General features: G+C 32.6%; 2 protein-coding genes across 2 annotated transcripts; both read left to right on the top strand.

Moving 5' to 3' along the window:
- Nucleotides 1-2788: 2788 nt before the first annotated feature.
- LOC133674051 (uncharacterized) lies at nt 2789-6241 on the top strand. Its single transcript, XM_062095011.1, has 4 exons — nt 2789-3996; nt 4598-4816; nt 5069-5160; nt 5385-6241. Exons 1-4 carry the CDS (start codon nt 2884-2886, stop codon nt 6055-6057), a joined length of 2097 nt encoding a protein of 698 aa, XP_061950995.1. The 5' UTR covers nt 2789-2883; the 3' UTR covers nt 6058-6241.
- A 13739-nt stretch (nt 6242-19980) lies between these two features.
- LOC133673979 (dnaJ homolog subfamily C GRV2) lies at nt 19981-36505 on the top strand. Its single transcript, XM_062094932.1, has 22 exons — nt 19981-20764; nt 20984-21217; nt 21362-21449; nt 21566-21774; nt 21999-22100; nt 22179-22241; nt 22402-24627; nt 24898-25264; nt 25897-26033; nt 26617-27009; nt 27149-27634; nt 28058-28281; nt 28388-28732; nt 29630-29924; nt 30852-31310; nt 31379-31724; nt 31805-32148; nt 32228-32692; nt 34437-34561; nt 35183-35306; nt 35713-35781; nt 36041-36505. Exons 1-22 carry the CDS (start codon nt 20324-20326, stop codon nt 36242-36244), a joined length of 7746 nt encoding a protein of 2581 aa, XP_061950916.1. The 5' UTR covers nt 19981-20323; the 3' UTR covers nt 36245-36505.
- The last annotated feature ends 35584 nt before the right edge of the window (nt 36506-72089 follow it).

Genomic DNA, 72089 nt, shown 5'->3' with positions numbered 1-72089 from the left:
TTAGTTTATTTTTATATTATGGGATTTGGTGTTAATGACTTGAGATTTTTTTTTTCCTGCACCAATGTGGCTTTTAAGCCACGATACTATTCACCATTAACTATATGAAGGCAAACTAAAAGATAGGCATTTTATTGTAGCCATTTCATTGCTCACCAATAAAGAAGATAATTATCACTAGGTATCGAAATGTTTTTGTCCCTATAAGTTTTTTATTTTTATATCTTCGGTCTCTATATAGTTTTTGGTGTTAACATTTCAATGCTAAAAATTTATTTACTCACATTTTACTTTTAAAATGAGAAAATAGCCAAAAAAAAAAAAGAGGAGGAGTTATTGTGGATTGCATTGTTCCTCTACAATGCTATTTTCATTATTCATTAGATATGGAAATGTTTTGATCCCTATAAGTTTTTATTCTTACATCTTTGGTCCCTATAGTTTTTTATGCTAACATTTCAATGCTAAAATTGTATTTACTCACATTTTACTTCATAAAAGTTGAGAGGAGAAAGTGGCTTAAAAACAAGAAGAGAGAAGGCTTTTATTTGGCTACATTTCAAATATAAAAAAAGCTAATATTGGTGTTAATGAGTTCATCTTGAAAAGACAAGTTCAATATAAATGATTTGAACATTTAATTATGTTAAAAGGTATATTAAGGCTCCTAAAATTTGTTATTCAATTTGATTTTAAAATTTTAGACTGATTAAAGGGTGTTTTGAAGTTATAAATAAGGTTATTGAGATAATTAAGATATTATTTTGATATTTTTATATAAAAATATGTTAAAATTTAAGTTTTAAAATTCTAATAACTCGAACATTTATTTTTGATGATCGAAATTAGTTGTAGTGGATAACATGTCATTTATCCAAATAAATGACATTGACTTTTTTATAATCTATCTAAGTGGTGGGCTTGACTTTCTAGGCTTAGGAACATTTTATTTTTTTAAAACTAGCCACGTCGACTTGGCTTTGTAAATCTAGGCACGTTCAAGTTTGGATTCTTTTGGTTTTTTATTTTTTTATTTAATTATTTATATTTAGAATAATTTTTTTAAAAATAAAATTATTAAAATGATATTTAAGAAATCATCCTATTATTCCAAAAAATTTAAATCAGATTAGAGATTTTTATAATAATATTAGTAATTACTTTATGAATTACTATATGAACCTAATATGTAAGGGTTTTTTTTAAATTACTCCTAAATATCTGATAATAATAAAATATATATTTGATTTTTTTTATTATAAAGTTTTTATATAGCTTCTTAAATTAATTATCTTTTCACACAACCATCTATAAATTATCAATACATAATTGTTTTTGGATTGAAACTTGCTTTTTGATCCTAATAAGTTTTTGTTTGAAAAATCATGCTTCTAGTAAAAAGAAACATGTTTTTTTTTATCAAAACAAAAAAGAAATACATGAATAAGGAGTATTTAATTAAAAAATATTTTTTCCTCCCTAATTTAATTCATCGGATTCTTATGAGTATTTATTTTAATTGTCTTTAAGTTTTTATTAAAAAAAAACATAATATTGATGAAAAAAATATGTTTTTGTAAAAAACAAAAAATAAGTACATGAATAAGAAAAACGAATCTTGACTAAAGAAATATTATTTTTCCAGACTTAAATTGTTAGAATTCTTTTAAATATTTACTGTAATATCTATTAAATTAAATAAAAATAGATTTTAAAAATAGAACAGTGGAATCACATGGGCATAATGGAGATAGCTTTATTTTAATTTACTTTCATAACTAATAAAATGAAATGACACCCTTGTGATTTTGCCCCTTTTTTTTCTTATCTCTCTACAAGTTTTCCTTTAACAATTGATTTGGATATCATTATATATATCTTTTGCTATTCTAAAAAAAAAATTACATTTTGACAAAGCATATTTTTTCTTTTATATTTATTTTTTTATTATAAAATACAACCAAGAGCTAGTAATATCAATCAAATATATATCAAAATGCTACGGACATATTTTGAAAATTTTAAGCCATGAAGGTATAATTAATTCTTTTTATGTTTTTATATCATGTTGATATTAAAAATAAAATTTAAAAAATAAAAAAAAATATTATTTTAATTTATTTTTAAATAAAAAATATTTTAAAAAATAATAATTACCACAATGTTAAACTTTAAATTAGATTAAATAAGTAAACCATTTAGTAGATGAGCCAATGGTAAGAACTTGAGACCAAAATGTTTGCTCTATCTGTGGTCTAAGGTTTGAGTCTTATGATTGCTAATATGATGACACTAGAGGCTTACATGGTCGTTAACTTCAAAGCTCGTGAGATTAGTCGAGGTGCATGCAAATTAATCCAAACACCCATGTTAATAAAAAAAAAATTAGATAAGTAATTTAAATAAATTATTAGTGTACCTTACCAATAAATATTGGGTAAATCACTTATTATAATAATCAATATCATTTTACAGAATAATTCAATTAATATTTATCAGAATTAAAAATAAACACATCAAATATCTTCATGAAAAAGAATTAATATGACATGACAAATACAGAACATAACTATATTAATCAATTTTATATTCTTTGTTTATATATACATAAAACTTGGTACCAAGCAAGAATCGTTGCAATAACTACAAGGGCAAGCACATAAGATAACGGCAGCTTTAACGCCTGACTTGACTGTCTCGTTAGTCTATCCGTCCACCAGAATTCAAAAACTAAAATACTAAAATATTAGAGCGGGCATTTGAATTTGAATTTACATAACGGCCAAAAATCACTTTGTAGCTTGTCCTCCTCCTCCTCCTCCTCCTGCTCCTCCTTAATTAATTCTTTTACTCTTTTACCTTACAGCTTCACCCTCTCCCAAAATGGCTTCTCTAGCTCCAGGAATCCTCTTAAAACTCCTCCAATCAATGAACTCCGCTGCCCGCGTCACCGGCGACCACCGATCCCCTCTTCTCCAAGTAATCGGCATCGTCCCTGCTCTCGCCGGCTCCGATCTCTGGCCTAACCAAGGCTTTTACGTCCAACTTTCCGACTCTCTCAACTCCACCTACGTCTCCCTCTCCGAACGCGATACCGACCTTATCCTCACGAATCGCCTTCAGCTAGGCCAATTTGTTTATATAGATCGCTTCGATTTCGATTCTCCTGTCCCTAGGGTTTCTGGAATCCGCCCTATCGCTGGCCGCCACTCCTTTGTCGGTACTCCAGAACCTCTCATTGCCCGAATATCAGCTTCCAAGAAAGAGTTTGTGATTCAACCTGTCGCCGACTCCGAATACTCTGTGGATCCAATTGCCGTCTACTTATCCAACAACAAAAAATTCGACGAATTTCCAAGAAATGATCATAATAAGAAAGGCGAAGTGACGGCTAAAGTTACCAGACAAGCGCTTGCACCTCGAGATAATGTGATGGTGGATGAAACTGCTACTGCTAAGAGATTTTCATCTCCGGCTACTGCTAAGAGATTTTCATCTCCAGCTACTGCTAAGAGATCTGTTTCGGTTGGGAAGAAAAATGCCGCTTTGGTGGAGAGGGATCCTTCTCCTGCGGCCAAAGGGAAGAGATCAGCATCTCCAGTGCCGTCCAAATGTATGGTTCCGAGCTTGCTGGCTGCCAAGGAGGAAAACAGGAAAGTTGCAAGGGAGCCAGCAATTATTGTTCCATCCAGGTACAGGCAGCCATCTCCGAGTGGGAGGAAGCAGCCTTCTCCCAATGCTCGAAGGGCTTCGATTTCTCCAGGGAAGAGGCTTTCTGGAGTGAAGCTTTCACCTGCTGTCTCGGACTCTGTTGGAAAGAAGAAGATTGCAAATATTGTCGCTGGGATTTCAAAAGTTTCAGAGGCGCTTGTTGGGTCTGCAAAGAGTAGTAGGAAGAATTGGGATGAGATACCAGCTGCGGTGGGTTCAGGGGAGATGAAAGAGAAGGGTGAAGCCAAGAAGAAACCGGATCTGCAAGCGATTTTGCGGACTCAGGTAATTTCCTATCTTACTTTTTCAACGCTTCGTAAGAAGCCTATGTTGAAGAGACTTCTTTTCAATGATGCCTATTACCCATTTCAGTTGTAATACTCTGTGAGTTTGATTACATGCCTTTGAGTCTTGCTAGTATTACTGAGCTTTTACTTCCAAAATTCGTTGTTTTTAGTTCATTCAGAGAGGCAATGCTGAGGCTTTTCTCAGTCCAGAATCTGACTTCACAAGATGATATTTTCTTGAAATTGCAACCAGCATTCCTGAAAAAACTGTGGCTTTGGTAGCAGAATGTCCCCCAATACAACTATTTCATTTAATTTTAGGATTCAAACGTGGGCAAGCATTATTTTGATGCTCTATGAATTGTAGCTGCTCAGGCCTAGTTCAGTGGCTATTCTCCCAGTTCAATCAATAATATACTTTTGAATTCGTATTTGCTATATGGAACATATTTTCCAAAATACTCTTGGTCCGTCAACTCCCTTTAACTACGTACACCTTATGCTTTTGCACTGCCTTCTGTTCTATGTTTTCGATGTGAAGATAGATTGATTTATTTCATTTTAGGTTTAGGTCTGACCTTGCGCTGGTTGTTTCCCAGGCTGCCCTGTCTAGACGTCTAAGTGACGCAAACAGCCGACAATCAAATCAAGATGAGACTTCGAGGTATGAGAAAACAAAACCCAGTTCACCGGAAGGGTGTCTAGATATTAAGAATCCAACCTGTGCAGCTCTTGGATTCGTTGTACATGAGAAGAAATGGACTGATGGTAGTGTTCCATTAGATGCGGTCTCTTCAGAACTTGCAAAGTTTGGAAAGGTAAGAATAGCATTTAGGATGGATTATTTGTTTCATCCATTAATGAAGCAGAAATTTCGTTTGCCTTGGCAATAGCAGCAATGTATTTATCAGATTACTGGCAATTAGGCGACCTTGTGACAGTGATTGGGTAATGGAAGCAAAAGTGCAAAAACAAACACACTTTAAGTATTGACCAAGTCATCTCTGAATTAGCCACTTACATTACATGAACAAAAAAAAATAGTTTTTTCACATGATGACTAAATGCAGGAGGCTATGCAAAGGAGGGCTCTTGCTTCAACTGCTGCAGCTGAAGCATTGGAGGAAGCAATTGCTACGGAGTCTGTTGTTAGGAGTCTCAGGTAATGCTACTAGTGTGCATTTCTTTCTTGCACGTGCTCGCGCATGCACAGCTACAAACACAAACACAAACTTGTATAGATACATGGAAACTCATTTTTTCGTTCCAGGTTCCCGAGAACATTATGAGGTCACCTTAATGTTGCGTGCCACCATTAAGTTTTCATTCTATTTTTAACACAGATGCCGCATCTAATCATAACTCAACCCTATCTGTCAATCGCAGCATGTTTTCAGAACTTGCTTCTTCATCCAAGGCTGGGAACCCTTTACCCACAATTGATCAATTTATCTCAATTTATGATGATGTTGTAAGATATAGTTCAATTGCTGAATCAGTCGCTGCTAGTCACTGCTCTGATCATGATACTACAGCAACTGAGAAATCAAAATCTGCTTCTTTATGGGTAGAAGCTGCCTTAGCTACTGATCTTGAGATTGTTTCTCTTCTGAGCAATCAGAAGAATGAACCTCCAACAGCTCTCCGAAGAAGTTTGTCCAAGAGACCACCTCAAAAGGCCAGCTCGTTACCAACATTTGATCCTATTGTTGGGGTTTGGACAAGGGGCCATGGAATGAAGGAAACGGTAGAACTCTCTATGAAGTTGCAGGTTGAGATGCAAATGTGGTTTGTAAAGTTCATCGAGGAGTCCCTGGATGCTGGTTTTCGGGTGTTAGGGGAGTGTGCTAATAATGGAAGTAAATCATTGCCCCTTAACTCTAGCTCAATTGCAGCTGTCCTGTCCCAGTTGAAGAGAGTCAATGAATGGCTGGACCGCGTTGCATTGAAAGGCGATGAGCTTCTGACAGGAAAGATTGAGAAGCTGAAGAAAAAAATTTATGGATTTGTCATTCAGCATGTTGGAACTACATTTGATAACTCCTCCACCCCTGTCTAGTATCTCTGCTTTGTTTAAGTTCCGCTTAAACATAAACCACATGCTACCTTCTCTTTCCTTTGCCCACCTGATCGGTTCTTAACCATAATATATCTTCTTCTAACAATTTGCATTGCATCATTTTCATGGATATTGACTTGGAAAAGTATTATTGCAATTTATTTTTTAATTTAACGTCTTTAAATTTACTTATATTTTTAAATCTCCTTTATGTTTTCTCCCTCTTTGCAGCGTTTCCTTTTGGATTTTGGCTATACATATGCGAATTCCCTCCCTGCCCTGCATGTAATTAGTTATCCTTGTTAAAACCATGGTTTTCGATCACTCAATTTTAGTTGTAGATAAAGGACTAGTTCCATGTCTCTTGTTTTATATGATACTGAACTTTCCAGAATGAGCTGCAATTTCACTTAATTTATTATTTGCTTGGTCCTAACGGCACAACAAACATGAGGCCACTGTTTTTTTTTTTTGGATAAAATGTTTGGTTTCACGAGTATTTTTTATTTAAAAATATAAAAATATATTTTAAAATTTTTTATTTTATTTTTGACATATTAAAATTATTAAAAAACACTAATTTTTTTATTAATTTTATACTTTTCAAAATAAAATATATCCAAACACAATTTTTATAAACAAATAGTATCGTAGTCACTAATGAAAAATCAATTAATAACTCTCCATATTTTTATGGGCATGAATGCACAATAAAGTTGGCAAAAATAATTATAAAATTATTAAAATGCGTAAAACTTTATAGGGTTTGATGAGGAATGTTCCGAGAACAATTGTTCAAAAAGATTATTTATTATTGGTTCGTGGTGATTAAATATTGTAATAATTATAAATTTAAAAATTGATATTCATAAATTTTTTTTCAATCCAACAATTGGTATTCATTGCTAGTTGAAGGAGGAATGCTTTCTTATTTAATTTATTAATGTGTTATTTAGAACTGCGTTTCATGTAAATTAAAAAAAATTACTTAAAATTAATTCTGCTATGTTTTTTAAATTATTTTAATAGACTGGTATTAAAAATAATTTTTTAAAAATTAAAAAATATATTATTTTTATACATTTTCAAAAAAAAATATTTTAAAAAATAATTATTATTTCATTTACAAAAACCCTTTTAAGTTCAAATCTTGACATGAATACTTAATAGAATTTATTAATTTTTTTAATGCATTAAACTCATGTGAAAAACACATCCTTAAAATCTCTTTGATGGAGACTTAATCTCAATTAACACATAAGCTAGTATAGTGATATCTCTATTATAAATAATTATGACTATATTTAACTATCAATAACTAACAAGTAAGTAGGATTTTTTGAACAAAAGTGGTTTTGGTTTCAGCGTGGTAGTGATGTTAAAAAACACTTATGAACTTGAAAACCAAACCTCACACTATGAAGCACACTACCAATCAAATTTTTGGTAAGAATCAAATTTATAAATTTTAGAATATATATTCAGATAAATTAAATTTTAGGTTATATATTCAGGTTGAGGTTAATAATTTATTAACCCGAGTTAACCGAACGAAATTTAAATTTAATGAACAAACATACAAATACATACATAATTTTTCTTTCTTATTCCATTATATTTCACAATTTTCAATACTTAATAATAATATTAGAAACAAATAATGATTTTATATGTGTTATCATTTTCGTTAATATAATATATTAGAATACAAAACAATTATAAGTATATATAACTATATACAATATTTTATTATTCCAACTTATAAAGCCATTCCCCCTTCTCTTTATTTTATGTAGGAGTGAAACCCGGCAAGATCCAACTTGAAACTTGAAAGCGAGTTTGATCCTAACAATGCTTTTGATATTTTCAGTAAATAAAAAACTTGAGATGAATATAGACCCGATCCTTCTCTCTCCAGGTGATGAACCAGTTCCATGCATTGGTGGCAAGATTACGGAGGCGAATACTATGCTGTATACTCTTGAATAATGGCTTGCTCTGTCGTTCAACTCCTTGCCTACCCTTTTTTTTTTCCGTCCCTGCCCATCTGCTTCGGCTATTGGTCTAGAAATGGCTGCAAGAGACTGCTCTGGGGGCCTAAGAACATCGGCTCTGTACAGGACTAGTACGTGGGAACATAAAAATACATAAAGGTGTTCATGTAAAAATATTCTCGTCATCCAGAATTCTTGGACCAAGTTCTTCCTTGATCAAATCTCAAACAAATCATTTAAATTTGAAGTTATGCATTCATGAAATTTATTTTTTCACATCTTTTACTAGGACACAAACTTGAAGTGAAATGATAATTTAAGGAATAAATTCATTTTCGTGATATGTTCCATTAAGACTAAACCTCCATGGAAAATTTTGGACATGGTTTGGATTGTATACCTTTACCTTTCTTTTTTATTTAATTTAACACTATTATATTCTCTCATTTTTCTTTTTTTTTATCTCATTCCATTTTAGACCACAAATATATTTAATTTAATTTTTTATTTAATTCTAAAACTGATTTTATCTTTATTGGGTCCACTTTTATCTATATTTTTTTCAATCTCGTACCAAACATTTTTAACACTTCATCCCTTTACTCTTTTCACAAATTCTAAAAGTCTAATGCATATATGATGATTTTGATAATGATGAGGGAAATATGAAACTTAAACTAATAGAACAAGTATGAAAAAATTACTATCATCTTTATTTACAAGTATAACTTATGGTTTGATCACTAATTTGAGCCATTCACGTGGAGTGTTCAATTATGGAATGATTTATTAATTAAATGGAGGAGATGGCTAATTGTAGCTTTTTAGATTGTGGAAGATGTTTCAATACTTGATGTTAAATTTTAGTTTAAGTAGATGTGTTTTTATATATATAAGAGATTGAGACCTTTTATTTTCTTGTTGGAACAACTTTTCATTTTAAGAATCATGTTAGGACAATTTATTTAGGTATTATATTGTGGATGAATATCTGAAAATGTTTTTAAAATATTTTTATGATGTCAAATTTATTTGGTTATTGTTATTGATATGAGTTATATGTTAATAATGTTTTTGTCCATATATGGTTATTGTTAATGCATGTGGCACACAAACATTTTTCATATAGCATATTGACATAAATTTATTGAATCATTTAAGCATTATAGCAAGGCATTTAAAGAATTTATGGCATACATAATAATGATTTATCATGTATTCATCAAAATTATATCAAATCAATGTTTTATTATTGATATATAACATATTGCTTAATTAATAATATCAATACTTAATGCTTATATTATTATCAAAATATCATGAAAAACTTCAATAAATCATCATCGTAGTCATAAAGCTAATAATATCCTTTTTTTATAAGGACAAAAACATTGATGCAATAAGCATATAATAAAACATAATAAAACCATGTTCCATGTATGCATCTCAAACTTCATATAATAAAGCATGTCAAGTATATTAATGTATGCATCTTAAACCTCTCCTTTTTTTTTATCAGGCAAAAAGTATATAAAAACTTGTTCTCCTTTATATAAGACATGTTTTATAAAAACAATTTTCTCTCTTTTGTTTGAAAGATTCTCTTCCCTTTTCTTTTTAGAAAAAAATACCCTCATAATTTGTCTTAAAATATATTTTTATTATTTAAAATTCTAATGCCAATTAAAAATGAAGTTCTGAAAAGCATATGCTAAAAGACAATTAAAAAACATCTGATGCCAAATGAAATTTATGTTTTAATCATAATTTTTTTAAAAATATCACTCCCTTTAATAAAAGAACTCCCCCTAAATAAAGCAATTTGCACATATATTTTTTCTAAATAGAAAGGGGGAGAATTTTTCAAATAATTTGTGTTATATGCTCTCTTTTAAAAAATGATTCATCCAAATTAGCATAGGTAAATCATCACTATCAAATACATCATTCATAAAACAAAAAAGTCATTCAAAACATTAAATTCATCATCCATCACACAAAAATGTATGAAACATCAAATTCATCATCAATACAATCATAAAAACAAAATACAAAAGAAGTTCATAAAAATAAAAATACAAATATTCATGAACAATATGAATTAAAGAGTTAATTGTTGTTGTCGCCTTCATTCATGACGTCATCGATATCATCTACATCAAGTCCTTCGATATCACCACTCAAGTGGTCGAGTTGCATCCAATGATACATGGTATCAACTCTTATATGGATACCCACAACTCTTCTATCTACCCTTCTTATATCTTAATGCAACTCTGTGATATCTCCATGAAAGCCATTTATTTGTTTAAGAGTCTTACTTTACATATCATTAATGGATTGCAAGGTGATCAATGGAACACTCGATGAACCTTCTTCAAAGGTTGATAGAAGTTGATGTAAAGGCATAGGTTGTTGGTCTTTTATCGAGGATCGTTGTCATGGATATAGTTCTAATTTGCTAGCACTATGTTCCTTAGAAGGATCATAAATCCAATTTTTATCAACACAAATCATTCTTAATTCCTTTAATTTTGCAGCATTATAGTTATGGTCTCTCCCAATGTTATGATCGTCCTTATAGTCTAACACATTCACATCAAATATAATAAGGATCTTAGTTAAAACAACTTCATACACTAAGACTCTTATTTGCCTTTCTTTAATTACATTACTCATATGTTTTAAAAATAAATAGGCTAAATCAAATGGCTTTCCATCCACTATACAAGCCATTATCCACAAATCCATAAATTTCAACTATTATTTATGTCCTCCTTTAAACAATGGAATCTAACTAACTATTGAATGCAAAATATACATTTCACAAGATAAAAGCATTGCAATAGTTCTTTCTCAATCATATAAGATTCTACCAAATATCAAAGGGAGTTGGGGTATTTGGTGCCATAATAAATTGATGGGATGCATATGTTCTTGTAAAATCTCTCATAGGTATCTCCAAGACTTGAGCTAAAACATTTAAATTCAACTCTATTTTAACATCATAAACATAATTACTTATGTAAATATCATCTGTCTTCTCTTTAACACTTAGATTTGCATAGAACATCTTAATAGAATTCTCATAAAAATATATCATCTATACTAACCACATCCTTTTAACCAATGTTCTCAAAATAATTAACTACATTCATTCTTTCAAATGATCTCAATCCATATACCTTGGTGAAGCAACATGCCTAGTTTTAAAGTCGTCATTATATCTCTTCTCAGCATCTTCGGAGACAAAGAGATTGTTGTCAAATCTTTGAAAACTTCTCCTTCATGGTGTCTTCACTCTAGGCATTGTTCTTTCAAATGGAATTTCAAGAAATACAAGTTTGGGTTTTTAATTTTATGGGTGCTTGAACACAAATTTAGTTGATTCTAAGGTGTTTTGAGTTAGGATTTAGTGTTTAATAGAGGTATGGAACCCTTAGTGATGATTTTGAGGGTTTAGGGTTTATATAAATAGAGATAGGGGTTGTAGAAATTGAGAGGAGTCGGGTTTTAGGAGAGAGAAATGTAGGTGCAGTTTATATATTATACAAAATGGTTTGGCCATTTTGAGAATTGTGATTTTTTGTGTTTTCACTTGTTTCTTCCATTATTCAAACTTTGTTGATACTAACCATATTTCTCCATATAAATGGTAATCTAAACCTAAAAAATCCACATCAAATGACTCGAATTTTGACAATTGATTGATTTTTATATTGCTCAAGTTTTAACACATGTATGCACAAATAAATGCAAGTATAAAGTTCAAGTTTAAATGTCACTATCATGCTTCTAGTGTGTCATACAAATAATAACTAAACTAAGATAAATTAGCTAAGATTTGGATCATTAACCTTTAATAGTAGTTTCTTATAAAGTTGAATAACATCACTATAAATTGTTGAAAGACTTGTTCATGCTCCAAAAAACCTTGTGGAACAGATTCTATTGGTGATTGGTGATGATAACCGTATTATAGTTGAAATCTTAGCATCGGCTTCATATTTGCTTGACCTCCAAGAATCGGGTACACGTTGCTCTATGGTTTTGTGTATTGTTGAGATTGATATACATTTCTTCTTGGTGCTTGGTTGATATTTTGGATCATATGATTTATCATTTCAAAAGACCTTGTGCTTATAGGTTTTGGTTGTTCTCTCATTTAATACCTTTGGGGTTGAGGCCTTAGATGTTATTGTGGCACATTTCTATTCACATTGATGTTGATGAATGAAGGTTTAGCATTTTTGCTACCATCATTCTTCCAATGCAAATTTCTTTCAACTTGGCATTTTAGATATAAGGCTTTTCTCGCCTTTGCCATTGATTCTTTTTTTGTAAATTGCCTCATAATTATTGATTTTGGAATTAAGGCCTTGTTTGTCCATGACTCGTGTTTCTTCTTTGATGGAACACTTTCCTTGCTCCTATATTCCTATAATTCATATGAGAAGCATTTTTAAATACCCTTTTAATATTGAGTCATTGTTTGTTAGGCATTGTACCTTTCAGTACCCACAACATATTTTTAGGAATGCCATTTTTCTTTAATCTATATTTATGTGATAAATGGCCTTTCTTGTTGCAAAAATCACATGTAGAAAAATAACTATATATGGAAGATTGATTAATATGCTTATTTAATTTTTTTTCTACTAAATTAAAACCTAAACCACTTTTACTTAGGCTCTTGTTTTGTCCTCTTAATAAAAAATCCAAGTTATCTCTACCTTGGGTAAAGTTGGCTAAAGTTGAAGTTACATTTTCAACTTGTTTTCTAAGAGCGTCATTTTTAATTTTCAAATCCTTGAAATAAAAGGAACAACTAGCAATACCATATAATAATTCATTTACTTAAGTCAATTTATCATATTTTTCAAGCAAATCATTATTTTTATTTGTTATATTTTCATGCATATTTTCCAAGTTTTTATTAGTCTTTTTATACATCTTGTTCTTTTTATGTAAGTCTTCAAGGTAATCAAGTCATCAAAACTCATATCGAAATCTTTATCCTGTTTAATGAAGTTTAAGTTAGGTGAGTCTATATCATCTTCTTCATATATTATTGTTCTAGGAAAATCTAGTTCTCTAAAGTTCATGATCTTTAACTCTAAGATGGTTAAGTCATATAGCAAGAGCATAAGCTCTAATACCAATTATAGGACCCTAAAGGGATAGTGAACCTAAAAAGGGATGGACTAGGTATACAACGTAAAGCTACAAATTAAAAACTTTTTACCTAATAACATGCAATTCTATATACTCAAGCAAAAGTGGAAACAATTAACAATATAAATGTGGTAATTAAAGAGTGAAAGTTTAGAGAGAGAGCACCAAGTTTTATAAAGGTTTGTCAAACCACATACTCATTTCCTTGAACTTTCATTCAAGAGTTTTACTATTTCACACAGGTCTTTTTAGCAGATGAGATCAAATCTTTACACGATCTTTTTACAGGTGCAGGACCAAACCCAATTTTTTTGTGGGCTTAGGATCAAATTTTTATCCCTAATTTTTTTTTGCGAGCTAAAGACTAAAAAACCTTTCACCAATACTTGTTGAATGACAAGTATTAAACCATTCATAATTTTGTTTTAAAAAGACTTCCCTAAGTATTTAGAGTGTCACTTACACTTTCCATAATATACTATCTTAGAAGAGTTGATTAGAATAACAATTAAGCTCTTTTAGAGGATTTTGTCAATTCACACTTAACCTTGTTTTTTGATGATTACAAATAAAAAAAATGGTGTTATAAGTTGTTTTTTAGAGAGAGTATGCATAGATTTTTGCCTTAGAAGTTCACTTGTTTTGGTCAAGTGAACGGCTATTTATAGGCTTAAAAAAGAAACTAGCCATTGGACATAGTGTTTTGCCCATTAGAGAATCGGTTATATTGTTTTTAGAATTGGTTAGACTATCGTGAATTACCTCTGGAATTTTTTCTAGAAACGAACTAGCTATTTTGAGAAATGATTGGACTGTTTTGACTACTGTCTTGATTTTGTCCTATTTTTGTGTTTTGGTCTTTTCTTGATTTTCTTTGGTTCTTTTGGGTTTTTGTTAGGTTATGTGGGTATTACAAAGTGTCATAAACAAGTCGAGTGCTATTTGGAAAAACACTACTACAAAATCTAGATCAGTGAAGTCGATAACTGTTATATTTACAAGTTCTTCGTTCTTGACCTTCGCTAATTCTTTCCTTACTTTTTTGATGATTTCTTGAATGATATAAACGTGTCTAAATCATCGCAAAGATGTGTGCAACACATAATATATATACAATACATGCAATATATATATATATATATATATATATATATATATATATAGTGATTTACTTAGAACAATATTAATGCATATGGCACACAATCATGTTTCATGTAGTATATTGACATATATTTATTAAATTATTTAAGCATTATAACAGGGCACTTAAAATTTTCATGGCATACATCTAAACTATATCAAATCAATGTTTTATTATTGAGATATAACATATTGCTTAATTAATAATGTCAATATTTAATGTTTATGTTATCATCAAAACATTGTGAAAAACTTCATTAAATCATCATCGTAGCTATAAGACTAAAAGATTATAATATGGGTTTTTTTTTTTTTATCTAGATTTTGTTATTGTTATGCTAGAATTTGTAATCATGGATATACATTGACATCACTATATACTTATACATACTCAAAATTCTTCACTAACATATTGACATTGTTTAATTTACTAATAAAATATCATTTATATGCACATTTGGACACAACCTAATAATTATGTATTATATAGCTTTCTTTAATAAATCAAGATCTAGTTCCAATAACTCTAGTTTACTTACTTATATTAAAGTTTGTGTTATGAGATATATACTGAAATGAGAGTGTTTCTATTTATATATAATATTAAATTTTAATGATAAATTAAATTTTCCTAATTAAAATCAACAACACAATAAAAGAGGGGACGCTTATATTGTGCATAACCTCACAAAACACTATTCATTTTAATAGTGCTTTATTTAAAAATAAAACCTATATTTTTTTTAATTTTAATTTTATCCTTTAACATTTAGTTTATTAGGGATTGAGTTTTATGATTTGTTTTATATGGAGCTATCACAACTTCATGACCTAAGTTGTGATGAGTTAACACATTTGACTCATGCTTTTTTTTAATTGGCTTTTTTTTCCAATTTTATCCTTTAGTTTTTTTCTTGATTATGAATTAATTTTTATTATTTGTTTTGATTTGCTTTCTATAAAGTTATTTTGATCTTATGACTCAAGTCACAGTTTTGACGGGTTACCCCTAGTTGATCTAGGTAATTTTTAAATTTTTTTTCTTTAATAGTGTGTTGATTGAGAATTGTGCTCTATAATTTGTTTCGATTTGTTTTCTATCGGGTCATTACAAACTTATGACCCGGGTTGCGGGTTTGATAGGTTAACCTAAGTTGACTCAAGTTATTTTTTTTGTTTGCTTTTTATGAGGTTATCATTATCCCATAACCTGAGTCATGAGTTTAGTCGGTTTACTCAGGTAGTTTTTTAATTGATTTTTTTTTCAATTTCATCTTTTAACATTAGATTGATTAAGAATTAAATTTCATAATTTATTCCATTTTGCTTTCTATGGGGCTATACCAATCTCATGACTCAAATCACGAGTTTGATATATTAACCTGAATTGACTCAAGTTATTTTTGAGTTTTTTTTTTTAATTTCATCCATTGACATTAGATTGATTTAAAATTAGGCTTTATAATTTGTTTAGATTTGTCATTTATGAAGAAAGGGAAATGATGTATAAAAAGAGGGAAATCATGTTTAGAGAGAGAAGAGAGTTTTTAATTTGTCATTTGTAGGTGTTTATGATATATTATATATGTGGGTAGTTTAGTCATTTAATCTAATTTGAAAATTTGTGTTGGCTCATAATGTAAATTGTAATATTCAAAAAAATAGAGATAAAGTGAAAAAATAACTAAACTACGAAATAATCAAGGCAATTTTTCCTAGTAAAAATAAAATTGAGAATTACATAAATAAAAGGATGAAATAAGATATCTAAGGTAATCAAGAGATTAAAAATAAACAAAGTGAATGTTAAAGTTGACTTGATTAAGAGCAATTTATATAGATATTTTAAGGCATTATAATAGTAGTGTGTTCATATACCTATTCTTACTACATAAAAAAATAAAAAACCTTAGTATTTCACTATACACCTAAACATATATTGAGGATTGAAATAATAAATTGATCATTTTGCCATTCTCAAACAAAATCATTTAAATAGTTATTAAGGGAAAAATAATCTTTTCAATTGGGTTAATTTGTTATTATCATATTAATCGATGACAAGTTATTCCTTTCACATTTTAGATGCATAGTGAAATGACTTGCATAATCCTTAAAAGCAAAAACAATTGTGGTACAAAGAGTTTTGAGTCTTTTAATGCTTTGGTTGCATAGTGAAATAATTAAATAATTAAATTTATCTTAAAAGCAGAAAAATCAAAACTGACATCTAGGTTTATATATATATATATATATATATATATTCATCATGGTTTTTTAGTTATAATTAATTTGAAAGAGGAGTAATTCATTCTTTTAACAAATATAAAAAAATAAAAATAATTGGTACATGGTGTCCACGTTCTTTGGGTGACACTCTTGACATTTCTTAGCTATCAAATACGCTTTCCACGACAATGTTGGAAGTGTTGTGTCATCCTCTTCTTAGTAGTTAGGAGTATGTGCGTGGCAGAGCATCAATTGAGCTCTGATGAACTTTCTTTTCTCCCTTCTTTTCTCTCTTCTCGACTTGGGTTTCATGTCAACTCTTCTAAAATATTAAATATGTCTTTCTAGTTTGTATTTGTATCAATTATGATCTTTATTTTTTTTATTCCTATTTATTTTACTTTTGATACTTTTTTAAGTTGAATTTTTTTCAATTTCGCTTATCAACATTTTGTTTCATTTAATTTTTGTATATAATTTGGTCCTTATTTTTTCTATTGTTATTTGTGTTCAACTTAGTCCTTTATTAATTTCTTTCATTTAGTTTTTATACCAGATTGGTCCTCATTGTTTTGTTTTTAAATTTTTGATGATTAGAGACTTTGCTTCGTGACTTTCTCGTGTTTGCCTTCAATTATGTAATCTTGGTCTCATAATCCAGGTCAATGATTTTAAAGATTAGCCCGATTTAACTTTGGTTTTATATGCCTTTTTTTTAAATTCTTTTTTCTTTTAAATTTCATCTTTCAACATTAGGTGATTTGTTTTGCTTTTCTTTCTGTGGGATAATATTGATCTCATATTTCAGGTCACGAGTTAGTCGACTTAACCTGAGTTGACTCATTTTATTTTTTTACTTTGTTTAAATTGATTTTTTTTTTTCAGTTTTGCTTTTCACCATTTAATTTGTTTAGGAGTTGATCTCTATTTTTTTTATTTAATTTCTTCTGTATGGAATTATCCTGGTCTCACGATTAAACCGTGAATTTTACATGCTAACTCGAGTTGGATTTATTTATCCTTTTTAAAAACTGATTATTTTTAGTTCATCCTTTATCTATTGCTATGCTAATAATTTAGTTTTTGATTTTTTTTTATTTTTTTATAAGGTTATTTTGTTCTTGTTTAATTTTTGCTTTAATATCAAATAAGATTATTGAGATCTTTTAAGAATATTTAGAGGGTATATTTTTATAATATTGGCTAGCCTTGTTTTTTTATTAGTCATTGACCTTTTTTTTTAATTGTCGTTGGCTTTTTTTAATCATATTATTAAATTAATTATTATTGAATATTTTTTAATTAATAATTCTGGTACTGATTTTTTTTTGCTTCTTTAAAAATGCTATTATTGTTGGCATTATTGTTTTAAATTAAAAAGATTTGGCCCATTCAATTAGGGGTAATTATTTTCTGTTCGGTTCGGTTTTTATCAAAAATAGTAACCAAAACCAGTTCTGAAGCCGGTTCCGAAACCAGTGCAAACCGACCGGTTTCGGTTTTGTTAATTTATTGTGTAAAAAACCGGTTTGACTCGGTTTTTTTCCATTTTTTTCCGATTTGGGTTTGGTTCAGTTCGGTTTTAGGCTTATAAAACCGAAACCGAACTAAACTGGTTGGTTTTTTTCAAAATATTAATCGGTTTAATCGGTTTTTTTTTAATGATTCGGTTTTTTGTTATTTTTTTTCTAGTTTTCTCAGTTTAATTAATTTTTTTAATTTATTTGCTCACTTTATATTCAATGGTATAAAACATAACACCTATCTAGTATACCATATTAGCTTATCTTATCACTCGGTAACTTTATTTAATATTTCCTAATTGTACTAATTATTAAGTTTATGACACAATTATAACCCAAAAGTACACTGTTATTCTTAAAAAGTGTCATTTTGTTATAAGTGGGTGATTGTGAATTACTAAAGTAGATTTACTTAGAATATATTTGGTAGTGTAGTAATAGTTATTTTTTAAATAATTTTTCATATTAAAATATATATTAATATTTTTTTTTATTTTTTAAAATTATTTTTGATATCAACACATCAAAATAATTCAAAACATACAAATTATATTAAATTTTAATAAAAAAATTGAATTTTTTAAAAACACATGCACCTAAATAATTTCTTACTATACCATAAAATTATCTTATTTTTTTATAATTTAACTAATTGCATCATAATTGTTATAACAATGAATAATTAAGTACAATTTCAATAAAAAAAGTTGACTTATTACATAGAGAACAGAGAAGGAAAAAATTGAGTTACTTTGTAAGAAAATATTTGTAAGTCATTACGAAATAATAAGTATTTATACTTGTCACATCATAACCTTTTTTTAATACTTCATAAACTTAAAAAATACTATAATTATAATATCATCAAGCAACCAATAGCAAGTATATATTCTTATACTACCTTTTAGTTTCTTTAGAATATTATTATTTTTTAAAATATTTTTCATTTAAAAATATATAAAAATAATATTTTTATTTTTTAAAAATTATTCTTAACTTCAAAATAATTAAAAAAATAAAAAATAATGATAAATTAAAAAAATTCTTAAATTTTTATAAAATACTTTTAAAATGTAAACCTAAAATTTACCAAAAAAAGAAAAAAGAAAAAAAAAAGACCTGATGACGAAAAGAAAAGGTAAACCTAAAATTTCGTCTCTAATCTGTATACCTATTCAAAATTGAGTCGCAAACTAAAGTCTTTTTATCAGTTAGGTCCTGATAATGTCACTTAACATTTTCAGTCTAGTATCAATATGTTAAATAAATTCCAAAAAACTACATTAAGTACTTTATTTTATAAAAAAATATTAAATGAATAATTAACAAACATTATTAATTGAAAATTAGGAGTAATGTTATACTAATAAAATTTAAGATTGTCGTAAAATCATATACTTATTTTTATAAAAGATCAATTATTTATCATTTTCAAGACCTACCTATATGTTATTATTAATTAGTATTTTTAAGAGTTTATTTATTTATTTATTTTATAAGTATTTTTTAAAATATTTAAATTTATTTATTTTTGATGTTTTAGATTATTTTGATGTGCTGATGTCAAAAATAAATTTTAAAAAATAAAAAATATTATTTTAATATATTTTCAAGTAAAAAATATTTTAAAAAATAACTACTACTAAAATGCCAAACGGGATTTAAGAAAGTTTGGTGTGAAAAGTTTGTTTATAAATTGAAAATCATTTTTCAATTGAAAAAGATATAAAATATTGGAGACCTAATTGATAATAGGTTTTGAATTGGTACCCAAATGATAAAAACCATATAGATAAGGGACTAGATAAGGTTTCTCTAAAACAATACCAAAGCACGAGCTCCATTTCTTCTTTTCTCGTCTTCTTCCTCCCAGCTGTCAAAATAAAAATTAAAAAAAAAATCCTTCAATCATCTTTGAGAATTTGAGATCTAACCTCAAATTCTAAAGCTGATTTAAATTAACAAAAGTTTCCATGGTAATAGAATTATTGTTAGGTACAGTAAAAGTATCGGTGATCGATCCAATCGGAAAATCGAATCGGCAATCACGGCCTTAAACTGGGTGCGAATCAGTCCCGGTCTCACACCGAAGCCGGCGTGGGGCTATTCTTCTTTCTCCGCTCTAACAATGTCCCTCGCACTCACACGCTCTACTATCTAGAACAACAACAATCCGTCACTCGTCACGATCGCAACCGTCCGGTTATGGAATCCGCATCTTCTTCTTCTTCTTCTTCTTCTTCTTCTTCCATCTCTACCCCTCCTCTTCAAGAAGAGCCTGAGTACCTTGCACGCTACCTGGTGGTAAAACATTCGTGGCGTGGGCGGTACAAGAGGATTCTTTGTATTTCTAATGTTTCGATTATCACCTTAGACCCGAACACGCTCTCCGTAACTAATTCTTACGACGCTGGCGCTGATTTCGAGAGCGCTTCGGCAATTATTGGAAGAGATGAGAATTCTAGTGAGTTTAGTTTGAGTGTGAGGACTGATGGTAAAGGTAAATTCAAGGCGATTAAGTTTTCGTCTAAGTTTAGAGCTAGCATTTTGACTGAGCTGCATCGGATTCGATGGAATAGGCTTGCTCCTGTTGCTGAATTCCCGGTTTTGCATCTCAGGAGAAAGCCTAAAGACTGGGTTCTTTTCGTAAGTCACTCTTTTCTTTCCGTCAATTTTGATTGAGCAACCACACACACCCACACACCCACACACATGTATGTATTTAGCTATTACTCATGTAAGATTACTTTATATGATTTCTAGCAAAATATTCATCTAGAGTTCTCAAGTTTCTAATTTTGATATGCTAGTTTGTGAAATTTTATGATTTAATATATGGATATTTTATTCTTTGTTCAAATGCAGAAAATGAAAATTACTTGTGTTGGAGTTGAGCTGATTGAGTTAAAATCTGGAGACCTTCGCTGGTGTTTAGATTTTAGAGACATGAGTTCGCCAGCTATCATGCTTCTTGCTGATGCATATGGAAATAAAGGTGGTGATCATGGAGGTTTTGTTCTCTGCCCTTCATATGGCAGAAAATCCAAAGCTTTCCAAGCTGCTTCAGGAACCACGAATGCTGCAATTATTTCAAACTTGGTATGAACATTAGTTTATGATTTCATTCTTATATGTATTTGTAGTGCTTCAGTGTCTTGTGTGAAGATCCCTTTTGCTCCATAGCTTCCCTCTCTTTAAGATGCGAAATACACCAGAGATCATTTTTTGAGTGTGCTTTTGCAGACTAAAACTGCCAAGTCCACGGTTGGGGTCTCACTATCTGTGGACAGTTCTCAATCCCTGAGTGCAGAAGAGTATTTAAATCGAAGGGGTATCTCATTATTAAAAATACACCATTACCTTTTTTTCATGTCTATGATTTCTTCATCTGTTTTTTCTTTGTTGTTTCTCTTAATTTATCTATGTCTCTTTATTTTCAAATTATAGCAAAAGAAGCAGTTGGAGAAAAGGAGACCCCATTTGGGCATTGGTCTGTGACAAGGTTGCGTTCTGCTGCTCATGGAACTTTAAATGTTCCTGGATTGAGTTTGGGAGTTGGTCCAAAAGGGGGACTTGGAGAGCATGGCGATGCTGTCTCTCGCCAGCTCATTTTAACAAAGGGTTCACTTGTTGAAAGGCGCCATGATAACTATGAAGTAAGTTGATGAAAAATCTTAACTACAATTTAAGTTAGGTGTTGTGGGCAATGCTGATAATTTGTACATCCATTAAGGTTGGTCTTATGCATCAGCTGTCAACAATTTGCACCAAATGAGTGGGTTTTGTTTCACATTTAAGTGCATGTGCATGGTGGTATAAAAGTATGTCATACTTGATAGAATTGTATCAAATGCTGAATATCTTCATTAGATGCGTTCAGGTTGTTATTGCTCGTCCTTTGTCTGCTGTAAGTTCCCTTGTACGATTTGCTGAGGAGCCCCAAATGTTTGCCATTGAGTTCAATGATGGGTGCCCCATCCATGTGAGCATTGCTTGGCTTCCTTTTGAAATTTTAGGTGCTCTTGGTGGAAAGTTCCTAATGTGTGTTTCATGGCTACAGGTCTATGCAAGCACGTCTCGGGATAGCTTACTAGCTGCAGTTCGGGATGTGTTGCAAACAGAAGTAGGTATTTGTTCCTGTTGGATGTGGATAGGTTACTTAGTGTAAAAGTTTATATGCATGATTCCAATTTGATAAACTTTCAAGCTTATCAGTGGCATGCGCATTCAACAGGAAAGTTTAATGTGGTGCCGTGGTTGATCTTTTGAGTATACTTGTGCAGGGACAGCGCCCAGTAACAGTATTACCAAGGCTGACAATGCCTGGTCATCGTATTGATCCACCTTGTGGGAGGGTCCATTTACTATCAGGGTCACAACGTCAAATTGCTGATGTGGAAAGTACATCCTTGCATTTGAAACACTTAGCCGCAGCTGCTAAAGATGCTGTAGCTGAAGGTGGTTCAATTCCTGGTTCAAGAGCTAAATTGTGGCGTAGAATAAGGGAGTTCAATGCTTGTATTCCATATAGTGGTGTTCCTATTAACATTGATGTGCCTGAGGTAACTTTGATGGCCTTGATCACAATGCTTCCAGCTACACCAAATCTTCCTCCAGAGTCTGCACCGTTGCCTCCACCTTCTTCTAAAGCAGCTGCAACAGTGATGGGTTTCATTGCTTGTTTACGTAGATTATTGGCTTCAAGAAGTGCAGCTTCACATGTGATGTCTTTTCCTGCTGCTGTTGGAAGAATAATGGGTTTACTTAGAAATGGTTCTGAGGGTGTTGCTGCTGAAGCTGCAGGGCTGGTCACAGCCCTCATTGGTGGCGGCACTGGAGATGCAAGTTTATTAGCAGATTCTAAAGGAGAGAAACATGCCACTATAATGCATGCAAAATCTGTTTTGTTTGCTCATAATGGTTATGTTGTCATCCTCGTCAACAGATTGAAACCTATGTCTATATCACCTCTACTGTCAATGGCTGTTGTTGAAGTTCTCGAGGCCATGATATGCGAACCACATGGTGAAACTACTCAATACACAGTTTTTGTTGAATTGTTGCGCCAAGTAGCTGGTTTGCGCCGGCGCTTATTTTCGTTGTTTGGGCATCCTGCTGAAAGTGTAAGGGAAATAGTTGCTGTGATCATGCGCACAATTGCAGAAGAGGATGCAATTGCAGCAGAGTCTATGCGTGATGCTGCTTTACGTGATGGTGCTTTACTGAGGCACTTATCACATGCATTTTTCAGTCCTGCAGGTGAGCGACGTGAAGTTAGTCGACAGCTTGTTGCTCTTTGGGCAGATTCCTATCAACCAGCTCTGGATCTATTATCTAGAGTTTTGCCTCCTGGCCATGTTGCTTATCTGCACACACGATCTGATGGAGCTCAACTTGAAGAAGACAATCGAGAAGGAACATTGATCAGTAGAAGACAGAGGCGTTTACTTCAGCAGAGGAAAGGTCGTGCTGGGAGAGGAATTGCCTCTCAAGAGCATTCCTTGCCTCCTGTTAATAATTATGAAGTTGGTGATCCCGTGAGGCAGATAAATGCTGGAGCTTTAAGAGGATCAGATAACTATAAAAAATCTTCTCTAGATGCAAATTCTGGACAGTCATCAGCTGCTCATGCCATTGAAAATTTGACTAATGATGTTGCCTCTACAGGATATCCGCAAAATGATCATTCACCTATCATTGCTTCAGCAGATGCACGGATGACCAATATGCATGAGGAGTCAGAACCAAATGCCTCAAATTCAGTTGACTCTGATGCATGTGGGCCTGGTGTTCAGAATACAGACCTTCCAGCTCCTGCACAGGTTGTTGTGAAGAATACACCTGTTGGTTCTGGTCAGCTGCTTTGTAATTGGCATGAATTTTGGCGAGCTTTTAGCCTCGATCATAATCGTGCCGATTTAATCTGGAATGAGCGCACAAGGCAAGAGCTGAGGGAGGCATTGAAGGCTGAGGTTAATAAACTAGATGCTGAGAAGGCGCGATCTGAGGATATTATTCCAGGAGGTGTGACAGCAGATGTGATGGCTGGGCAAGATAGCACACCACAGATATCTTGGAACTATACTGAGTTTTCTGTCAGTTATCCTAGTTTGTCCAAAGAAGTTTGTGTAGGGCAATATTATCTTCGTTTGCTGCTTGACAGTAGCAGCAATGGCAGGGCTCAGGATTTTCCACTGCGTGATCCAGTTGCTTTCTTTAGGGCACTCTACCATCGGTTCTTATGTGATGCAGACATAGGACTTACAGTAGATGGCACTGTTCCTGATGAATTGGGTGCATCTGATGATTGGTGTGATATGGGAAGATTAGATGGTTTTGGGGGAGGGGGAGGCTCTTCAGTTAGGGAGCTTTGTGCAAGAGCAATGGCAATTGTCTATGAACAGCATTTCAGTACTATAGGTTCGTTTGAGGGTACTGCCCATGTTACAGTTCTCTTGGATAGAACAGATGACAGAGCTTTGAGGCACCGTCTTCTTCTTCTTCTAAAGGTATATTATGATTGATTTTTGTATTTGTTAAGTTGTATGAGTTTAGGTAATGCTATTTGCTAGTTCATCTTGTCATCTATGTTCCTCAGATGATTTAGTACCAATAACTATCATTGGATCAACTTGGGGTGACTGCTTCTGCTTCCATGTTTGTTTGGTTTTTGGTGTTGAGAGAATTTTGTTTCCTTTCTTTGAGAGGGGCGGGGGCAGAATCTGAGACTGGCATTTATCCACAAAATAATTGGTTATCTATGTCTAATACATGTGCAGGTTTTAATGAAGGTTTTATCTAATGTGGAGGCTTGTGTTTTGGTTGGGGGGTGTGTTTTGGCTGTTGATCTTCTGACAGTGGTTCATGAAGCTTCAGAAAGGACTTCTATTCCTTTACAATCTAATTTATTAGCTGCTACCGCTTTCATGGAGCCACTTAAAGAATGGATGTTTATTGACAACAATGGCACAGAAATTGGACCCTTGGAGAAGGATGCTATTAGAAGGTGCTGGTCGAAGAAAGACATTGATTGGTCAACTAAGTGCTGGGCATCTGGTATGTTAGAGTGGAAGAAATTGCGTGATATCCGTGAACTTCGTTGGGTATTAGCTACTCGTGTTCCTGTCCTCACGTCATTTCAGGTAGGTGTTATTTCCGGTGTGGGATTGATGGGGATCTTCATTGTGGTTGCTGTTGTTTTGCTTATGTTTCTACCTCAATATTAAAATGAACACTGTTCTATGTTGCTTTCTTGTTTGGCTGTTGAGTACTTATTTGATCAAATTCTTCCATGCATTTAACCCCTAATTGCTCAGTTTCTTTGTATTAGTTGTAAAATAGCATTTGAAATTATTTGTTTTGGAATGACAATTTTGAGGGCTTAATTGAGGGCGCAGGTGTGCATGTTTTAGTAAATTTGATGCTTACAAATGAGTATCACAATCATTTAAAACTGACAGATTTAGTTGCATTCATGAAATATAGCCTGTGGTGCTGAATTACCATCCCTATTTTTTGATTAGAGTGCATATGAAGGGAAGCTAGATAACTGCTGCTTGCATTACACTGATTTTACCTGATCCGTTTTTGATTTTCTCTTGGTCATAAATCTTTCAAAAACAAAAGGACATGCATATGCAACATTCATGCTTAAAAAAGATTTTGCCTATTTTTCCCTTTGTTTTTCTTTCCATCAATTCGCACTTGGCATATGTTTTTCCCTCATATATTATATTCTTATTGGTACCTGATAATTGGTGGATACTGTATCCAGGTAGGGGATGCAGCATTATCCATATTACATTTCATGGTATCTGCTCATTCAGATCTAGATGATGCTGGAGAAATAGTTACTCCAACCCCAAGGGTTAAGCGGATCTTGTCTAGTCCCCGCTGCCTTCCTCATATTGCACAGGTAATTTTCAGAGCTATCTTTTCATCCCTGAATGTTGAGTTCTTTTTGGTATAGATGCATTTGGAGGGTTATTAATACTGAGAATATATGATTGGATTGGCATGCTTGTTTTTTTAGTTTCCGAGTCTTTAGACTAGGGGAACACAATTTAGAGATGCATGTGTATGATAAAGAACAAAGAGGTCATTTGTCTTTTTTCCCATTCTTTCTATCTTCAACAGTTAAATTTTCAATAAATATACCTTTATCCTGAGATTTGATTTAAAGGTTTATGTTTCTAAGTTAATTGATGTCGGTTTTCATTTTATAAGCATGGTATAGTAGGCATTTAGTCTTGTTGCGGGCACTGTGCCAAGCATGGAAGAGGGAGTAAGTAGTACTTTGAGTTTATGTCTTGACACACCAGAAAGAAAAAGAAAAAGAAAAAGAAAAAGGAAAAAAGCAAAGATAAACCAAACTTCTATATCATTTTATCTGATGTCCGTGGAAATTTTATGTTCATCAGTGAAAGCATTGCCTCTTGCATTAACTACTGCTTGAGTGAATTGTACTATCCATACCTATTTTTTTTTTCTGAATAAAGGCTATGCTTTCTGGGGAACCGAGTATTGTGGAGGCTGCTGCAGCTTTGCTGAAGGCCATCATTACCAGAAATCCCAAGGCAATGGTACGTCTTTACAGCACTGGTGCATTTTATTTTTGCCTGGCATACCCTGGATCCAATCTCCTCTCCATCGCACAACTCTTTTATGCGACTCATGTCCATCAAGCATTCCATGGTGGGGAAGAAGCTGCAGTTTCCTCGTCATTGCCACTTGCAAAACGCAGTGTGTTGGGTGGGCTTTTACCCGAATCCTTGCTGTATGTACTGGAGCGTAGTGGTCCATCTGCATTTGCAGCAGCAATGGTTTCTGATTCTGATACACCAGAGATTGTCTGGACTCACAAAATGCGTGCTGAAAATTTGATCCGTCAGGTATTTTTAAAACTCCAAATGAGGCAAATACAGTGTGTAGCTCATTTCTTTTTTGTTGATGTCAAGGTGTCTCCAGTTGGCTACCTTTATGGAGGACATTTTAAAACTTCCATTTATCCTGTACTTTTTTCTTCTACAGGTTTTGCAACATCTTGGCGACTTTCCCCATAAATTGTCACAGCACTGTCATTCTTTATACGACTATGCTCCAATGCCACCAGTGACGTACCCAGAGTTAAGGGATGAAATGTGGTGTCACCGTTATTACCTTCGGAACCTCTGTGATGAGATTCGCTTTCCGAATTGGCCAATTGTTGAACATGTTGAGTTTTTGCAGTCATTACTGGTAATGTGGCGTGAAGAGTTAACACGAAGACCTATGGATCTTTCAGAAGAGGAAGCTTGCAGAATATTAGAGATATCCCTAGAAGATGTATCGAATGATGAAGCCAAAATGAAGTATTCTTCTGAGGACACAACTAACATAACAAAGCAGATTGAGAACATTGATGAAGAAAAGCTCAAGAGACAATATAGGAAACTAGCAATGAAATACCATCCTGACAAAAATCCTGAGGGGAGGGAGAAGTTTCTTGCTGTGCAAAAAGCTTATGAGCGACTTCAGGTATACTGTAACTAGAAAATACTTTATTATTCATGACTGTACAATGTGAATATTGCACCATTTAGATTACTGATGTTATATGAACAAACTGAATATTTCATGTTCTAGTACTTAGCAACTGAAGAGTTGATTCCCTATAATATTTATATTTGTACTAAAATCTTTAAATCATAAGATCAAAATCATTCATTTTTGTGTCTTTGCTTTGTTTTTCCTTATTTTTTCTGAAGGGTAATTTTTTTTTTTAAAGTTTTAAGTTAGTCTGCACACACATGTACACCGAAATTTGCAACTTGATATGAATGGTTCACACATATTACGCTGCTTTGTTCCACGATGTTTTCCCTGCTATTTGGCGATCAGTTCAATCACAGCTCACTGTTTAGTCTGCCAATTAGCTTTGACTTATTTTACTGTTTATAGGCCACAATGCAAGGGTTGCAAGGTCCCCAGCCTTGGAGATTACTACTTTTATTGAAGGGACAATGTATTTTATACAGACGATATGGAGATGTGCTGGAGCCTTTTAAATATGCTGGATACCCCATGTTGCTTAATGCTGTTACAGTGGACCAAGATGATAACAATTTCCTCTCTGCTGATAGAGCTCCTTTACTTGTTGCAGCATCAGAGCTTATTTGGCTGACGTAAATATCCCAGTTGCATTTTTTACTGTTTCTTGAATTGCTTCTAATAGACTTACGAAGAGATTTTGACTAGCATTACTTCTTTCTACTACTACTGGATATTTAGGTGTGCTTCCTCTTCATTAAATGGTGAGGAGCTTGTAAGGGATGGTGGGATACAACTTGTTGCAACTCTTCTCTGCCGTTGCATGTTTGTAGTTCAGCCAACTACTCCTGCAAGTGAACCATCTGCTATTATTGTTACAAATGTGATGCGGACCTTTTCTGTCTTGAGTCGGTTTGAGAGTGCCAGAGCTGAGATGCTTCAATTTTCTGGACTAGTAGAGGATATTGTGCACTGCACTGAACTTGAGCTTGTACCTGAAGCTGTGGATGCTGCGCTCCAGACTATCGCCCATGTTTCCGTGTCCTCTGAATTACAGAATGCCTTGTTAAGGGCTGGCGTGCTTTGGTAAGTCATCTCCTTCATTTTTCTGAACTTTTGCTTCGCTTTTCATGAATACACACACACACCTTACACTTCTGCAACTTGACTGGATATTTATTTTCACTTGCTGGCACCCTTTAATATGTAAATTTCTTGAGCTATACTATCTGATTTTATTTTTACTTTATCCCTCCTCTTGATTTTCCTGCTTGTGACGTGCATTGATCATTCTATTTTTTTAATCATGCGTCCCTGATGAGCACCCCAGGAAGGTTGTTTTCCATGTCATGCTAATTAAATGGCAATATCACTATTTTTGCTTTTAATTTCACTATCTTTTGACCTAACCCCCTTGCCCCCCCCCCCAAAAAAAAAAAAAAAGAAATTTACTTTATGGATTATAATGATGTTTAATTTGGTTCTACATGCTGAATTCCTTGCTTCACTTGATTAAATTTCTCCATTTGTTGTTACCAAATCCACTTCCAACATTCTGTTAGAATTCTGTGGTGGAACTCTCTTTTTCTAGTTTTTGTATCAGATGATAAGTTACTATACAATTTTTCATCTACATAATAATCATCAAAGTCATCTGATCACTGTGCTGCATGATGAACCTGATTCTAGTTGTCACTATGCATTAAATATTGTGGGGTTGAAAAAAGAAGGATGGAACTAGACTTATTTTTGCAAGAGGGATTTAAAGGAGACTGTCAAGCTAATAAGATAGATCCTGATATCAGGCCAATTCCCGGTCTTTTTAACTGAATTGAGGGTTTATTTTTCAGTCAACCAAAAAGAAAAAATAAAAACTGAATGAGGGGTGATATGGATTTTACTGTTCATGCCACTAATGTATTCATTTTAAACATTGAAATGTTAAAGTATACTTTCTTATATGTCAAATTGGTTTCTTTTTAGGTACCTTTTTCCATTGTTGCTTCAGTATGACTCAACTGCTGAGGACTCTGATAAGACAGAGTCACTTGGTGTAGGTTCTAGTGTTCAAATTGCAAAAAATATGCATGCTGTTAGAGCATCCCAGGCTTTGTCAAGGCTTAGTGGTTTGTGCACAGAAGGGAGCTCAACGCCTTATAATGCAACTGCTGCTGATGCCCTCAGAGCTTTGCTTACTCCTAAGCTCGCAAGCATGCTGAAAGATCAATTACCAAAAGACTTATTGATCAAATTAAACACAAACTTGGAGTCTCCAGAGGTAATTGGTGTCAATTTTTAAGGAAAAGAAATGTTCAGAGTTATGAATGTTCTAAAGAATATCTAGGCATTATTATTTATATCTTTTATTTGATGACTTGGGAATTTTGTTATTTTAATTTGTTGAGATCTTGCTTTGGCTTCAACTTGTTTGGGATTGAGGCTTGGTTGCTGTTTGGTTTCAACTTGTTTACCAACCAATTTACAGCTTTTTTCAATCCCTTGCCTCTTTGTCATCAACATTTTTCATAGTTCTTTGTTTGGTATCATGGAGAGGAGTTATGCTATAGAATAATGAAAGATGCAACACAAAGATGATTTATAATCCAATTTTTAGGGTTTTCTTTGTGTCTATTCATGACTTCGTGTCATCGTGATATTTATCTTTTTCCTGGAGAGATAATTATTGTGATTTAATTTGAAGGATGAAAATACCAGAACTTGTTTGTTGTATCTAGAAGAACATTTTATATCTGCAATATCTGCCTTTGCATTTCTACAACGGAATTGCATGTGTAACTAGTTATTTCGCTGTCGGGATTTGAATCCTTTGTATCTTGCATTTCCCTATTCCCACATATGAGTTGCTACCAATTATCAAATCAAGGCAGCAGAGTTTTAGTAGTAAATGGTTTTAATTGATTGCTAATGATTTTCTTTCTCCCATCAGTTTGCCTCCATTCATCATGCCAGGTCACAAAGGCCCTGTGGAGTCAAGGGTGGTTCTGATGAGATGATAATATGAATGATTACTGTTAATTAATGGCCTAAACAATGCTACAAAGTTAAATTCATGTTTAAAATGTAGCATATACATTAAGTTTGTTTGCTGCTTTTTTTTGTTGTAGTTTCGGGTGAAGTTTTTTTTTTTTCTTATTCTGTTTACTATGATCAATATTTATTTATTTATTAAACCTCTGTGGTTTAGATTATCTGGAACTCTACAACTCGGGCAGAGCTGCTGAAATTTGTGGATCAGCAACGTGCAAGCCAGGGTCCTGATGGTTCATACGACGTGAAAGATTCACATGCCTTTTTATACGAGGCACTGTCCAAAGAACTATTTGTTGGCAACGTTTACTTGAGAGTTTATAATGATCAGCCAGACTTTGAGATCAGTGAACCAGAAGCATTCTGTGTTGCTCTAATTGATTTCATATCTTTTCTAGTGAATAATCAATTTTCTACAGATTCAGATGTTCAGAATATTCTTAATCCAAGCAGCTCATCCCCTCAAACACCTGAGGTTATAAGTGATACTTCAGATGTATTAGTGAATGGACAACTTGTAACTGATGATTCAATGGCAGTCTCTGATGGAAAATCTACAGATAAAGGAGAATTGGATCTGGTTAAGAACTTTCAATTTGGATTGACTTCACTAAAGGTACATTATTGACTTTTATGTTATGGTTGTTATTAATCATTTGTGCCTGACTCTCTCTTAACTGACAGAACTTACTGACAAGTTATCCAAATTTGGCGTCTATATTCTCTTCCAAAGAGAAGCTATTTCCTCTCTTTGGGTGCTTTTCTGTTCCTATTGCATCAAAAAGCAATATCCCTCAACTTTGCCTGGCTGTGCTGTCTCTTTTGACAACATATGCTCCTTGCTTGGAGGCTATGGTTGCAGATGGATCTAGCCTTCTTCTCTTACTAGAAATGCTACACTATGCTCCAAGTTGCCGTGAAGGGGCTCTTCATGTTCTATATGCTTTGGCAAGCACTCCAGAACTTGCTTGGGCAGCTGCCAAACATGGTGGAGTGGTGTACATTCTTGAACTTCTGTTGCCTTTGCAAAGTAATGATTTTTTTCTTACACCCACTTGTTTGTTTATTTTGAAGTCAAATTTCATTCATTATATAAATTATGGTGTGCAGAAGATATTCCCTTACAACAGAGAGCAGCAGCAGCTTCCTTATTGGGGAAGCTTGTTGGGCAGCCAATGCATGGGCCTAGAGTTGCTATAACACTGGCAAGGTTTCTTCCAGATGGCCTTGTTGCAGTTATCAGGGATGGCCCTGGTGAGGCAGTTGTATCTGCTTTAGAGCAGACAACAGAGACTCCAGAGCTTGTATGGACACCAGCAATGGCGTCATCTTTGTCTGCACAAATTGCTACTATGGCATCAGACTTGTACCGTGAGCAGATGAAAGGTCGTCTTGTTGATTGGGATGTACCTGAGCAGGCTTCGGGACAGCAAGAAATGAGAGATGAGCCACAGGTACCATGTAATAGATGCCATCTCCATATTATACTGACTACATGTTCTGCGAGAAATTCACAGTTTCATGGTCATGCAGGTTGGTGGAATCTATGTCAGGCTGTTCTTGAAGGATCCCAAATTCCCTCTTAGAAATCCTAAGAGATTCTTGGAAGGGTTACTTGATCAATATTTGTCATCCATTGCTGCCACTCATTACGACACGCAAACTGTTGATCCCGAGCTTCCTTTGCTTCTTTCTGCTGCTTTGGTTTCACTACTGCGAGTGCACCCTGCACTTGCTGATCATGTTGGATATCTGGGATATGTGCCAAAACTTGTGGCTGCTGTGGCATATGAAGGAAGAAGAGAAACAATGGCATCGGATGAGGTGAAAAATGGCAACTATGCAGACAAAGCATATGATTCTGATGACGAATCAAGTCCGCCCGCCCAAACTCTTCAAGAACGAGTGCGCCTCAGTTGTTTGCGTGTTCTTCATCAACTTGCAGCGAGTACAACTTGTGCTGAAGCTATGGCAGCAACTAGTGTAGGAACTCCTCAGGTACATTTTGTAATATTCTCTTTTCTGATAGTTAGTAAAGTTGGTTTCTTGAGGAAAATCATTAGTTCTTTCTTCTTTCTTTAGCTAACACATAGCATTGATTTAATGTTTATATAACTGATTCTCATAGTGCAAGTCCTTGTCATGCTATGGTGTGCTTAATGTGCAGTTGAGTGTAATATTCTTGTCTACGGATAGGTTAAATTAAGTTGGTTTCTTGAGGCAAATCATTTGGTTCTCTCTTCTCTTTCTTTGGCTAAGCACACAGACATTGATTAAATGCTTTTGGTATAAAACTGATTCTTGTAGTGCAAGTCCTTGTCATGCTAAAGGTCTGCTGAATGTGCAGTTGAGCAGCACTCTATCACTGTTTACAATTCCTGAAATATTGAGATGCCAATTTTGTGTTGCTCATTATTTCCCCCCTATTCTGAAAGTGCATGATGTAGATCAAGTTAAGAATGGAGATAAAAGATTGAAGAATTCCCTATAGGAGAGGGATAACTGAATAAGAGGTAGAAAACCCTATAGAAGAGGGCACAAAAACATAAAGAAAAGCTCTATAGAAGAGGGTCAGAAGCAGATAGAAGAAACAATTCTCAACTATCCCTCAACTTGTTGTACTCGTGGTCTGCTAGTTATACACAAAATTTGGATATTATATAGACACCAAGAAACCATAGTTACCCAGACCATCTAGTAATTAAGAATCCTGATAAATATTATCTTTAATGATAATAAATTCCAAAAAATTCTCTAGTTTAATCATTGAAGTTACTGCATCTTGAACAACAAATGAAGAACTTGTTTGGCCTCTTGTTGCCATAGCTTTTACCTGCTTTGCTTATAAGCAAAGCAATCAAAAGGGCCAAATAAGTGTTTGATAGGGATTTTAATACTTTATTGCTTGACCATTAGAAGTAGAAGGTGGTTCCACTTAAAGACGTATTGACTTTCACTTGAAAAAAGCTTTGGAAGTGATGCTTGTTTGGATGGAAGGCTCTCTTATTTTATTTAAAGATACAAATAACCTTAAAAAAAATCTTACTAACAAAAATACTATACAGTGCACATACTTTAATTCATTATATAGTATTTCTATTTATTTAAAAAATCATAATTATATAATTCTTGTTTCTTTTTTTTTCCTTATATTTTTTATATATTTTTTTGTCGATGAAAGAATTTGCATTTCCATGTAACCTATTTTTATTTCTTAAAAAGATTTTAAAATTGAGTTCCATCATTAATGGTTTTTTTTCCCTCTTAATAATAGATTATCAAACAGTGAAGTGATTTTAGTCCAAGCACGATGCACACATTTATTACCAAATAATTTAATCTCTCAGGACAATCACAACACAATAGCTACAGATTGGACCAAACAGGCTCAAAATTCAAAATTCCTTATTTATGTCCCACATCCATGTGCATGTGGATTTTTTTCCCCATGTTTAAAGGCTTTGGGAATTTTGGAGTTTAGTCGTGCAAATCCCAATGGATGTTTAGCATTTCTGTTTCCACTTTCATACTAGTATTATTCTGTTCAATGCCTATTTCCCCCCTGGCTTGGTGTGCCTGATAAGTTGTGCTGGCATATTTATGCGTTTTGCACTTATTTGTGGTTATCTGAGCTTGTACATGTACATATATGTCTCATTTTTGTTCATGTCTCAATATGTTACTTCTCCATTATAATTACCTATTCTGGATCCCTGTTTATCTGTTAATATTTGGTATTCAGGTTGTCCCACTTTTGATGAAAGCTATAGGATGGCAAGGTGGAAGCATACTTGCTCTTGAGACATTAAAACGTGTTGTGGCTGCTGGGAATCGTGCCCGGGACGCTCTGGTTGCACAAGGACTTAAGTAAGTTAATTTCTTTTCTCCCTTTTCTTTTCAACTGGAGGTATAAGATCTGTTAATCAATCCATAATCTTTCCGTGTTTCCACTGGGGTGAGATCCAAACTTTGGCAGATATGTGCTTGTGTGTTTCATGCTTGTGAATTATAGTAAAATTGTGAACAGCATAAACCACAATTTCTATTATTGTGCAGCTGTTGAATTTAGAAATAGTTTTATGTTCCATGGTTTCAGAATTCACTTGTAAGCCTGTGCAATGTAGAAAAGATGACTCCAGAATTAGACATCTTGTTGGATCTAATTTCAGGAGGATGCAATGGGAAGACATCAAATTTATTCCAAAATATATGAAAAAAGAATAATTACTAAGGGGAGAAGGAGTAAGGACTTTGGCTTTCAATCCCCCTCCCCTTTGTGAAGTTAAAAGGCTGATGACAACATATTTTTTGAGATGCAATTATCATATGAATCTTCTAAAATTTGGGGAAAAGAATTGGTTTCAACATTGGTAGTTGGATCAAGACTTTCTTTTGCAGATACTAAACTTTTATAAAATGCCTCACTGATTATATAGAAGTTCCAAAAATATCTTTCTGATGTCAGAATAAATTGCTTTAATAATTCAGGGTTGGTCTTGTTGATGTACTTCTCGGGCTTCTTGACTGGAGGGCTGGGGGAAGAAATGGACTGTGCTCTCAGATGAAGTGGAATGAATCTGAAGCATCTATTGGCAGAGTGCTAGCAATTGAGGTTAAAATGTTCATGATCATAATTCTTATTTTCTCCTGTCCTCCTGGAAGGCTTTTTGGTTGATGTTCTTCTAAATTATTATTTTTCATCTCAATACTAGCCTATTAATTTTATTGAATCTCCTATGTCATTTACTAAATACCACCCATATATTTTTGGATTCTGTTTAGATGTTCTAAATCTCTATATTCTTACTTCAAAATATGGTTGCTTCATTACAAAAAGAATAGAAGTTGGGTCACATGAAAAGACCCAGCTGGATGATGCTTCATTGTTGCTGGTAGTTCTTAGATATTGTAAACCTTTGAAGATATAATTATGAAGATATCTATGAAAGAGAGCCTTTTCTTTTCATGCCTTTTCCTTTGATTTCTAAAATTTTGTGATACGACTTATCTTGGTCTAGGTTTTGCATGCTTTTGCAACAGAAGGAGCACACTGCAATAAAGTGCGTGAGATATTAAATGCTTCTGATGTAAGTACTAACATGTTTTTTTTTTCCGAGTTCCTTTTCTTTTTGCGATGTATCTCCTGGTTTGTGGATACCTTCAAGTGTCTTATTCATAAGATTTCAATCATTCATTATCCCAAACATTCTTGGGCATTATGGTGCATTTTATTCATGAAGAGATACAATTTAGCTGCCCCTGCAATTAAATTTAGTGCATGACGTCTTTAAGCCGGTACTTTCTGGTGAGATAAAAATATTGCTGGTGGTTCTGTCCATTTTGCAGGTTTGGAGTGCTTATAAAGACCAGAAACATGATCTCTTCCTTCCTTCAAGTGCCCAGTCGGCCGCAGCAGGAGTTGCAGGTCTCATTGAGAATTCTTCATCAAGACTGACTTATGCCCTTGCAGCTCCTCCACAACCTCCTCAAGGAAGACCACGTGCTCCAAGCCCTTCTGACTCAAATGGAAATCAAGATCAGCTTATATAGTACCCAAGTGGAGGTATTGACCAAGTAATTTACACAGCATCACATACCGTTTTGTATAGCTCACTGTACAGCTTTGTTACCTACATGCGCCTCTTGTTCACAAACACATGCTCGTTTTCACACTGGGGTGGCATTTGCATTTTCCAAGATAAATTAAAGGGTATTCTTTCTTGTAACCTGTAAAGAGAGACATCTTTGTAAATTTTTTCGGCATATCTCTCTATTTTCTATATATAGTTGAGGTGACTTTTTTGTGTGAAATTTTTGGCATCTCTCTTTTGACGAATTTTCCTGGCAGTTCTTTGAGAACAATCTTCATTAGGAGTTTCCGTGGTGGAAGCTTTCCTTCACCTCTCAAAGTTAGCAGTGTTGGACGTGGATGCTAAATGTTTGATCCATGATTCATGGCCTTTTCATGGGCTCAGGTTCGAATCCTACACGGTCTTTTTCACAGGATTAAGAATGAAACCTAACACGAGTTCACAAACTCACAACTGAATACTCAAACGGTTAGATTACAATATAAAAATCTCAAGTCTTTTGTAAGGATATTGTCCAACTCTTTTAGGTAAAGTGTTGTGTGGGGTGCAACCAATATGAAAATAATCAAAGGTATGAACAAAGTAGAACGAGTATTGCATCAAGTTGTAAAGATGAAACGAAATACCTAGTTATAGAAAAATATGACTAGGAAGTTTGGTGTTCTGGATAGTTCAAGCCACATGATGTTAAGAGTGTCAGCATGAAGTATTTAAAATAATTGCCTTGTTTGTTTGTCCTAGATGGTAGAAAGATGAAAAGGTCATTTTAAATTCAAATGTTGGTAAGGTAACTCAAATCTTGATGGAAGATACAAGATAGGTACAACTATTGCACACTTGTGCATGTGAAAAAGATAATTTTCAGCTCATGCAAGTGTACAAAGGAGAAAATCATCTAGTATATACTATTTGTCTAGAGATATTGTATCCGAACATGGTTATTTGGTTTACCACTTGCTATATTGTTCGTTAGAGGCCTTAGAAATTGTGTGTGTTATGGCCATCTAGTTTACTAGAAGTCTTAGACTTTTTAGGCGAGAACACGAAATATTTTAAGGTATTTTAGGGCTAAAATTTCAGGGTTGTTTTGAGTTAGTTTCAAGAGTCAAATTAGTTTCTAAAATTATTTGAGTTACATTAACTTAACACCTAAGACTAATATTGAATAAAATCATTTTGATTAAACGTTTTGTGTGTAAGACATATCAATTATCCTTAGATTATATAAATAATAATGAATCTATATCAATAAAAACTCAAGGCACTGATTAGTAACCAATTAATGGTTTGATTCATCAAAATTATGAATAATGAATATCCTTGGACCCACCTTCTCATTTATTTTTGGAATGACAAACTATTACTTTTTCAAGTTTTAACATGCAAAAAAAAAAAAAAAATTATATCTCCCCCTTTCAATTGTACTATATGCTCATTGAACGAACATGAAAGAATTCATCAACACAAACACTCAAATGCAAGATTAATTAACAAAATAAAAACAACTTCATGACATGTATGTTTGAGATTGTGGTAGCGGTGGCAGTTCAAAATGCTTTTTGTTTAGAAATGCATCAAAATAAAGTTTTTTTATTTTTTTTTAAATTATTTTTAACATCAACACATCAAAACGATCCGAAAACATAATTTTTTTTTTCATTTTAAGCATTTTTTTTTACAAATTTTGAGGAAACATAGTTTATACCGCATTCTCAAACACTCTCAGTCATAGCATATCAAGACATAAAACCGATTTGATAAACTAGCATACCAAAGTGAAACTTGAATTGAATCGGAAACATTTTCCATTATTTAGAGACTTAAAGTAAAAAACTTAATCTTCTTAGACATGCCATAATCTAAATAAGACACCAATCAATATCAGTTACATATCCACCCAGCTGATTTGGTTTAAATACTTATGGATCAATTACATTACCTGTTTTTTATTTTTCTCATTCTAAAAAGTAAAAACTACAATTGAAAACTTATGAATCAATATCAGTATTATATCCTGAGTGGAGCATGTAGCAACCTTGCAAAATTAAATGGAGTGTGGACATTCTAGACCTCGAACCCCTCGAACCTTATAAAGGTTATTTGTTTAGTCCACCACCACATGAAGAAGGAAAAAGATGTTTAAAGAAAAGAAAGGAATTGCAAGAAAAGAAATAAAAAGCACAGGAAAAGCAATAAAGAAAACAACAAATAAAAGTAGTAAAGAAAGATAAATTAAATTGAAATTGGATATATAGGGCTTGACATCATTATAGTAGTTATATTACCCTCTATATATAAGAGTAAAAAGTTTAAATCCTACCTAAAAATATAACTCTAATCCTATACAAATATTGATATCAAATAAAGGAACTTTATTGAATCCTAATGCAAACTAAACTTTTCCTCTATTTATACCTATGTGAATTCTAAGCTAATTTGTGACTTCCAATTAGTTACGGTATTAAAAACTCCATCTCTAAATAGAATTAGGCTTTCTAGTTCTTTTTGCACATCCAAACTCTTATGATCAATGGCTTCTCTTTGGTTGATCATGACTTTTGTTCATCTAGTTGTTTGGTCATTAAAAAATTGTTAGAGGGTATATTCATATTTTAAAAATTTTTTAAATATAAAATGACTTATTTACCCCTAGAGTAAAAAACATTTAGCACGGTTGACTAAGGATTTTTTTTTGTCTTTTTATTTTTTAGAATATAGTAAAAAGACATCTTTGCCCTTTAAAAGAGAAAATTTGCCCTTAAAAAGAGAAAAATAAGGCGTGAGTTTATGACCTTCTTTGTCCTTTCACACAATTTTTGTTTTGTAATTTATAAACTCATGAAGGACATTTTTGTCCTTTTATGTTGGGTAATTAGTTCTTTTATTGCTAGCATGCACTCATTACGTGCCAATAAGTGGGTGATGTTCGCATCGTTTGGACGGCACGTGCGACATCTTATGGTAACAAATCTACCCTTCCGCCATGTTATTGAAAGCGCCACTATGTCATTTTTCTCTTGGTATGGCACATGACGGCGGATGATGGACGATTTGTTGTCGATGATCATTTCCTTCTTTATTTTCTCTCTCCTATAAAAAAGTACATGTTTGTTCTTTTTGTTTTTTGTATTTCAATTTCAGTTTTTATTCTTTTGGTTTTTTATTTTTGTTCTTGACCCTTTTATAAAAGTTTTTCTTTTTCTCAATTTAGTCATTCAATTTCAATTTATCATACATTATTTTTTCCAATTCGATCCTGATTCTTTTTTTTTCTATTTTTTTTCTTGGCTCTTTTGTTAAAGTTTTATTGGTATTCAATTTTATCTTTCAATCAAAGTTTATATGGTATTTTTTTTTCAATTTGGCCCTAATTCTTTTGATTTATTTCCCTTTTGTTAAAATTCATTTTCTTTTCAATTTAACTCTCCAATTGAGAATATTTGGTTACCCTCTAATTTATTTTATATTTTTATTGTCATCCTTATTCTTTTAATTATATATATTTTTAAATCTTTTTATGTAATTAGTTTTTTCCTAGTTTTATCCTTTAGAGTCTGGTTTGTTAGGGATTAAGCTTCACAGTTTTCTCATTTGTGGTGCTTAAGATCTAATGACCCGAGTCACCTGTTTGAAAAGTTAATACGGCTCAATATTCTTTTTTTTGCTCATTTTCTTTTCTAATTTCATCATTCTACATTTTTGTTTTAAAAAGATTGGTTTTATGGTTATCTTTAATTTCTTTTCTATCAGTTTATCCTGGTCTCATGACTTAGACCATTGGTTTTGCAAGCATTTTTTCAATATTTTGTTTTGAAATTTTTTTGCGTGTATTTAGTTTTTAAAGATATTATTTTGATTCATCGATATTTTTTTTGTTTTATAAAAATGATTTATATTTTTAGAAATAAAAAATATTTATTTTTAGAAAATATTTATAATATGTTTGGCCTTGGATAATTTTTTTTCCTTTTATTTTATTTAACCAGTTTCATATATGTTTCTATATCTGTTATCTTTTATTGATTTTAATAAAGAAGTTCAATAAACACAACCCATTAAATGTCTCATTTTGCAAGACCAAATATCTTGATTTAAACAACTTATTTATTTATTTATTTATATAAATGGTTATCAATTTATTTAATTACATGTTTACACAAGCTTTTTAATTTACACTTTGATTTTTTTATGAAAAAAACACATCAAAATATCCTGCATATCCAATTTGTTTTTTTTGAAAAAAAAATATACAACTCGTGATGATGCGCATATCAAATAGCTAATGAATGTACATTTGGCGTAGATACACCCTTAGGTCAAACAATCCTAGCAACTAGATCATAAAAAAATATGATTCGAAATAGTCAAATGAGCGACCGACCTAGATATTACCTTAGAAACTTTGGCATTATGTTTAAAAAACATTATTACATGTTGAATGACAATTCTATATAAATATCAACATGAACTTTCTCAATAAACACATCATAACCATTAGTGGGAAGCCTAAAAAGATAGGATAATAGCTTACATGTAATGGTGGTAGGTTTCTTGTTGCTCATGCTCTTGACATGATAATGTCGACCATGGTCATCTTCCTTGAATGTAAGATTACTGTAGAATTTTCTTATTATATTCGGATTGATTTCCTCTAGTATTTTAGCAAAATATGTCCATCCCACATTTGTAATAAGCTCTTGAACAATAAAAGTTTGCGAACTCATGAAAAAAATACCTAATAACCTTTTAATATAGCTCTCTTATAAAGGCTAGTGTTGTAATTCTCATAAGTCATGTCTAACAAAAAAAAAAAAAATTCACACCCAAGGAGAGGGCTTGAAGGAATTTTCATGGTGGTGAAAAAAGTATCCTCTTATTGGTTAACTTGTGAGCATTGTTTAGTAGTTCAAAGGTGTTCCCTCATTATTTAGGTTTTCCCTTTATTTTCATAGTTATATTGAGTTTCCTTCAAGCCTTGTACTTTACTCTCGAAGGCATGCATAAATAAAACAACTTTAGGAGGCTTGAATGTTTAAGAAAGAATGAAAGATTTAAGGTTATATTTTATAAAAATGGTGAGGTTTTCGGTGTGTTAATGGTTGAATATAAAGAGAGATTGAAAAGAGAGTTTGGTGAGTTTTTGAAATGTAGAATAAGTGATATGAAATATGGAGATGTTCTGCTAGAGAATAATGTATTTATAATCAAGTTACACTTGGTAAATCATCTTATTTTAATTTTTTACCAATGGTTTTTATTTGTGTCCCATTAAGTTATCTAATAAGTTGATCTAAATATAAATTATAATACTAAATAAAATAAGTTTAAATAAATTAGACATTTTAATTTATTATTAATTCAATAATTGATTGATATATATTTAAAGATCAAATATAATATCTAATAACCTGTCATAATCTTTCAAATATTAAAAAAGTTATAAGTGGTTTGTCTTGATCTTTCAGTGACCATTTTCTCAATATAATTATTATCTATTTATCAAGAATGTTTTGATTTAGACATTATAGCTTGAAGTATATTTGTTTTGTTAAATCATTTTTGTTCTCAACAGTATAGTCATTAATTATTTGAATAAGATTTAAAACTCTTTTCAAATCTCATTCTACATTGGCCAAGGATTTCATAACAAATACTATCTTATAACCAATATCTGATCATTTATTATCCTTGATAAGGACAACATGTAATCAGGATCAAAGCATAACATTTTCTATATAATATAACTTTGAGATCTCAAGTCTAATGATCACTTACACAACTATCATATGAGTCTTTCTATAGACATAAGTGATCTTTGTATATGAAATTCTTATGTGGATTCATTCAATGTACATGTCATATGAAAAATACATACATATTAGTTTTAAGTATCTCTTATACCTCAACTTATAATAGCATTTTCTTCCTTTCATAAAAGAAAAATGTAATATTTATCGTTCTTAACAGCTCTAGTTAATATTCAGTCTTAACAAACTATTGACTATGAACATTAAAAATAATGCTTTGATGCAATATGAATCTCATAATCATAACAACTTTATAATTTTATTTATAAAGCATTTTTAACCCATGAAATTTATCTTTATTACTCTATATTTATTAATCAATTATAAATAAATATTAAAGATAATGAAAGTCTTTATTAATAGTAAATATGTTTTACATAAATAAAATTTGTGTTACATACAATCAACCAATTGGCTATAAGGCATATTCACTAGCATAAAGATTATTATCAGATTTATCACATAAGCCTTTCCATAGATACATGTGATCTATCTATATGAGTTAGTTTAGTGTATATTTCATCTGACAAGCACTTATCTATTAATGCTAGATATCCTTTATACCTCAGCTTATGAATACAACTGTTTCATTTCATAAAAAAAATATATAATATGTATCAATCTCAATATCTCTAATTAATGTTTGGTTTTAATATAGCATTAATCAAGAACAATAATGCTTTAATGTAATAGGAATATCATAAAATAACAATTTTATAATTTCTTTTGCAAATATGTTTTTTCCCAAGGATTTTATCTTTTCTTTAGACTTATTAATTAAATATCAGATTCATTAATCAAATATAAAAGAATATTAAAGATTAAAAAAAATTTTATTAATAAAAAATATGTTTTTACATAAACAAAGTTAGTGTCATGTGCAACTAACAAAGTGGATACATGATATAAACACAAACAAATACAACCTTTTAAAACTGGGGTGGTTTAGAGACAAGAAGCCTTTTTATCTTTTCTACCAAAGGTTTGTAGCTACTTTATGATTTTATCCTTAGTAGAGATTAATCATTTATCAATATTGTTGTTTTGTAGAAAAGTGATATTTTATCCAATATTGATCTTTATGAAGAATATTTTGGGCTTGTTGAGCCATTCTTTTTTTTTTTTCTTTCATAGTAATGTTTTCTTGATACTAGCATCTATGATCAACTCCAGCCTTTAATGTGGTCGATCAACATTTGTTTTCTTAGAACTTTTTTTTTAAAAAAAGCCATCAAGTTTGCAGGTAGCCATTATAATAGTGACTTTAAGGAATGAATCATCATCCACATTCATCTTTTTATCCATAAAATATATGCGTTGACAACCTAAAGCCTTTTGGATTTTGTTTTTGAAGACTACATAGTTATTAATGTCATATTTTCTAGAATCATACCATTTATAGTATTGTTTCTCCTTGATTTTATCAGCAGCAGTGATCATGTGATTGCAAATAAGTTTAATTTTCCTCCATATATTAACTAGTGAAAGATCTCTTTGGTTTTTTTTTTAATACCAAAAGAGTATTCCTTTTCTTTAACTCATTTGGTTGCCTTTGCTTCTTTGCTACTAAGTTTCTTAGCCTCCTTAATCTTTCTCAATTTCACGTTCTTAAACAATCTTTCATCATTGATTTCAGATATCAATGTAAGCTATTGTTGAAGCTCACAAAACTCTTTGTCAAAGTCTAAATTAGTTAATCAATATGCACTCGTGACATTATTTGAATAGCCAATAAGGAATGTTCTCTTTAGTGGTTTTTTTTTACTTGTTTTGTGAACATCTTCTCATAATGAGCAACGTCATTAGTGAAGAAGTAGAGCTCTAAGTACGTGGTTTTTACAAATGTATTTATTATGTTTTACTATATTCCCTCCAATAGTAACTTTATGCACTCCTGCTCAGTTATAGCCTTAATGCATTTAGTTTTTAATGTCCTAAACTACAAGATATAAATTTTTATAAACTTACCTAGTTCCTAGATGAACTAGATAAATGAACCACTATGACTTTTAGTTCTATCCTATAAAAGTGTTCATAGAAATGAGTTTCCATCTTTTCTCAATTATTAATTAAGTTGGGTAGCAGTGTAGAGAATAATGGAAAGCCATTTTGATTAATAAAGAACCAAACAACATTATCTTTATAAAAGAGTTAGTTGAACAATTGCTATATTGACATGTGAGCTCAGCGATATGTTCATATATTAATAGGATATCCCTTCCAAAAAATAGCTTGAAGTCATTTTTATTCCTCAAGGATTAAGTACAATCTACCAACCTATATAGGGTATAGACAATTATAAGCAAGTTCCTTTATTAATCCTACTTCTAGCCTCATTTTTTTTAAAGGTTAAGCTAGCTTAGTTTTGTCTATCCTTTTCTTTTATTATTGAATAAATTATAGTGTAAGGGGATTCAGGTTCTTTTACTATAAAACAACTTGTAGAATTGCTTAGGATTTTCCTTAGATGTGTACGTCCACATGTTACTAGGCCTATTCTAATAAAGTTCATTTTGTATATGATTCAATTGATCAATTATAGCCTACATAGTTCGATTGACAACCATTATATCATTGTGATAGGTCATGTTAGTTGTGTTTTACATCTCCATCTAGAGAACCTTTATATTAGCATTAGATAGACTTATATGTTGATATTAAGCTACTTTGTTTTTGTAGCTATCATAGTTGTTTAGCTTAAATTTATCCCAGTTGGTTGTGACCATTGTACAACATAGTCATAGTTAGATATACATATGGTTATGTATAGGATACTAATGCACCAAAGTGCCATTTTGTGTTTGGTTGTGATGGCCCGATTATAAATGAGGGAAATGTAAGGGACTATATAGGAACACCAGAGGTGTATCCAAATATACTTATGTGTTGTAATGGTGAGTTAAATGATGAAAATTTATTTTTGGGCACTTTCCCCCACTAATGATCTATTAGAATATAGGAAAATGGTGGATTTTCAAGATATTCATGGCGTAAAAGATGGCCTTTCTTTGTTTCTTATATTGATTGTTTGTCCAATGCATCAATGATGAATTTACTTGTGTTTTTCTTCGGAGGCATGTTTTAATGACTTTTAAATAGATTTTGAATACATGTCTCACTAAGCATACTAATCTATATGTTGCCAATTAAATTTACCTAGGATTGAACTTCTAATAAAAGAATGACTATCTTGAACAAATAAACACATGAGTAAATTGCAAGAATTTGAATATGTTGGGTTAACCATTATTTATAGTAGTATATAGCTTTATTTATATTATTATAGAGTTTAAATTCTACTTACATAGGTAATTCTAATCCTAAATAAATATTGATATAAGACAAAAAGGCTTATTAAATCTTAAAATAAGCTAAATTCATCTTCTATTGATACACACGACTCCCAGGATAATCTTTGACTTCTGATTAGTTATTCTACGAAAAACTCCTACTCTGAATAGAAGAATATCTTTTGGTTATACATACAGAAAAACTTTATTGGTCGATCACTTTCTTTAGTTGCTTGGTCAACTAGTCAATTGCTTCTTCAATTATCTTGGCAATCAATGAATCTTTCAACTCTATCAATTCTTCTAATTCATGATTGATATTAGCCACCTTCCCTTGTTTTATGATGAACAATCATTGTTCTTTATATTTTACATGTGTATGTTTATTTTATGAGTCAATAATAACCTACTTAATGTATGAGGTCACATCTTTTACAACCAAATAATTTTTAGAGGTTTAAAAGATTAAAATCTAACTAATCTTTTTCACGAGACAAAGATTGAAACCTACATAATTGTTTTCACGGGATTAATGTCGTAACTTGACTAATCTTTTTCACGAGATAAATATTGAAACCAATGTGACTTTTTTTTTTATCAATATAACATTTAACAGTTTTACCGACATACATTTTCCATCATTGTAAGATTACCATTTCGTTGCAAAAATTTTCCGTCAAAATAATGTTCGTTAGTAGTTCCATGTTTTGTCGCTAATTCTATCGGTAAAAAAAAATAAAAATTGATGGTTGTACAGACAGAAATAAACCAACAGAATCATTTCGTTTGTATTTCCATCGAGAAATCATCGATGAAATAACAACATCGGTGATTGTGGCATATGCAGTAAATATTTTGAAACTCCCTGAATAATACCGACGGAATAATTCTGTTTGTAAATCTATCGGTTAGAATTTAAAAATATTTTTAAAAATAAAACTATGTAGAATAAATAATATAAAATTGTATAGAATAATAGTAAAAAAAACCAATTAAGAAAATAAAATTGTATAAAACATTAAAAATATAAAAATAAAGTTAAATAATATTGATCCAAATATTGATTACAATTTTAAAGTGTTTCCAAAAAAAAATTGAACTAAAACAATGGCGGAGTTGGAGGAGGAGGAGGCTGGTTGTTTCCAGGAGCATACAACCAAAAAACAGGCGCACATGTACCACCCATCTGTGATCTCATGTCTATGACGAGCTGGCGTGGTTGTTCATAATCCGTCGAGAGTTGCTGATATTGCTGTTTCAAGGCCACGATCTTTTCAGACTAGGTGCTCGATACTGATTGGGAGCTTCCAACAGTTGAGACACTACGGGTCACCCGTATGTTCTCGACCGTAGTATTGAAGAGTTCGTACACCCGATTTTTATCAGGTTCACTGGACGATCCTGTCTCCATCCACAAATTCAGATTGAAAATCCAAGTGGGTCGAAGGATCATCCTCGTATCTCTCCCTCAACCGGCTATTATATGTCTCCTAGAAATTAAAAAAGAAAGCATCATATTCAATTCAAGAAAATAATATCTTACAAAGTAAAATGGTTGAACAAACATGCACAAAGTGTTGAGCACGGTTGTTGACGAATCATTGTACGCCTCTTTGGTGGTCTTCACCCTGCACGTGTGTCTCCACAAATAGCTCAATTGGGCTTGGCTCACGTTCAAGAGATGTGGCCTATAAGAAAACAATATTGCAAGTTAAATATATTTATAAATAACAACAAATTAATTAATGATAGATTTCATTAAAATTATCCTTGCCATCCACTTTGCATATGCATTGAATGAAACTGAGCTACCAGTATGCGTGGTCACTGAACCATGAATTTTTCGGTTCTGGTTGTCGGCACCAGACTGTGAGCCTCGTGTGAACCGCTCAGATGTCACGTGCTGGATATATTGCGCCCATATATCCTCAGAGATGTATGGCAGCCTGAAATCCCTCTAAACCGCCACATCATTTCAGCCTTTTAGACTATTATCTCTAGCGTATTTTTTGGCTTATTTTTTGCGCTTCATATCAAAAGTCACGTAACCTACTTCCATTAACAAATTTTATATGAGTTAATGACAAATTAGATTTTAAAAAAGCAATACGAGTTGGCGTATGTTCCTCTTCTTGATCGACACATAAGAACAAGTCATCCTCACTACTAGAAAAACTAGCTGTGACCATATGCTCACAACATGCTGTTGATTTCGTTCTAGGCATCTATACAGATTGAACGAATAATTACATAATCAAATTTGATTATTTAAAAAATATTTGGCAGCACCTCCCCTATACTGGAGACTACCCAAAATTTTCAAACCTACAAGTATTGACAATATATATGCCACAAACTAGTTGATTCTATTTTATGTATACCAAAAATTTCATATTTTTCAATTTCATCTCATTTTCAAAATGACAATAAAATGTTTCTAACCGTAAAATAAAGAAAAAAAATCTTATATATAACCTAACATCTATACAAATTTAACAATAAAATAAAGAAAAAAAATAAATTTAATTCTATATAATCAACTAACATCTATATAAATTCATCAATAACAATTAAAATTCATGGAAACAGTCAGACACTTTATTATGTAATAATAGAGTAAAATTGAGATAAAATAATTAAATTTAATCCTATATATTCAATTAACATTTACAAGTCAAATTCAACAATAACAATTAAAATCCAACAAAGTATTTAATTATTATGACCATACAAACAATAAAATAGACAACAAATTAAAAAAAAAACTATAGACTTTAGGAATGAAAAATGCTTACCTTAATATTGTGTTTCTTTCTAGACTTTATCTATGTACAATACAAAAAAAAAAACAAAACAAAAATATATTGTTAATAAAACAAATAAAAGATGAAAAAAAGAAAATCATTAAGTATATTGAATCGCAATACATACCTTTTAATTTGTTGAAGATAGAACTAAAGATTACAAGAAAAAAACAAGAGTTTTGAAATGGATGAGATGAAATGAAGGATAGAAAAAAATGAACTGAAGGGGCTCTCGGTGGGAGTTATACTGTAATTTTTCCGATGGAATCACCGACAAACTATTAAATAATATTATTTTTAATTATTCCATTGGTGAATTTTCACAGTTCGTCGATAAAATTTTAAATTTCACACTAAAATTTTTAAATAACCCTTTAGAATTTTAACATTCCATCGATACTGTGAAATAAGTACACGCGGTCAGAGATGCATTAATTACTTGCGCTTTGGAATTCACATTTTGTCGGTGAGTTTGTCAGTAATTATGGGCTGCACCAATATAGAAGGTGAACTGACACGACCAAAAGATTGATGTCTTTTCCCAAGTGCAGGAGTGTCGAAATAATAAATAACCCGGCAAGACCGGGGTCGAACCACAGGGAGGTTAATTGTATAAATTATAGATAACAATAATACAAAAGTAACAATAACAACAACAACAACAACAACAACAATAATAATAATAATGTTAATAATAATAGTGAAGAAGAAGAGGAAGAAGTTGATGAGAACTTTGAGATGGAAGATTAACGTAAGGATTAAACAATGATAACAACAAATGTCAAGGTTAGAGGATCCACTAATGATATTTCAAACAAGTATAGTATAAACCCTTATTATTCAATTGGAAACCACACACAAGGAGGTTCCAATCAGATTATAAATTGTTAATATGATTACATTAGCTATCTTATTTGAATAATGCTAATACTTGTAAATGTTTTCAGGCATTCATGATTATAACTTATGTTAACAACAAATCAAGTTCCTTTCATAGCTCAGGTGTCGGTTATACCATACAGTATGGGCTATGAAAGTGCCAAGTATTTGTTGTACCAAGTGTTATACAACATAAATCTAGATTTGTACCAGTGCATCATTAAGTCTTAAAGACCAGTCTTTCCTATTAGGGTTCACTGTTTTCTCCAAGATTTGTTTGATCTCCCTATTAGCAAGCTCTACCTGTCCACTAGTCTGAGGGTGATAAGGGGTGGCAACTTTGTGAGTGATTCCATATTTCTTCATTAAAGACTCAAATGGCTTGTTGCAGAAATGTGTTCCACCATCACTTATCATGGCTCGAGGGATTCCAAATCGACTTAAGATATTGTCTTTCAAGAATTTTATCACTGTTTTGTGATCATTGTTTCGACTTGGTTTTGCCTCTATCCATTTTGAAACATAATCTATTGCGACTAATATGTACACGAAACCAAATGATGAAGGAAATGGAGCCATGAAATCTATACCCCAACAGTCAAAGATCTCAATGACAAGAATAGGATTTAAAGGCATCATGTGACGTTTTGAAATAGATCCCAACTTTTGATAATTTTCACAAATCTTACAGAATGCATGTGAGTCCTTGAACATGGTGGGCCAGTAAAATCTGCATTGTAAGATTTTTGCAGTTGTCTTTCTTGATGAGAAATGGCCCCCACATGCCTCAGAATGACAAAATTTAATAACACTACTTACCTCATTGTCAGGAATGCATCTTCAAAATATTTGATCAGGACAATATTTGAATAAATAAGGGTCATCCCAATAAAAGTTCTTCACTTCATTCAAGAACTTTCTTTTGTCTTGGGTACTCCAATGAGCTGGCAATTGTCCTGAAACAAGAAAATTAACAATATTAGCAAACCAAGGCATCGTAGAGACAGAAAATAAAGATTCATCAGGAAAGTAGTCATCGATTGGTGTGATGTCAGATTTTGAATCTGTTGTCAATCTTGACAAATGATCGGCGACAACATTTTCTGTGCCTTTCTTGTCTTTGATTGTGATATCAAATTCTTGAAGTAACAAAATCCACCGCACCAATCTAGCCTTAGAATCTTTCTTAGAAAGAAGATATTTCAACGTTGCATGATCACTAAAAACAACAACAGGTGAGCCAACAAGATAAGACCTGAACTTTTCACATGCAAATACTACTGCAAGTAATTCTTTTTCAGTGGTGGTGTAATTCATTTGAGCACTATTTAAAGTTTTACTTGCATAGTAAATCACATAAGGTTTCTTATCTTTTCTCTATCCCAAGATAGCACCCACGGCGTAGTCACTAGCGTCACACATTATTTCAAAAGGTAAAGACCAATCAGGAGGTTGAATGACTGGAGCAGAAGTAAGCTGGTTTTTAAGTTTAACAAAGGCTTCTTCACAATGTTCAGTCCATTCAAAGATATTATCCTTTGTTAGAAGGTTACTCAAGGGCTTAGATATTACGCTAAAATCCTTGATGAACCTTCTATAAAAACCAGCATGTCCTAAGAATGATCTAACATCTTTAATAGATTTTGGTGTTGGCAAGTTAGCAATTAACTCGATTTTAGATTTGTCAACCTCAATTCCTTTTGATGAAACAATGTGACCAAGTACAATGCCGTATGTTACCATAAAGTGACATTTTTCCCAATTCAGTACAAGATTCTTCTCTTCACACCTGCTCAAAACCTTTTCTAAGTTAGTCAAACAATCATCAAATGAATCACCAAAAACAGAAAAATCATCCATAAAAATCTCAAGAAAACGTTCAACCATATCACTGAATATACTAAGCATGCATCTTTGAAACGTGGCTGGTGCATTACATAATCCGAAAGGCATTCTTCGATATGCAAATGTACCAAATGGACATGTGAAAATAGTTTTCTCTTGATCTTTTAATGCAATTTCAATTTGGTTGTAGCCTGAATAGCCATCTAGGAAACAATAAAATTCATGACCTGCAACTCTTTGTAGAATTTGATCCATGAAAGGTAAAGGAAAATGATCTTTTCTAGTCATTGAATTAAGTTTCCTATAATCAATACACATGCGCCAACCAGTAATAGTCCTAGTTGGAATTAACTCATTTTTTTCATTTGTTATCACAGTAACTCCAGACTTCATAGGTACCACTTGAGTATGATTTACCCATTTGCTGTCAGAAATAGGATAAATGATTCCATTATCTAGAAGCTTAATGACTTCATTTTTCACTACTTCTTTCATATTAGGATTAAGCCTTCGTTGCATTTCTCTAGAGGGTTTAACATTTTCCTCCAAATAAATCCTGTGAGTGCAAATCAAAGGACTAATTCCTTTTATGTCAGCTATGGTCCATCCTAATGCATTTTTGTGCATTTTCAGAGTTTGTAATAACTTACCTTCTTGCTGTGCATTAAGTTTGGAAGAGATTATTACCGGAAAGGTTTCATTTTCTCCCAAAAATGAGTATTTGAGATTGAGGGGTAACGGCTTCAAATCAGGTTTTGGTGGTTGAACACTTGAAGGTATTGGCTCAATTGATCGTGGCAGCAATTCCTCAATTTGTGGTCTCCAATTACTTGCCTTTGATTCTTCCTGAAAATAAACCATTTGCAAATCATCAGATTCATCAATCTCAATTTCATTGGAAGTGGTTTGAAATTGATCATGAACTAATTTTTCAGTAAAGTCCACTTCCTGTAAATCATTATCATCCCCAGGTTGTTTGCAAATGTTGAAAATATTCATCTCCAATGTCATGTTTCCAAAAGATAGCTTCATCAGTCCATTCCTACAATTAATCAATGCATTAGAAGTTGCAAGAAATGAACGTCCTAAAATAATAGGAAATGAATTACATGCTTCAACAGGTTGTGTATCCAAGACAATAAAATCCACATGATAAATGAATTTATCGACTTGTACTAACACATCTTCAACTATTCCTCTAGGCACTTTTACAGATCTATCGGCAAGTAAAAGAGTCACAGAAGTTGGTTTTAACTCACCTAGATTGAGACTTTGAAAAACTAAATATGGAAGTAAATTCACACTAGCTCCAAGATCAAGTAAAGCTTTTTCAATTTTATGTTCTCCAATTAAGCATGAAATTGTAGGACAACCAGGGTCTTTATATTTCAATGCATTATTGTTCTGAAGAATGGCACTTACTTGTTCGGCTAAAAAGGCTTTCTTTTTCACATTCAGTTTTCTCTTCACAGTGCACAGATCTTTCAAAAATTTAGCATAAGAAGGAACCTGTTTGATAGCATCCAGCAAAGGTATATTGATCCTTACCTGTTTGAAAGTTTCAAAGATTTCAGAGTTGTGATTGACTTTCCTTTGTTTGGTCATGGCATGAGGAAATGGAAGTGCTGGCGGAGAATCAGTCTTTTCTTTGCAATGATCAGATTCAACCCCTTCCTTACCCTCAGAGATTGATTCATCATCATTCTCACAAGGTTCAAGAATAGGTTTTTCAATAACCTTACCACTACGAAGAGTGATGACTGATTTGACCTGATTCATATGTTGGCTTCCAGAACTACTTGCATTCACATTGTATTGCCCCTTTGGATTTTGTTGTGGTTGAGATGGAAACTTACCTTTCTCTTGGAAACTGAGAGCAGATGTCAATTTTGCAAGAGTATCTTTAAAATCTGTCATGCTTTGAGCAAGTTGAGTGTTAATTGCCTCTTGCTTTTCCAAAAATGCATGCAATGTTTCCTCAAGATTTCTTCTAGGAGGTGGAGCATAAGGAGGTGCATATCCATGAGAATTTTGGAAATTATGATGTGCTTGAAACGGTGGCTGTGAAGTTTGAGCATTATTGTTCTCACTCTTCCAACTGAAATTTAGATGATTTCTCCAACCAAGGTTATATGTTTGCGAATATGGGTTACGATTGGGCCTTTGAAAACTGTTTAATGCATGGGCTTGTTCATGAAGACATTCTTTAAAAGAAGGCAAGGTTGGACAGTCATTGGTTGAATGTTCGTTGGTTTCACAGATTTGACATGCAATGTCTTGAACAGATTTTAATTGACCACTCTTTTTTAATTCTAGTGCCTCAACCTTTCTAGCTAAAGATGCAAACTTGGCTTGGAGGTCATGATCTTCCCTAAGGTTGAACATACCTCCACTAGATGTATGAGGTTGGGTTTTACTTGGTGCCTCATAAGTACCTGTGGTGTCCCAATTTTGCGTATTTTCAGCTAGCAAGTCTAGGTATTCCATTGCTTCGTTAGGGTCTTTATCCTCAAAAGTTCCATTGCACATTAATTCAACCATTGTCTATCTCTAAGAGTTAACCCTTCATAAAAATGTGAAACTAATCTTCATGTTTCAAAACCATGATGGGGGCAAGTATTAAGTAAGTCTCGATACCTATCCCAACATTGATAAAATGTTTCTCCTGGTTTTTGAGAGAAAGTAATGATTTGTCTTTTGAAAGAGTTTGTTCTGTGGGATGGAAAAAACTTCTTTAAAAATTGTTGTTGCATTTCATCCCAAGCACGAATGGATCCAGGTCTCAAATTTTGTAGCCATGTTTTAGCTTTATCTTTTAATGAAAAAGGAAAAAGCTTCAATCTAATGGTGTTCATGCTACAATTTGAGTTATTATATGTGTTGCAAACCTCCTCAAATTCCCTTAAATGCAAGTATGGATTTTCTAAATCTAAGCCATGAAAAGATGGTAAAAGTTGAATAATGTCTGTCTTAAAATTAAAATGAGATGCATCAGGAGGAAAAACTATGCATGAGGGTGCACTTGTTCTTGTGGGATTCATGTGGTCTCTAAGAGTTCTAACCCGAATATTCTCATTATTCTGATTATGAAGCGATTGGTTATCTTCTTCAGCCATATTTTCTGAAAATGATGAGGATACCCTACAAAGTCTACCACTTAATGTACGTGACCACACTCTCATGCACGTGTAAGAAGAGAATAAAAGGAAGAAGAAAACAAAAGAAGGAGAAACAAAACAAAAGAAACAAAGTTAGATACAAGAAAAGAGAAAAGAGAAAATAAAATAAATACTATAATTTGTACAAGAATTTACCTCCCCGGCAACGGCGCCAAAAACTTGACACGATCAAAAGATTGATGTCTTTTCCCAAGTGCAGGAGTGTCAAAGTAATAAATAACCCGGCAAGACCGGGGTCGAACCACATGGAGGTTAATTGTATAAATTATAGATAACAATAATACAAAAGTAACAATAACAACAACAACAACAACAACAACAATAATAATAATAATGTTAATAATAATAGTGAAGAAGAAGAGGAAGAAGTTGATGAGAACTTTGAGATGGAAGATTAACGTAAGGATTAAACAATGATAACAACAAATGTCAAGGTTAGAGGATCCACTAATGATATTTCAAACAAGTATAGTATAAACCCTTATTATTCAATTGGAAACCACACACAAGGAGGTTCCAATCAGATTATAAATTGTTAATATGATTACATTAGCTATCTTATTTGAATAATGCTAATACTTGTAAATGTTTTCAGGCATTCATGATTATAACTTATGTTAACAACAAATCAAGTTCCTTTCATAGCTCAGGTGTCGGTTATACCATACAGTATGGGCTATGAAAGTGCCAAGTATTTGTTGTACCAAGTGTTATACAACATAAATCTAGATTAACCATTTAACAAGCAAAGTATTATAAGTGAACAAGATAGCAAATATAAAGCATGTTAGTATCCAACATTAAGGTCCATGTTAAGTTTATATTATACTTATTCTTACACCATTAGTGTACCCTTTTCACCTTGACATAATAAACTTAGCTAGACATAATGAAAGAAAGAAACATAAATAAACAAGATAAGAACATAAGTAAGATAAAAGTTAACTAAGTAAAGGAAAGGAAATGAAAGGCATAAACTTGATATTAATGAAAGCAAAGCATAAGCAATACAAAGAGAGAAAGCAAGAGCATGATCTTGATCTCAACACCAAGATGCCTAAATACATGGCAAATGCCTCCTTTTATAGGCCAAAATTCAGAACTATTGATTTGTTGACTAATTGATGAGTGGGTGGCCACATCTTGACTTGGTGACAATTCTTATCTTCTTGTCTGCCAAAAACATAATTGATGACGTCATAATTTGAACAAACTTGAATCATGAAAGTTCTAGGAAATTGTATCATCTTTCCAGGGTAAATATTTGAGATCATTTGGACTTCTAGAACTTGAGATATGGGCTGAACACTGAACAGTGTCTGGGCTGCAGGACAGATTCAGACTTCTTTGTTGTTGCTACAATTTGGACTTGAAAACGGCCTTGTTAAATCTTGGGCTCCACATAAAAGTTGTAGGCCTATGTCTTATCTTTCTATCCATATAAAATGGACCTAAATCCAAGATCTACAGCTCCAGATATGACCCAATTACCGAACTGTGTTCCAATTTGGACTGCACCAGCATCTCTTTGGCCATCTTTTTGTCCTTTCAATTTCAGTACTTCAACTCATCAATCAATTCTTTCATTTATGTGATAGACCTGCATTTAAGATTAACATTTACCATAAATTAAAGGTATCTTATGTAATTAGATATGTTATTATAAAACATGCTTTAGTTAAGGAGTTATTGATACTTCAAGTGCAAAATGATGATATAAAACCTTGATAAAAATGCACTTTTAAGTACTAATCATGAACAATTCCCATCATCTTGAAAATACTGACATAATTATTTTGTTTGTAGAGATGTTAGTGATTGTGACATATGTAGTAAATATTTTACAACTCTCTGTGAAATATCGATGGACTAAGTCTGTCTGTAGGGATGACGGTGATTGTGGCATATGCAGTAAATATTTTACAACTTTTTATAAAATATTGACGGACTTAGTCCGTTTGTAAATCCATCGGTGATGTGCACAATGCATGACAAATTGTGTTTGTATTGCCTATTTATCTTTCCTGCAAATACTTAAATTGCAAATTGTCTGCACAACACAATAACAACAGTGAACAATTATAAAATTATATAAAATTTCATCCATAATATTACATTATAAAAAATTCTTTACATTTTTGTGTTCTAATAGTTAGTCAGAATTTTCTTCTTCTTCTTCTTCGTCAATTGAATCGTCATCAACTCCATTACAATCTTCAATGTGGATATCATCATCATCATCATCATCATCATCATCGATATGTGCTTGTCTGCTGAAACTTAGAACAACATTCAACTCCTCTGCGTCAACATCAATTAGATTATAATCGAAAATGTGAAAATTTGAATTTTCTTCTAAATCAATCGAAGGAGCAACTCGATATGGTTCAACCAACTCACTAATTTGAAAGACATCATCTCGCACACTTGTGTCTTTATTTTCATCCTGAACAACCTTGACACAACCCTTGAGTTTTGTTTTTAAAACAGATAGCCAATCAATTCTTGATCAATCATTTCTAAAAAAAGGGGTATATGTATAATAAACTTGTTGACATTGCTTTGCGAACAAAAACATTGTTTACGTTGCGGAGTCTAACTTTTGAGTTGATTTCCATAAGACATAGTGAGGATCTACTCTAATTCTTTTGTCAGTGGTGTCATACCAATATCATTTGAATAAAAAACACTTTATTATGCTCACTATGATATTGCAATTCGACAACCTCTTCTAATTTATCATAGTAGTCAACTTCAAACTCACTTCAAGTCGATCTCTTAACACAAACATTGTTAATATATATCTTTCTTCCATACCCGTATTTTTCAGTATGAAACACATATCCATTGACAAAATACCCATTGTATCACATAACTTTTCTTTCAGGACCCAAGCTTAGTAAAGACAATGGAATAGGAGCACTCCTTCCCATTTAATAAACCTTGTATATCAAGTACAACAATGAACAATATATTTTGTCTGTAATTCTGATGGCGAATAGGTCATGTCAATGTACGGAGATTCCAGTTTGAATCTCTCGGTAATTTCATCGATAAAATCACCAACAAAAACTTCCACATCATCGAACTGTTTTTTTTCTCTTCAAAATTCTATATATTCCACCTGTAATTCAGTTGGTATATACCAGCAAGATTATTCCATCACTATATACCAAAAAAATTACCGAGAAATTTATATCCGTCGGTAAATATTACTGCAAATTATCAATAAAAAAATTTCATTGATAATTCCGTTGGTTTTAGTCAATTTCTAGTAGTGTATAGGCTAAATACCAAAACATAAATCATATTTTTTTACTGCCTCAAGGTTGAAACCTAATCGATTTTTTTTAAAGGATAAAGATCGAAACCTATGCGATATTTTCATGAAATCAAGACTAAAACCTAGATGACTTTTTTTACAGATTAAGTTCGAAACCTACATGGACTTTTTCATGTGATTAAAACCAAAACCTAACATAGAAGCTCACACAAAAAAAGCTTGCAACCAAGTAATTGATTATAATCTATAATAAGTTTTTTTCACTTACAAAAACAAATAATCGGTCTTTGGTGTAATCTGGTGGTTTTGAAACTAAACTACTCAACTAGTCCTCGGATTGAGTCTCTGATTTTTGAGGAAGAGGCCCTCTTCCCGGTGGTCTAATGCAGTTTGACATCCCTTTCAAATATTCATGTTTTGAGTCTGCTGCTTCATTTTTATTTGGACCTACTTTGATGGAAAATGATTCAAATACAATTATACTTTATCATAGGTTCTTAAAAATGGGTCTGATAAACAATTTACTGTCCCCTGAGAATCATTTGGTTTATTTGATATGATGAAATACGCGGGTTCTTCTTCGTCTTCGTCTTCTTCTTCTTCTTCTTCTGTTTAAAAAGATTAGGTCAGGCACTCAGGGTTGCTCAAAAAAGTTTTTGTTTTCTTCTATTTTGACGGAGGGTTGAACAGCCCTAGGCCCCAAGAGCACAAGATTTTTGGGAAGCCGATCCCTATATGCTGCAACTACTTAGATGTAAAGCTCGTATATGAATGATCTGAATTTTTTATGTTTTTTTTGGGGGAGTGGGCGGACAAGATGGATCCCATTGACTGCCATCACCTGAATTATCGAAAACTCAATCAATTGACAGTGACTGCATTTTTCTTGAAATATGAAATCCCGTTCCTCAAGGCATCTCCATATCTGTATTGCACTCCACTTGAGTCTTGACTTTCCCTCTCATCAGTGAAATTCAACTCGACTCAAGTAAAATGACACTTCCTCACAAGTACTCAGAAATTCAACCTGAACTAGGCACTAGGAAGCTGCCTTTGTTAGGGAGTGTTTGACTTTATGTATCGCTGAGAGTTTGGGCCAGCTTGTTTTTTAGCTCCTTATCTAAGTTAATCCTTTTCGATTTAACAAGAATAAAAATTAGTATATTTTAACTGAAAATTAGAGGAGCTCACGGGGGATTCAGGAAAGATAATAGACCTGAAGAAGTAGTATTTGAACCTAATCTAAAATATATATTTATATTATATAAATATATTTGTAAAATATTTAATTTTTTTTAATACAGTATAATATATACATGTCTTAATATTAACATAAAATACATACATACATACATACATATATATATAATATTTATTATTAATATACATATATATATTAATTATTTTATTTTTTATTAATTAATAAATAATAGTAGATAATAGATAATATTGAATATTTAAAAACCGATAAATAATTTATAAATATTTAAATTTTTTATGGATAAAATATAAATATAAAAAAAATCTACTTGCGGTAACCATTACATGCCTAGTAAATTTCCTCACAATTATGGAACGAAGCGACTGTAGAATTCACCAGGTTCAAAAAAGAGTGGCTCACATTATTAAAATAAAAGATATGGGCATGTTAATAAACAGTACTGCTAGGGTGACTCCTTGTATAAAACCCTGATATATGTGGCTGCGCGTTTATACGAATTTATAAAACAAATATATTTAATAGTATTATAATTATAAATCAGTATTAAATAAATAATAAAAACTAGATGGTGAGGAGGGAACAATTTTATTCAGTGGTCATTCCAACTTGTTTCCTTCAAAATTTCGTAATAACAGAAAATTAAATAACGACGAGAATATTTATTATGTGAGCAAGCAAAAAGAGATTAAAAAAAAATTGAGCAAAAGTTTCCTGTTTTTCATAGGCTATACAAATTATAAACAAGAAGAATAATAACTATCTAATTCAAGCCCAACACCACCAAAACGCCACGGATAAACAGAACAGTGGCTGAACCAAGTCGTGCCTTGGACACCAGGATATGCTTGAAAAGCATGGTCTTTTCACCTATTAATGGTGGATAAAGCATTTGAAATGTACTGGAAATTGTTAATAATTGTCAAGCAGGCCACGGTTTTTCGTAACTGGTTGATTTTAGTCATGGTGATCACTTGTTACGGAAGAATGAAATATCAAGGTGAAGTGCTCATGCGGAAGCAATAAGCTAGAGACATCGTTCATGGTGTTAGCTTGTTCAAATAAAGCTCCAAAGATATATATTCATGGAAGTCGTTCTTTTCTAATACGCGCGCATGAAACTTAAATCCTCCAAGAAACTACGTACCCTCTTGGAGTCTAGTTCAACTACAATAGAGCAGCTGCCCCAGCCAATATCACAAAGAGTAATTTCAAGACCTACTTAATTTAATTAATGGGGAACAATTGTTTTTTTTTTAATTTTATTTTATACGTGTAATGCATTGTAAACATGTTTATAGCCTAATTAGACATGGCAAAGCCCCTAAAAAAAACTAGATATATCATATATGAAAACTGATGAAAATCACAGTAATAAAAGATTTAATTATTGAAAATCACAATAATAATCAGGTTCAAATTTAGTTAAATGATTCTACAAGCTAAATTAAGTCAATATCGAACATTAGATTTTTCAAAATTAATCCAGAAGTTGTTGTTTTTTTAGTTATAGTTTTAAATTCTTTAGTTAGGTTGATTTTTAGAACTTTTATATAAATAATTGAAGTTTTTTTTTATTTTTTTTATAAAATATTATTTCTTTATTACTTGTAATGTAATGTTATGGTTGTAACTTTAAAATTTAGTAACACTATGTTTTATTCTTTGCGTCATTTTTACATGTATATAACACAATTGCTTCTGCGGTCTTCTGGTAATTAAGTTTTGATTAAGAAAACTTTAATGTTGTTAAATTCATTATGTCAACAAAAAGAAAAAAAAACCATTGCTAAATCCCTATAAAATTTTACAGTTTTACCGATAGACCGAATCCATCAATACATTTTTTGCCGGCTAAATCACCAATGGAAAGTGTCCGTCGGTATGCCTTTAGTTGATAATCCCACATTCTGTTGCTAACTCTATCAATAAAAAAAAATAATATTTTCGATGGTTTTGTAGACGGAAAATACGTGCAAAAAAAATTCCTACTAGAAATATACCGACAGATTTATTCTGTCAGTGATAGTGGCATATCCAGTAAATATTTTTCAGCTCTTGGTAAAATGTTGATGGACTCCATCCGTTTGTGAAGACGTCGGTGATTGTGGCATTTCTAGTAAATATTTTTTAACTCTCTGTAAAATACCGACGAACTATATCCGTCTGTAAATCCGTCGGTGGGGATTTTTAAATTATTTAGAATAAATAATAAAAAATTATAGGAGGAGGAGGAGGTTGGTTGTTCCTAGGACCATAAGGCTAAAAAGGGGTCGTACATGTATCACCACTCTGTGATGTCTTGTTCATGACTATTTGGCGAAGTTGTTCATAATTCACTGAGAGTTGCTCGTATTTCTCGGTGAGATGAGCCGTGTGAGCCGTGTTTTGTTCATAATTCATCGATAGTTGCTCGTATTTTTTGGTGAAATGAGTCGTGTGTTGCTGCAAGACCACGAACTCCTTAGATTGGGTGCTCGATATTGATTGGGAGCTCCCAACGGTTGAGACACTGTAGGCCGCCCGCAAGCTCTCGGTCATAGTGTTGGAGAGTCCGTACACTTGATTTTTATCGGGTTCACCGGACGATCCTACCTTCATCCACAAATTCGGATTGAAATCTGGATGGGTCGAAGGATCGTCCCCATATCTCTCTCTCAACCGGCTATTATAAGTCTTCTGAAATAAAAAAAGAAATCATCATATTCAATTCAATAAAAATAATAACTTACAAAATAAAATGGTTGAACGAATATACCACAAAGTGTTGAGCGCGGTTGTTAACGAACTGTTGCACCCCCTTTCAGCGGTCTTGACTCCGCACATGCATCTCTACAAATAACTCCATTGAGCTCGGCTCATGTCTAAAAGACCTAGCCTGTAAGAAAAAAAAACTAAGTAACAACAAATTATTTGCCGGTTCTAGTTGCTAGCATCAAACTGTGAGCATCGTGTGAATCGCTCAGACGTCACGTGATCAATATATTGCGGCCATATATCTCCTAGGATGTATAGCGGTTCGAAATCCCTCCAAACCACCACGTCATTCCATCCTTGGAGATTGTTATCTCTCGTGTTGTTTTTTACTTTTTTTATGTTTCATACCAAAAATCACGCAACCTACTTTCATAGTGACAAATTAGATTTTAAAACATATATATTTTTTTAAAATATCATATTGTTTTCGATGTTATCTAGTTGCCACGTGATTTTCCCACACCCTCCTCACAACATTGTCAAGCACGTTGTCCCTCTCGAATTTATGTTGTGTATACATAATTTATTTAAAATAAAAATAATAATTTATTAATAATTATATTAATAATTTATTAAAAATAAGCTGGAAATTAGAAATTAACATCAAGCTCAAATTTGTCAAACCATGCATCGATATTCAATATCCATTCAGGATATCTAGATACCTAACTCTATTGAAATAATATAATCTCCATCGACGATTTAAACATTGATGATATTACTCGAGCGACCTCAATGTTTGTGAACCTGAAAATAAATTAAATTAATGAAATATGGATTTGTTGTTCATAAATTATGTTATAATTAAAAAAAACTAAAACCGAAACAAACTTACATTGAAAGGTCGTCCTTCCACTGTGCCTCGTACTTGAGGATGAATTGATCCTGCTTTGGAGGCACGCTGCCTCTACGCTATGAAACTACGCTGAAAGAGGCAGCAATGGTAGACAACGCAGGTGCCTCTTCTTGATTGGCACCCAAGGACATGTCATCCTCGCTGCTAGAAGAACTAGCTGCGACCCTATGTAAGCGACGAGCTGTTGATTTCATTCTACGCATCTACATAATTTTATATGAATAATTACATAATTAAATTCGATTGTTAAAAAACATTTCGGCAGCACCTCTCCTATACTGAAGACTACCCAAAGTTTTCAAACTTGCAAATATTGATAATAGCCATAACCAATTGACCCCATTCAAAAATCTTGTATATAACCTAACATCTATACAAATAACAATTAAAAATAATGGAAATAATTAAATACATATCATGCAATAATAGAGTAAAATTGAGATAAAATAATTAAATTTATTCCTATATATTCAATTACTAATTATAAGGTAAATTCAACAATAACAATTAAAATTCAACAAAGAATTCAATTATTATGGCAATACAAACAATAAAAAATATTGAACAAATTAAAAAAAACTATAAACTTTAGTAATGAAAAATGCTTATCTTAATAATGTGTTTATTTCAAGACTTTATCTGCATTATAAAAATACACCAAAACAAAAAACACAACAAAAATAACAATAGCTAAAATAAAGAAAATATATAAAAAATAAAATCATTAAGCATATTAAATGGAAATGCATACATTTTAATTTGCTGAAGATTGAAGTAGAGATTACAAGCTAAAAAAACAAAAGATTTGAAGGAAATGAGAGGAAAAAAACAAAAAGTTAAGCTTTGAAATGAAGGAGATCAAAAAATGAACTAAAGGGGTGGTCGCTGGGATTTATAGCGCAGTTTTCCCAACGGATTCACCGATGGACATTTAAATAATATTAATTTTAATTATTTTGTCGGTGACGGTTTGAAAATTCATCGGTAAATTTTGAATTTTGCACAAGAATGTTTTAATTACCCTCCATATTTTTTTCAGTTCGTCGGTAATTTTGTCGGCCAGTGCACAAGGATAGAGATGCATTAATGCTCGACCTTTGGAATTCGCATCGTCTGTCGGTGATTCTATCTGTAATTTTGGACCGCCGGCAAATATCGACGGACTGTATCCATGGGTATCAACGTCGATGATGCATTTCCATTAAATATTTTTGCAACTCTCTATGAAATGTCGACGGACTGTATCCATCTGTAGAGTCATGGAAAATTATGAAATTTCCAGTAAATATTTTGCAAATCTCTATGAAATGTCGATGAACTTCATCTATCGGTAGAGTCGTTAGTGATTGTGGCATTTCCAGTAAATATTTTGCAACTCTCTGTGAAATGCTAACAGGCATGTAATCTGTCGGTATGGATGTTGGTGATCGTGTCTTGTGCATGAAAGATTATGTTTGTATTGCCTATTTACCTTCCTGCAAACACTTAAATTACAAACTATCCATCGCACAAAACAATAACAACAGTTAACACTTATAAAATAAATATTTCGTGTTACAAAATATCATCCATAATATATATTACATGAAAAAAAAACTTTACACATTGCTTCATTCTAATAGTTAGTCATTATATTTTTTTTCTTCGTTGTCAATTGAATAGTCATCAGCTTCATTGCAATCTTTAATATGGATATCATCATCATCTTCATTGATATTTACTTGTCCACTAGAGCTCAAAACAACATTTAACTTCTCTGCATCAATATCAACAAAATTATCATAAAAAACATGAAAATTTGAATTTTCTTCCAAGTCAATCAAAGGAGCGACTCGAAATGGTTCATCTCGCACACTTGTGTCTTTGTTCTCATCTTAAACAACCTCGGCATGACCCCTGGGTTTCGTTTTTAAAACGGATAATCAATCAACTCTTGATCGATCCTTTCTAAAGGAAGGGGTGTATGTGTAATAAACTTGTTGACATTGCTTTGCAAAAATAAAGGCATCGTTTACGTTGCGAAGTCTAGCTTTTGAATTGATTTTGATCAGGCCATAGTGAGGATCAGCTGTTTTCTCTATTAGTGGTGTCATACCAATAACATTTGAATAAAAACACTCTATTCTGCTCGCTATGATATTGCAATTCGACGACCTCTTCTAATCTACCATAATAGTCAACTACTAGTCAATCTCTTAACACGAACACCGTTGTTGTATATCTTTCTTCCATGCTTGTATTCTTCAGTATGAAACACATATCCATTGACAAAATACTTGTTGTAACACTTAACTTTTCTTTCAGAGCCTAGGCTTAGTGAAGACAATGACTTAGCAGCACTCCTTCCCATTTAAGAAACCTTGTATGTAATGTACAACACTAAATAATAAACAAGAATTTTTTAATAACATACAATAACTTTGCAAGAGATAATGAGTTTATGATAGTACTTACATCTGTTCTAAACCACATGGCAAATTATTCATCTTATAATTGAAAGATTTAGGATTCGGTCAGCTGTGAGTTACTGGACAGTAAATATTGTCGATGTTGCCTGCAAGGTTGTTCCAAATTATATGAGTTTATGATATTATAATATATAAATAGTACAATCTTAACAAAGTTTAATTAGTAGTACATATACTTACTGAATAAAAGGTCTGAACTCATCACAGTTAAAAAGAACATAATTGTGTGCTTGTCTGAACTCTATTTTCAACAAATATCTTCCCCTTACGACATTTTTAGGTATGGGTCATCTAGGATTGAAGAATATTGACAAGTTCCCACTGGAAGGCATTTCACCGTTATTATCATGCCATGGAACATGGTTGATTCTCGTTATAAATGTTGAGATCTCCTCAACAATATAAGCCTCACATATCGAAGCCTCTACATGTGCTTTATTCTTAACCTTTTTCTTGAGATTGAACAAGTACCTGCATTAAATTAATTAAATATTTTTAATTAAGAAAAACAAAGTAAATACTTTTATATATGAATTACATTGCAACTACAATATCTAACCGTTTGAATGGATACATCCATCTATATTGGATCGATCCTTCAACTTTTACCTCGAATGGTAAATGTAAGGGGAGATGCTCCATTGAGTCAAAAAATGATGAAAGGAATATCATCTCAAGTTTGTATAGTGTCTCGATGATATTTGTTTTAAGCCTCTCAATGTGATTACAATCCAACTTGCTAGAGCATATATCTCTAAAAAAATGACTAATTTTCGTGAGCGTATCCCATATCTCTTTTGGCAACAAATCATGATAAGCTAATGGAATGAGTGTTTGCATAAACACGTGGTAGTTATAACTCTTCATTCCATACAATCTGAATTCCTCCGTATTAACCAACCTTGATATGTTCGAGGCATGTCCATCAAGAAAACATAGACTCTTAAACCATTTATAGACTAGTAGTTGTGTATTTTTCTCTAACACAAAACTTGCTCTTGGTTTTGCGACCTGTGACCCATCACAAACCAACTCCATATTTGTATGATTATAAAACAAAGCTATATCTAATCTAGCCTTGATGTTGTCATTTGTCTTCCCCTTCACATCCATGACGGTGTTGAAAATATTCTCAAACACGTTATTTTCTATATGCATGACGTTAAGGTTATGGCAGAGGAGATTGGTCTTCCAAAAAGGAAGCTTTTAAAAGATACTTCGCTTTATCCAATTATGGGTCAAACCAAAACCAGGAAACTTCTGCTTACTTGTTTGGAGACCAAACACAATGTCACCATACTCTAATATAACATCATGCAATTCTTCACCAGAAAGACGTGGGGGTGTAACATCCTTTTCAACTCTGCCAACAAAGAAATCCTTTATGTTCTTCCTATACCTGTGATTCGGTGGCAAGAAATGACGGTGACAGTAAAAAAAGAAAAAAATTTACCTCTATTTGTTAGCATGAATGCCTCATTGTTTTCCATGCAGTATTGACATGCTAGTTTTCCATGCGTGCTCCAACCAGAAACCATTCATTAAACTGGAAAATCATTGATAGTCCACATCAAAGCCACCCTCATAGCAAAATTATGTTTCCTCGATATATCATAAGTCAAAGCTCTAGAGGACCACAACTGCGTCAACTCATTAATCAACGGTCGAAGGCAAACATCTATATTCCATCTCGGGCTACTCAGACTGGGTATGATAGTAGATAAAAACATGAACTCCGACCTTATACACATCCCTAGTGGCAAGTTATAAACCGTGAGTATGACCGACCAATAAAAATAAGGAGCAGCAAATAAACTGAATGGATTGAATCCGTCTATACACAACCCAAGACGCATATTTTTTTGATTCAGTTGAAAAGTGAGGATGCACACTGTTAAAGTGTTTCCATGTTTCACGGTCAGAAGGATGCACCATCACTCCATCAACGACATCATGTGATTGGTGTCGTGTCATATGCTCAATAGTCCTTGGTGACATGAATAACCTCTGCAGTCTAGATGTGATTGGGAAGTATATAAGTTTTTATATGCCACGAGAGTCTTTCCCCTGCCAGTTCTGGGTTTGTAACGGGAATTTCCACATGTCATGCAATTAGTCAGCTCGGTATTTTCAAGGTAGTATAACATGCAGAAGTTAGGGCACGTGTCAATTTTCTAGTATCCTAAACCGAGGGGTTTCATCATGGACTTTGCAGTATGGAAGTTCTCTTTCAGTCTGTTCCCTTCATGTAAAATGCTTCTCGCCCATTCGATAATTTTATCATAACCGGCCTCACTCAACCCGTTATTTGAATTAATGGTGAACACTTATGCTATGCCCGATAATTTACTATGGTTCATGTAGCCATCCCACAATGGTTCGTTAGAATTTTTCAACAGATAAAAAAAACTTAGTTGCATATGCATTAGGTTCTTCTTTTATGATTGGATATTAACTGACATTACCTTGATTCATTCTCATTGTATCCATAATCATATTCCTGCAAGGATTACTGTTGTCATTTGCAACTCCATGCACGTTGCTAGCACTAGAAGTTGACCCAACCACCCTTTCTCCAATGCTATTATTACGAACAAATAATTCTCCATGTGCATACCAACATAGGTAATTCTCCATAAACCCTTTGTGTAGAAGATGCATCATTACAACATCTAGATGTAGATACGTTTTATTACGACACTTCTTGCATGGACACCTAATATCGCTTCTAGTAAAATTTTTGGGAATAGATGTTGCGAAATTAATAAAACCCTGAACCCCGTTACAATAATCCATCCTCTGCAATCCTTAGGGTGAATCTCAATACATCTATGAATGATCATCCATGACTTCAATCGAACCTCTATAAAATTATGATGACAACATGTATTAATTAACTATGTTAGGTAAATAAATTTGCAAAAATATGAGTTTACCTCAAGATTATCCAACAAACTAATTACAACTTCCCATAAATATTTATTATCAATTATCAACGTCCATACAAATTTATACATATAAATTTACGGAAATTACAACTCCGCAAAAGTATTGATAAAAATTAAAACGGACCCGTTAAACAAACTATTAATTATTTCACCACAACACATGTAATTCAGTAATTCAACAAAGTTTCAACAATTTACAAACAAATACAATTTTATAAAATCTAAAACAACCCATAACAAGTACAAAATTATACATTCATACTACAAGTTTGTTTGAAAAATAACAATAAACATGTATATACACTGACAAAATAGATATACTAAAAAAACAATAAAATTGACATTTAAATGTTAAAATTAAAAAAGATAGATTTACCTACAGAAAATGATAAAATCCACAATAAATCAGAACACGGATGTTGTGACCACAAAACTTAAAGAAATATGACTTGTGTTGAGAAGAGGGGGATTTTTTTAGGGGGGTGGTTGTTTGCAGTTTGGGAGGGGAGAGTTAGGATGGGGAAGAAGAAGGAGAAATATGGGAGGAGAGAATCGGCTAAGTGGTGATATATTCACTTTTGCCGATGGAATCACCAGCGGACTCTTTTTGTCAGTGATTTCATTGGCAATTCTGACGGAAAATTGCTCACGTTACTGTACGGAGATTCAGGTTTGAATCCTTTGGTGATTCCGTTTGTAAAATCACCTGCAAAAATTTTCACGTCAGCAACCCGCCTTTTTTTTTTAATTCTGAATATTATGTTTGTAATTCTGTCGGTATATATCGACTGCAGTATTCCATCGGTATATACCGACTGAATTACAGACGGAATAGTGTCCATTGGTAATTATCACTACAAGTTACCGACAGAATTATTCCATCGGTAATTTCATTGGTGTTAAGCAAATTTCTGGTTGTGAATCCATTAATATAAATTAGAAACAAAAACCAAAGTTTAAGGTGCTTTGGTGTCATTGTGATTTCCGTTTCTGTTTTTTTTTTTTATTATTAAAACAAAACAAATGTGTGGTTAAACTCTTGTGTTTAAATTTTTATGAATAATTTTAAAAATTAAAACATTTTAAAAAAACCAAAAAATTGATTTTTTTACTTTTATATACGAAATTTTACATTAAATATTAGTACCAAAGTATCACTACGATAACCTTCCCACCATTATTATCAATCTCGATTCATAATCATAATCATAACTTTTTTGAAAGGTTATTGCTTTGAAAAAAAACATCTCTAAAAAATTCCCTTTTAATAGTAGTTAATGCAAGTGATCAAAATTTATTCTTAGTTTTCAAAACAAAATTTTTATTAAGCATGAACCCAAATTTAATGGACTCAAAACCCTAAAGGTTAAAAAACAGTCATGGGTCCTGACATCGTACCTTAACCCTACCGTTTATGGGCTTAGCCTAGGTTAGAATGGGCTTATCCCCAAGATTGAGCCCATAAATATAGGCATAGGTAGTACCTAGGCCAAGTGGTGGGCATCGCCTAACTCCTTGTTGGTCGTGCTAGGCATATATGCCTAGTGGGGTTATTGGGTGTGCATCTCAGCGCTATTAGCGTTGTACACCAACCTAGCACCCTCATGGGCTCAAACATGCAAGCCCAACATCCATGGGCCTAGGTAGCAAATCTAAGCCCATTTCCCCCCCTAACAGGCTTAGTAAATGTGTTTAAGCCCAACACTACAAGTGTGATTTTTTCGAGACCTCATACAAGTCCCTAAGATAATTTTTTTAGGACCCCACGCAAGTTCCTTAGGATTTTTTTACTGATCCTATACATTTTGGATCCTACTCTTCCTAAACCCCTAGATGTATAAAAAATATCTCATAGCCTACTATCTCTCCATCTTATTAATTTTTATGTAAGAGATATTTATCTATTATTAAATCATGTGTAAGAGATATTTGTGTCTCATTAATGCTATTAGGGTTAAATTACTCTCCAACCCCTAAAATCAAATAAAAAAAAGATTCATTGGCTCTAAATACTCCAAAAATTACTTAGGTAAAAAGTTCATAATCACTTCATTCTCTACATATTTACATATATATATATATATATATATATATATATATGTATATGTATATAGAGCTTTTCTCTTTAAAATATCTTTGCATTCTCTCTCTCTATAAAGATTTTACTTAAACATCTCAGAGTCTCTATATCTACTAAAAGGGACTTTTTGCATGTACTTAACTTCTTACACCAAGCTACCACCCATCTTGGCTTCATGCACTTTGGCTTCCCACACCAAGCCACCATATACCTTTGCTTCTCACTTCAAGCTACTACCCACTTTGGCTAAAGAGAATAGATTAGATTGAAAGAATAAAGTGATTAACCTATTATCCAACTACATAAGCCTTATTTCTAAGCACATTGAATTTTAGAATATCATTAATTGGCACTGTTTTTGGAAAATGATTTTAAAAAAAAAGCCATCAATTTATTTCTAAAACTTGTTTTTTTGACATTCTTAGGTCATTTTATGGCTGAATTGACACTCACCTAAGCTACGACATGTGAGGGATCTAGGAGGTACCAATGTTCGTTGGCAATTGCATTACACTAAGAAGCTTGGGCAAAATAACATCTAGGAGGTATTCCTCCTCAGTGCTCACCAAGTCCCTCAAGAGGTTGCTCACGCTATCAAATATCCTATGAAAATTAAAAGCTCCAGATGCATTCCCTTTGACAAGATGGAAGTCAATTATCAATCCCACTTTTCCAAGCTACATTCAATGAGCTCCCCAAATCCTAGTAGATAGAAGATTGAGAGATAATTGGTATTTGAACATCCTCAAAAGAATGTCTAGAACACCTATCAGGTGTTGGGCTCTTCTTTGTCCAAGCAAGTTTTGAATACTCGAACCCCAAGTACTACATTTCTATAAAAATAAGCCTAAACAACTATCATGGTCTTGCTAACCTAAAAGAGCATATGCATAACATGTTTAATATCTTGGAACTAGTCATCTAGGATAGTAGCGTAATGTGTAAGATTATCCCTATAACCTTCAATGGTTTTGCACGCCTAGTATAATCTTAGATCTCTCATTATCTAGTATGATAACTCTCTAGTTGAAGGGCTCCCATACTCCACGTATCATCAAGAAGGATATAGGCCTTCCACACCTACTGTGATCACTCTCTAGTAAAGGGCTTCTAAACACAACATCATCACCCGAAAAGCCATGAGCTTTCCACTTTTCAATATGATCTTGAATTATAAATATGGGTTTCTCCATGGGTGCCCCGCAACCTTTTATAAAATTTTCTAAATATGTGTTTCTTCATGAGTCACCCTAATCCTCTTAGAAGCATTTCTAAATTGACTCCTTCATGGGCTCCTCTTAACCTCATAAATATTTTTCTAAGTATGGGTTCCACCATATGTTCTCCTCAACCTCCTAGAATTTTTCCTATGTATGGATTCTTTTATTGTTCCCTTTTACGTACTTAGAAATTTTTCTAAGTATGGATCATCTCCAGGTATTCTCATCTAATATAAGTACTTTGACAACCGAATTAGCCTAGGGTTTCCACCCCTTTTCTCATATAAAGAAAAATCAATAAACTTATTATAACCAAGAATTTTTATAAGTCTTTGCACATCATTATCACCAAGACTTAGGGGTTACTAACATATCAAAATTTATCAGTAGTTCTTTTTGAAAAGAATTGTTAAGTCCGTGCCCAAATTTAACAGGCCAAAAGCAAAACTATATGCTTAAGTAACTTTCTATATGGGCTCAATCCCCAAGATTAAGCCCATGAAGATAGGTCCATGAAGATAGGCCCATGTAGTACATGGTCCTAAAGTTGGGCACCGCCTAACACCCAAGATGGTGGATGCATGTTGAGCACCTTGACGGGTATGCAACCTAGCACCTTAGGTGTTGGGCTCACTCTTAGCGCCTTGCTTAGCATATTAGGCACAAGCCCAACAAGGGTGCTAGGCGTGGACCCCAACACCACTAGTGCTACACACTAACCTAATACCTCTATCGGCCTGGGCATGCGCCTGAGCCCAACATTTATGGCCCATACCTATTTTCACCCCTTAACAGGCTCAAGATAATCGCCTAAGCCAAACACTTCAAGCTTGATTTTTTCAGAACCTTACATGGGTCCCATGATAGTCCCTTAGGATATTTTTTGGGACCCCATATGGGTCATTTAGGAGTTGTAGTGAACCAATGCATTTTGGGTCTTCACTTTCTACACTTCTAAGAGTATAAAAAATTTCATCATAGCCGACCTTTTCATCTCATTAATATTTGTGTAAGGGTTATTTATCTCTCATTAATACATGTTGTCGCATGTGTGCTCATGATGATGAGATGTCGAGATCAAGGAGTTGCCACCTAGTTTTTTTATTCAGGGTCAATAGGAGACCCAAGTGGATTGGTTTTATATGAAATTGTAGGGTAAGGAACTGATT

This window comes from Populus nigra, chromosome 15, assembly GCF_951802175.1.
Source record: "Populus nigra chromosome 15, ddPopNigr1.1, whole genome shotgun sequence".
Lineage (NCBI taxonomy): Eukaryota > Viridiplantae > Streptophyta > Magnoliopsida > Malpighiales > Salicaceae > Populus > Populus nigra.
This window is presented reverse-complemented; position numbering and strand designations above follow the sequence as displayed.

Excerpts from the sequence above, each read along its gene's own strand:
- LOC133674051 (XM_062095011.1), top strand. The coding sequence starts at position 2,884 with ATGGCTTCTCTAGCTCCAGGAATCCTCTTAAAACTCCTCCAATCAATG. Across the intron at positions 3,997-4,597 it reads AAGCGATTTTGCGGACTCAG|GCTGCCCTGTCTAGACGTCT; the intron begins GTAATTTCCTAT and ends GTTGTTTCCCAG. Across the intron at positions 4,817-5,068 it reads AACTTGCAAAGTTTGGAAAG|GAGGCTATGCAAAGGAGGGC; the intron begins GTAAGAATAGCA and ends GACTAAATGCAG.
- LOC133673979 (XM_062094932.1), top strand. The coding sequence starts at position 20,324 with ATGGAATCCGCATCTTCTTCTTCTTCTTCTTCTTCTTCTTCTTCCATC. Across the intron at positions 21,450-21,565 it reads AGAGTATTTAAATCGAAGGG|CAAAAGAAGCAGTTGGAGAA; the intron begins GTATCTCATTAT and ends TTCAAATTATAG. Across the intron at positions 24,628-24,897 it reads GTCTTCTTCTTCTTCTAAAG|GTTTTAATGAAGGTTTTATC; the intron begins GTATATTATGAT and ends ATACATGTGCAG.